Below are 72089 nucleotides of genomic sequence, written 5' to 3'. Positions count from 1 at the left end.
GGCAATGGTGACATTCATTTTGACTTTAGCCAGAGCTCACAATCAGGCCTGGTGCCCTGAGACTAACAGATGTGCATTGGTGAAGCAGGTTCTGATGCCTGGCTATCAGAGCTGCCTGCCTTCCTAAGCAGAGAAAAACTTTACAGGCTGAAGTGGCTTGGCATTGTGAAAAAGCCTGCCTGTGAGAACACTCTGTGGGATCCTTAAAATATTGACCTTAGGGCCTATTCTTGCCGTCTCCATCATGAGTTCCCACTACAAGAGGAGGCATTTTGAGACTGCGAGTTGGTAGCTCAAAATTGCTCTTCAGACTCCATTTCTGAAAAATGCTGCATGCAAGAATGGATTCCCATGGGGATTGGAATTTTCTGTAGTTTGTTGTGGTTTTTTTGTTTTTTTTGTTTTGTTTTGTTTTGTTTTGTTTTGTTTTGTTTTGGCTAATGGAATTACATTTGAGACCCCCGAGGTGGGAGTCAGCAAAAGATGGCTGGGCTCTTGGCCTCACTGCCTCTCTTCATCCTGGGTCTCACAGGGCCCATCTGTGAAGGGCAGGAAACTCTCTGGGAAAGACAGGAACCACCACAAATGCAAGTCCAAGGTGGAGGATTGTTCTTACATTTCAGACTGGCTTCCCATGGGTGCAGATGGCTGTATCTGGCGGAAGCCTGAGAAAAGTGTCCAGTACTGCTGTTGAGAGGCACTGTGGATTCCCCATGAAAGGAAAAACAAATCCAGCCTCGTCTGAGAGAACCAGTTGTCTTTTGCTAGAGTCCCAGCAATGTTCAATGATTCCTGCCATAGGACCAAAAAGCATGCTGCAAACAACCTCAGCCAGGACAATGAGTCCAGGAACCACATTGTGGAGGGTGTTCTCCTACCCAAAGTCCCTTTTTCTCCTGAAATCCTGAGCAGGCAATAAATCTGTTATTAGTGGCAGCTCCATCCAGCAACAGCCCAATGAAAGACCTTTTATACCATGTGAAATGATGTGTAGATGCAGTAAAACAGAGTCTAGATTACAAGGCAAAAACCACAAATGGTTGTCCTCTTTTCATCCTACAGGGTTATCTATCTTCGATAGAAGTGGGAGAAAAGGTTCCAAAAAAGAAAACAGGCAGCTAAAGGAGAAATTATGCTTTCAAAATTATCACACCGGCCCAGTTATTAAAAAGTGAGAGGGTTTAGAAGGAAAAACTTGTGCAATGGATTTCCATGAGGGTTACCCTCTGTCTGTTAATTGCTTACTGTGGAAGATGTGAAGCTGCCTTATGTTGGAGTCCAAGCAACGTTCTAAGATTCCTGTCAGAGAACCCAAAATTTTAATGCAAAGTGCAGACCATCTCAGCCTCCACAAGGAGAACACAACCCACAACCTGGAAAGCAGCCAGTCTACACAAAGTTTCTTTTGCTTTCTGTAATCCCTGGCAGCCAAAAGACCTGTGGTGAGATACAGTACCATTCAGCAGCAGCCCAGTGAAATACCCCCTCCACTCTGAGAAAGGATGTGCAGGTGAAATGGAACAGAGACTAGAATGCCAGGCAAAAGTCAGACATGGCTGCATGTTTCTCTTCCTATAGAAATCTTGCTGCCCTCCGATAGAAATGGCGGAACAAGGGACAGGTTTTCTTGATAGCAGGTGTAATGAGAACTCACAGTTTTAAAAGCATCACAGCTGCCAAGTAATTAATACCTGACAGTGATAACATGAAATAATCGTGCAATGGATTCTCATAAAGTTCGCCCTCCCTGTACTGGGACACGTTTAGTGTACAAGACGTTGATCCATATGCAGAAAACCTGAGGTCAGTGAGGAACATGGAATTCAGGAAAAAGAGGCAAGGACAGATGCCACATTCCACCTGCCATCAATCCATTGCACTCCCATTTGGCTCCTGGTGTGAAAGCCCTCAAATCAGGAGTTTGCAGCATGGACTCAGTTTGCCCTCCAAAAGTTCCCTGAACGTTGGAGTACTGCCATCTGAAGATTGGACCATTTTGTGGACTGCTACGCAATTAAGGGAACATGGGGATGCAGTTGGAAACAACTTCTGTGTCATCTGTTTTCATTATTTTTGCAGGTGAAGGTGAGAGTCACCGTCCACCCCTCACCACATTGTATCCTCACCCCTCTCTGTCCTTATTGCTGATCACACTGTCTGTCCCAGAATGAAATTCCAAGACAATGGAGGAGTGGCCCCTCAAGATGTGAAGCACTTGCTTGGCTGGGAACTGAATTCGAGTTAAATTCAAGGAGCCATGCAGACAAGACTTCTAGGGTCTCTCACTAGGTTGGCTGATAAAAAATGAAACACAGGGAGATGCCTGTTCTTGGGTGCGGCATGCTCTTTTTCTTTCTAGAAGAGTGACTTTTTTTTTATTTTTGCAAGAGAAGGCGGTTTGTACCCCAACCCATCTCAGCCAGGCCCCACCTTCATTGCAGATTCATCATCTGCAGAAAAATAAAGAATGTGGATCCTCGCAGCAAAAGCAGAGCCACACAGGCCACCAAAATATTGGAAGAGTCAAAAAAAAAAGGAAGATGGATCCTCACAGCAAAAGCAGAGCCACACAGGACACCAAAAAGTTGGAAGAGTCAAAAAAAGGAAGCACTACATTGTGTTAGCCACATTTTTTAAAGCATACTCCACTTACAGGCACAAACACTCACACACACACACTAAGCCACAAATACACCCAGACATCCAACACTTGCAACACTGTCACAGAAACACACAGACCAACAGCTCCTGAGGCTGCATGGTTTTGTAGGAAGCCCCATCTGGGGGAGAGCAAACTGTAGGAACACAGGTGGGCTTTATCTGGAAGTCACAGTGGGGCAAGTTTCAAAAAGACTTACCCCTACAACGTCTAGGCAAGACTGAGAAATCCTTCAGATCTTCTAAATCATTAGGAATGTTGCAGTTTATTTCTGCGGATCTGCTTGACAGTTCTTCAGGCTGGCATATATCTGCCCTCTCCTAGGAAGATAGGACTATCCTGAGCATTCTGCAAAGAAGACAGTTAAGAGTCCATGGCTGACAGACCTCCACAGAGGTCTCCTCCTATGACAAGTTGCAGAGACTTGTCGCTAGGAAACAGTGACATTCATTGTGATACTAGCCAGAGCTATCTATCAGGCCTCGTGCCCTAAGACTAGAGCAGGAACATTGGTGAGATATGCTTGGGCACCCAACCATCAGAGCTGTTAGCCTGCCTAAGCAGAGGAAAATGTTATCGGCAGAGGCAGCCTGGTGCCATGAAAAAGGCTGCCTGCAATAACCCACTGCAAGACCCTAAAACTCTGGACATTAAGGCCACTTCGGGAACACTCTGTGGTCAAGAACCACTGGAGGAGGATGCATCATTTCCAAACTGTGAGCTGGTCACTGAAAACTGATTTTCTGACTCTATTCCCAAAAGAGGCTGTGTGCAAGAATCTAGTGCCATGAAGGTTGGCATATTTTCTGGTGGGTTGTTGAAGGGTTTTTGTGTGTGTGTGTGTGATGGAATTATACCCGAGACACCAGAGGCAGCTGTCAGAGAATGGTGACCGAACCCTTGACCCTATTGCCTCCCATCATCCTGGGACTTGCAGGGGCTCTCTGGGAAAGGCAGGAACCACGACAAAGGGAAGTTTGAGATCAAGCAATGTTCTCACATGTTGAACTGGCCTCTCAGAGTTGCAGATGATGTTGAGAAATTGTCACAGCAATGTCTGTGGCAATTGCAAGTCTGAAAATATTGTCCAGTAGTGCTATTGTGGGGCAATATGGACCCAGCATGAAAGAAAAGAAAAATCAAGGCTCACATGGGAGAATGAGCTGACTTGAACTAGAGTCCAAGAAACTTTTGAAGACAGATGCCAGAGGAACCAAAAGCTTTCTGCAAATTAAAAAGAAACTCAATCCCCACAATGAGAGCATGAATCACAAGCTGGAGTGCAGCCAGCATACTCAAAGTCCTTTTTGCTCCCTGAAATCAGTGGCAGTAAGAAGATCTATATTGTGAGTCAGTCCCATCCATCAACAGCCCAATGAAATACACTCTACACAATGAGAAAGGACTTGCCGATGAAATGAAACAGAGTATAGGTTACCAGGCAAAAGCCAGACATATGACTGTTCCTCATCCTGCAGGAATCATGCAGCCCTCTCATAGAAGTAGGAGAACAAGAGTTTTCCTGTTGGTGGCTGTAACAAGAGTTTATGGTTTTAAAAGTACCACAGTGGCTCAGTCATTAAAATATGACAGTGTTTAGAAGGAAACACTCATGTAATGCATTCCCATAGGTTTTGTCTTCCATGAACTGGGAAACGTTTAAGGTGAGGATACTGAGCCAGACCCAGGAATTTCTGGACCAACGAGGAACATGAAATTGAGAAAAAGAAGAGGCAAGTGTGGGGGCCACATCCCATTCAGCATCAGTCCATGCAACTTTCCTTTTTCTCTGTGCATGAAAGCCCTCAAATCAAGAGTTTGCCAGCATGGCCCCAGTTTACCCTACCAGTAGCCTCTGCACCTTCGATTAATCTCACCAGAAAAACAGACCATGATGCGGACTGCTTTCGCAATTAAGAGAATGCAGAAGTGCAGTTGGAAGCACCTTCTGTGTCATCTTTCTTCACCATTTTGCAGGTGAATGTGTGGGAACACATCCACCTCTCACCAGATTGTATCCTCAACCCTATCTGACTTTATTGCTGTTCACATTCTGTCCCATAATGAAGTCCTAAGACGATGGAAAAGTGCCGCCTCACAACGTGAAGCACCGGCTCAGCTGGGAACCAAATTAGAGGCAAATTCAAAGGGCCCTGTGGACAGGACTGCTAGTGTGTTTTTCTGGGTATGCTGCAGGAAAATGAAACACTGGGAAATGTCTGTTCTTGGGTGTGGTGTGCTCTTTCTATTTCTAGAAGAATTTTATTTTTTTTTTCAGAAGGCGGTGGTTTGGACCTTGGCCCATCTCAGCCAGCCTTCCAATTCACTGCAGATTTATGATCAATAATAATAATAATAATAATAAAGAAAGAACATGGAGCACTGAAGCCTAAGCAGAGCCAGACAGAGAGACCATCAGAAAGTTTGGAGACTCAAAAAAACAAGTGCTGCAGTGTGTAACCCACATTCCTTTAAGCAGACTTTCCTTACGGGCACATACACACACACACACTAAACCACACATACACGCAGACATCCAACACTTGCAACATTCTCATAATAACACGCAGACTAGCAGCTTCTGAAGATCTGTGATTCTGCAGGAAGCCCCACCTGGAAGATTGCAATTCAGGGGAATACAGGGGAGCTTTAAATCTACTTAGAAATCACAGTGGAGCAAGTTTTGAAAAGATTTACTCTCACAACGCCTAGGTAGATTGAGGCATCCTGAAGATATTTCTGTATACTTAAGGTATTCTTGGTTTATTGCTTGGGCTCTGCTTGATGTGTCTTCAGGCTGGCTTATGTCTGCCATCTCCAACAATCATGGGACTATCCGATGGACCCCTCAGAGAAGACAAGTAACAGTCCACAACTGACACACCTCTACAGATGTCTCCTTCTCTTCCATGCTGCAGGGACTTGTCCTTAGGCAATGGTGCCTTTCATTGTGATGCTAGCCAGGGTTTACAATCAGGCCTGGTGCCCTGAGACTAGCACATTCCCATTTGTGGGGCAGGCTCAGGTGCCTGGCTGTCAGAGCTTTGAGACTGCCTAAGCAGAGGAAAATGATACAGGCAGAGTTGGCTTGCTATCGGGAAAAAGGCTGCATTCGATAACTCACTGTAGGACTCTAGAAATCTCAACCTTAGGGCCCCTTTGGGCAATCTCTGTAGTTGGGTCACGCTGGAGGAGAAGGTGTTTTGAGACTGTGAGGTTGTCACTGGAAACTACTCTTCCAGTTCCTTTCCCAAAAGAGGCTGTGTGCAGGAATCAGGTCCCCTGAGCATTAAAATATAGTCTGGTGAGAGGTTGAGGGGTCTTCAGATGATGGATCGTACTTGAGACCCCTGAGGCACATGTCAACAAAAGATGGCTGGGCCCTTAACCTCAATGCCTTCCTTCATCCTGGAAGTCACTCTGGGTGGCTCTCTGGGAAAGCCAGGAACCATGACAAAGGCAAGTCCATGTTGGAGCAGTGTTCTCACACCTCAAAATGTCTTCTCATGGATGCAGATAAGGTTGAAGCTATGTCTCAGAAGTGCTCTGTGGCAATTGCAAGCCTGAAAATATGTCCAGCAGTGCAGTTGAAGGAACTATGGAACCCCATGAAATCAAAGAAAAATGAAAGCTTGCCTTAGAGAATGAGCAGACATGTGCTGGCATTCAAGCAACGTTCCAAGATTTGTCAGAGACCCAAAAGCCCCTGCAAAGTGCAAGCAAACTCAGCCCCCACAAAAAGACCACAACCCACAACCTGGAAAGCAGCCAGCCAACCCAAGGTCCATTTTGCTCCCTAAAATCCCTGGAAGCCAAAATATTTGTGGCAAGAGGCAATCCCATGCAGCAACAGCACAACGAAAGACCCAACACAATAAGAAATGATGTGTAGAAGTATTGAATCAGAGCCTAGATTACAAGGCAAAAGCTAGAGAGAGATACCTGCTTCTCATCCTAAAGGAATCAGGCAGTTCTCTGACAGAAGTGGGAGAAAAAAAGTTTCCTTGTTGGTGGCTGTAATGGAAATTTACAGTATTAAAAGTATCACAGCTACCCAGTCATTAAAATGTGACAATGTTTAGAAGAAAACACTTACACAATGGGTTCCCATGAGGGTCATACTCTAGGAACTTGGAAACGTTTAGCATGAAAGACGTTGAGCCAGACCCAGAAAACCCAAGGCCTATGAGGCATATGAAAGTCAAGAAAAGAAGGGTCAAGTGTGCAGGCCACATCCCACCCAGCAGCAATCCATCGCATTCCCATTTGGCTCTGAATATAAAACCCCTCAAATCGGGAGTTTGATGGGGCAGCCCCAGTTTGCAAACAGAATGTTCCGTGCACTGCAGTACTCCCACCTGAACACCAGGCCATGCTGTGGATTCCTCATGCAATTAAGTGTTGTGTGGATGCAGTTGGAAGCACCTTTTTCATGTCTTCAGTTTTTGCAGGTGAAGGTGCGGGACCTCATCCACCCCTCCCAGATTGTATCCTCAAACCTCTCTGACCTTATTGCTTCTCCCACATTTTGTCCTAGAGTGAAATCCGAAGACAATGGAGGAGCACCCCTTCATGACATGAAGCGCCTGCTCAGCTTGGGACTGAATTCGAGGTAAATCAAGGGGCCTTGTGAACAAGACTGCTAGTACTTCTCCCTGGGATGGCCTCAGGACAATGAAACACTGACAGATTTCTGTTTCTGGGCATGATGTGCTCCTCTTCTTTCTAGAAGAGTGGCTTTTTTTTTTTTTCATGGGGAGCTGATGTGGACCCTGTTCAGTCACAGCCAGCCTCCCAATTTATTGTGGATTCAAGAACCACAGAAAAATGAAGTACGCAGAATCCTGCAGCCAAAACAGCCACACAGACAGGCCATCAGTAGGTTGAGAAACTCAAAAAAGAAAAAGAAAAAAAGAAGTGCTGCAGTTCATTAGCCACATTCCTTTAAGCAGCCTCCATGTACAGGCACACGGGCACACACACACACACACACACACAATCAAACACACACAGACACAGAGCCACACCGGCATGCACACATCTAACACTCACAACACCCCCATGGAAACACAGTCTGGCAGCTTCTGAGGCTGCATGGTTCTGCGGGAAGCCCCACCTGGGAGAGATGAATTCTGGGCAGCACAGGCAGGCTGTACCTAGAAATCACAGTGGGGCAACTTCCTAAAGGACTCACGCCTACAGGGTGAGTAGAGAGACCTGAGGCATCCTGCAGATTTTTTGGATAATTGGAAATTTTGTGGTCTATTTCTGGGTCTCTGCTTGAAGTTTCTTCACACTGGCTCATGTCTGCCCTCTCCAAGGATCATGGGACTATCCCATACATCCCACAGAGAACACAGCCAAGAGTTGACTGCTGATGCATCTCCATGGAGGTCTCCTTCTTTGCCAAACTGCAAAGACTTGTTACTAGGCAATGGTGACATTAATTGTAATCCTAGCCAGAGCTCACAATCAGGCCTGTGCCCTGAGACTAGCACATATTCATTAACGAGGCAGTTTGGGCACCTGGCTGTCAAAGCTGTCAGCCTCCGTAAGCAGAGAAAAATGGTCCACGGAGAGCTGGCCTGGTATTGGAGAAAAGGCTGCTTGTGATAGCCCACTGGAGGGCACTAAAAGCCTTGACCTCAGGGCTGTTTGGGCTGTCACTACGGTCGGGTCTCCTTGGAAGAGGAGGTGTTTTGATACTGTGAAATGGTTGCTGGGAACTGCTTTTGTGACTCCATTTTTGAAAGAGACAGTGTGCAAGAATAGGATCACATAGGGATTGGAAAATAGTCTGGTGATTTGTTGAGAAGTCATGGGGTAATGGAATCATAAATGAGTCACCAGGGGCTGGTGTCAGTAGAAGACAGCCAGGCCCTTGGCCTCATTGCCTGTCTTCATCCTGGGCCTTGCAGGAGCTCTCTGGGAAAGTCAGGAACCAAGAAAAATGCAAGCCCAAGGAAAAGTAGTGTTCTCACACCTTAAACTGGCTTCCCACAGGTGCAGATGAGGTTGCAACAGTGACAGCAAGGCTGTCTGTGGCAATTGGAAGCCTCAAAATGGTGTCCAGCAATGCTGTTGAGGGGCACTGTGGACCCCACCTGAAAGCAAAGACAAATCAAAGCTCACCTGAGAGAAGAAGCTGAATTGTGCTGGAGTCCAAGCAATGTTTAAGGATTCCTGTTACAGAAAAAAAAAAAAAAGTCTCCTGGATAGTGCTAACAAACTCATCCCACATAATGAGACAAAATCTCACAATCTGCAGCTCAGCCAGCCTACCTGAAGTCCCTTTTTTCCTCTCTGAAATCCCTGGCAGCTAAATAATCTGTGGAGAGAGGCTGTCCAATTCAGCAGCAACTCAATGAAAGAGCCCTCCACAAAGAGAAGGCTGTGCAGATGAAATGAAACAAAGGCTAAATTACTAGGAAAAAGTGAGAGAAGAGTGCCTGCTTTTCATCCTTCAGGAATCATGCAGTCGTCCAATAGAAGTGGGATAACAGGAATTTCCTTGTTGGCGGCTGTAAAGGGAAGCTGCCCAGTCAATAAAACGTGACAGTGTTTAGAAGGAAACAATCAAGCAATGGATTCCCATGAGGGTCTTTCTCTGTGAACTGAGAAGGGTTTATTGTGGAAGTCATTGAGACAGACCCAGAAAACCCTAGGCTGATGAGGAAGATGGAAGTCAGGAAAAGAAGAGGCAAGTCCGGAGGCCACATCCCACACAGCATCAATCCATTACATGCCTATTTGCCTTCGAATATAAAAGGAATCAAATAGAGAGTTTTCCAGCATTGCCAAAATTTGCTTTCCAAATGTACCTTGCATGTTGGAGTCCTACCACCTGAACACTGGGCCATGGTGTGAACTGCTTGTACAATTAAGAGAATGTGGGGATGGAACTGGAAACATAGCTACTCACACTCTATGTCATAGGATAAAATTGCAAGATGATGGATGAGTGCCCCCTCATGACATGAAGCACCTTCTCAGCAGGGAATCGAATTTGCGGTGAATTCAATGGGCTGTGCAGACAGGACTCCTACTGCCTTCCCCTGGGTTGGCCACAGGACAATGAAACACTGGGTGGTGTCAGGTTTTCCTTGTAGTGTGCTCTTCTTCTTTTAGAAGAGTGAAGAGTGGCTTTTTTTTTTTCCATGAGGAGGTGATTTGGATGCCAGTGCATCTCAGCACAACTCTCAATTCACTGTGGATTCATGATTCATAGAAAAATAAAGAACACAGAGCCCGCAGCCCAAACTGAGCCACACAGACAGGCCACCAAAAGGTTGGGAGACTCAAAAAAAAAAAAAGGAAAAAAAGCACTGATGTGCATTAGCGACCTTCCTTTAATCAGACTCCACTTAAAGGGACAGCTACACACCCACTTAAATACACAATACCACACCCACACGCAGACATCCACCTCTTGCAACACTCCCACAGAAACACAGAGCCTGGGACTTCTTGAGGCTATGTGGTTCTGCAGGAAGTCACACCTGGGAGAAAGCAAACCTGAAAAACACAAACAGTGGGCAAGTTTCAAAAAGGCTCCCTTCTACAATGTCTAGGTAGGCCTGAGGAATTCTGCAGATCCTTTTGGATACTTAGGAATTACACTGTTTATTCCTGGGGCTCTGCTTGGTATTTCTTCAGGCTAGCTCACATCTGCCATCTCCTGGGATCAAGAGACAATAACAGGGATCTCACAAAGAAGACAGGTGACAGTCCACCACCAACACAACTCCAGAGAGGTCTTCTTCTCTGCCAAGCCTCAGGGACTCATCACTAGGCAAATGTGACATTCACTGTGATGACACCCAGAGCTCAAAATCAGGCCTGGTGCACTGAGACTTGTGCATGCACATTCATCAGGCAAACTCAGGTGCCCAGCTGTCAGAGCTATCAGCCTAATTAAGAAGAGAATAATAGTACAGGTCGAGCTGGCCTGGTATCAGGAAAAAGATCACATGCAAAATCCCACTGCTGTATCCTAAAAGTCTCAAGATCAGGGCATTTTTGGGCCATGTCCTTAGTCATGTCGCACTGGAGGAGGAGGCATTTTGAGATTATGAGGCCGTCTCAGGAAACAGCTCTTCTGACTCCATTCTTGAAAGGGGCTGTGTGCAAGGATCAGGTCCTGTGGAGAATGGAATACAGTCTGTTGTGTTGTTTAGTTCTTTGGGTGATAGAATTATATGTGAGACCTCAGCTGTGGGTGTTAGTGAAAGATGGCTGGGCTCTTGATCTCACTGCCTCTTTTCATCCTGGGACTCCAGAGACTGTCTGGGAAATGCAGGAGCCACTTCAAAGGCAAGTCCAAGATGGAACAGTGTTCTCACAACTTGGACTGGTATCACATGGGTGCAGATGATGTTGAGACAGTGTCTCAGGGCCTTTCTGTGGTGATGGTAAGCTTGAAAATGGTGTCCAGTAGAGCTATTGAGGGTCACTGGAATTGCCCATGAAAGTAAATAAACATTAAGTCTCACCCGAGAGAATGAGCTGCCTTGTGATGGATTCCAAACAATTTTCAATGATTCCTGTCAGAGAATCCAAAAGCCCCCTGCAAAGTGCAAACAACCTCAGCCCCCATAATGAGACAACGACCACAACCTAGAGTGCAGCCAGCCTACGCGAAGTCCCTTTCACTCTCTGAAATTTTTGGAAGCTAAATAATCTGTAGCAAGAGGCAGTTCCATCCAGCAACAATAACAAAAGAGACTCTCTACAATGAGAAAACCATGCAGATGAAATGAAGTAGAGGCTAGATTACCCGGAAATATTCAGACACCACTGCCTGCTTCCCTTCCTTCAGGAATCATGCAGTCCTCCAATAGAAGTGGGAGAACAAGAGTTTTAATGTTGGCGATGTCATGGGAATTTACAGTTTTAAAAGTGTCAAAGCTGCCCAGTCATTAAAAGCTGACAATGTTTAGGAAGAAACTCTCACACAAAGGATTTTCATGAGGGTTGTTATTTGTGAACTGGGAAACATCTAGTGTGGAAGTCATTGAGTCAGAAGCAAGAAAGCCTAGGCTGAGGAATATGGAAGTCAGAAGAAGAAGAGGCAATTGTTGATGCCACATACCACCCGGCATCAATCTATTCCACTCCCATTTGGATCCAGATATGAACTCCAGGGAGTTTGCCAGGGTGGCCCCAATTTGCACTCCAAATGTTTATTGCATGTTGAAGTACTCACACCTGAGCACTGGGCCTCTGTGTGTACTGCCTTTGGAATCAACTTTGGCATCATCTGTCTTCATTTTATTTGCAGGTGAAGTTCCGGGACTCCATCCACCCCTCAACATATTGTATACTCATCCGTATCTGACCTTATTGCTGTTCACACTTTGTGTCCCAGGATGAAATCACAAGATGATGGAAAAATGCCCCCTCATGACATGAAGCAACTACTGAAGTCAGGTCTGAATCTGAGGAAAATCAATGGACTTTGTGAACAAAGACTGATAGTATCTCTTCCTAGGCTGGCCACAGGACAATGAAATATTGAGAGATGTCCCTTCCAGGGTGTGGTGTGCACCACTTCTGTCTACAAGAGTGGCTTTTTTTGCACGAGGGTGGTGACTTGGGAGCCAGATGGTCTCAGTCCACCTGCCAGTTCACTGGAGATTTAAGATTCACAGAAAAATAAAGAACATGAAACTCCACAGCCTAGGCAGAGCAACACAGACAGGCCACAAAAGGCTGGGAGACAAAAAAAAAAAAAAAAAAAAAAAAAAGTACCACTGCAGTGCATTAGCCACATTCCTGTAAGCTAACTCCACATGCAGGCACACACAAACACACAAAGGCACACACACATGCAGATATTTGACAGTATTAAATTCCCACAGAAACACACAGCCTGGCACAGCCTGAGTCAGTGTGGTTCTGCATGCAGAAATCCACACCTGGGAGACACCAACCCCCAGGGAACACAGCTGGACTGTACCTAGAAATCACAGTGGGGCAAGTTTCAAAAAGACTCACTCCTAAAACATCTAGGCAGGCCTGAGGAATCCTGCAGGTCCTTTTAAATTCTCAGGAATTTCACGATTTATTCTTGGAGCTCTGCTTGACTTTTCTTCAAGCTGGCTTACATCTGCTAGGATCATGAAACTATCCCATGGATCCCACAGAGAAGACAGGTGAGAGTCCACCCCCGAAGCACCTCCACACAGGTATCCTTCTCTGCCAAGCCACAGAGACCTGCTGCTAGGCAACAGTGACATTCATTGCAACACTAGCCAGAGCTCACAATCAGGCCTGGTGCCCTGAGACTAGCACATGTGCATTAGTGAGGCAGGCTTTAGTGCCTGTGTGTCAGAGCTGTCAGCCTGCCTAAGCAAATGTCTATGTTAGAGGGAGAGGCACCCTGGTATTGGGAAAAATGCTGCCATCAAAAACCCACTGCAAGACCTAGAAGTCTTGACCTCAGGGCCCCTTCAGGCTTTCTCCTTGCTCAGGTCCACTGCAGGAGGAGGCGTTTTGAGATTGTGAGGTGGTAGCTGAAAACTCCTCTTCTGACTCTATTCCTGAAAGAAGCTGTGTGCAAGAATCGAGTCCCATAAGGATTGCAATATAGTCTTCTGTGTTCTGGAGGGTTCTTTGTGTGATAGAATCACAGCTGAAATCCCAGAGATGGATGTCAGTGAAAGATGCCATGCTCTTGACCTCACTTCCTCCCATTTATCCTTTGCATTGCAAGTGGTCTCTGGAAAAGGCAGGAACCACGACAAGGCATGTCCAAAATGGAGCAGTGTTCTCACACCTCAGCACAGCGTCTCAAGTATTAAGATGAGGTTGAGGCAGTGACTGAGAGGTCATCTGTGGTGATGGCACGTCTGAAAAAGTTGTCCAGTAATGCTGTTGAGGAGCACACTGGATGCAACATGAAAGCAAAGAAAAATCAAGACTCGAAGGAGAGAAACACCTGCCTTGTGCTAGAGTCCTAGCAATTTTCAATGAATTCATTCAGAAGACCGAAAATCCTCCTGAAAAGTAGGAACAACCTCAGCCCCTATAACAAGACAACAACTGAAAACCTGGAGAGCAGCCAGCCTACCTGAAGTCCCTTTTTCTCTCTGAAATCACTGGCAGGTAAATAATCTGTGGCAAGAGGCAGTCCCAACCAGCAATATCCCAATGAAAGAGTCCCTCCGCAATAATAAGGCCATGCAGATGATATAAAACAGAGGCTAGATTACCAGGCAAAAACCAGACACAACCTCCTGCTCCTCATCGTACAAGAATCATGTAGCCCTCTGATAAAAGTGAGAGAACAAGAGCTTCATTGTTGGTGGCTGTAATGGGAATTTACAGTTTTAAAATTATCAAAGCTGCCATGTCATATTAAAACATGACAGTGTTTAGAAAGAAACACACACGCAGTGGATTCTCCTGAATGTCGTTCTCCATGACCTGGGAAATTTTAGTGTAGAAGTCCTTCAGCCTGACCCAGAAAAACCTAGGTTGATGAGAAACATGGTAGTTAGGAAAAGAAAGGGTAAATGTGGAGGCCAAATCCCACCTACCATCAATCCGTTTCACTCCCACTTGGATCTGGGTGTGAAAAGCCCCAAATCAATAGTCTGCCTGGAGGGAAGCAATTTACATGCCAATGTTCCTTCTATGTTGGGATACTTCCACCTGAACATCAGGCCATGGTGTTAATTTCTTGTGCAATTAAGGGAATGCAGGAATTGAGTTTGAATCACCTTCTGTGTCATCTGTCTTCATTTGTCTTGCAGGTGAAGTTGCGAGATTTCCTCCACCTCTCACCAGATTGTATCCTCATCCCAGTGTGACCTTATCACTGCTCATACTCTATGTCCCAGGATGAAATCCCAATGCAATGATAGAGTGCCTCCTCATGATATTAAGCACCTACACAGCTAGAAACTGAATTTGAGGTAAATTCAATGGGCCTTGTGGACAGGACAGCTACTGTCCCTTTCTGGTTTGGCCGGAGGACAATGAAACACTAATAGATATCTGTTTTATGGTGTGGTGTGCTTCTCTTCTTTCTATAAAAATGACTCTGTTTGCAAGAGGTGAATTGGATGCCGTCAGGTCTCAGCATGCCTCACAATTTCCAGCAAATTCATGATCCACAGAAACAATAAAGAACATGGAGCCTCGCAGCCCAAGTAAAACCACACAGACAGTCCACCAAAATGTTGGGACAAAAAAAAAAAAAAAAAAAAACAGCGCTGATGTTCATTAGCCACATTCCTTTAAGCAGACACCACTTACAGACACACACACACACACACAAACGCAATGACACACACACGCAGACATTCCACACTCACAACACTATCACAGAAACACATTGCCCAGCAGCTCCTGAGGCTGTGGTTCTTTAGGGAGCGCCAGCTGGGAGAAAGCAAATGCAGGGAGTACAGGCAGACTGTATCTGGAAATCAAAGTGGGGCAACTTCGAAAAACATTCATCCCTACAACATCTAGTCAGGCCTAAGGAATCCTACACGTCCTTTTGGATCCTTAGGAATTTTCCAGATTATTCCTGGGGATCTGCTTGACATTTCTTCAGGATGGCTCAAGTCTACCCTCTTCTAGAATCATGGGCCTATTCCATGGATCCCACAGATAAGACAGGCGAGAGTTCACAGGTGACGCACCTCTACAGAAGTATCCATCTCACGAATCCCCAGGGACTTGTCTCTAGGCAACAGTGACACTAGCCAGAGCTCATAATCAGGCCTGGTTCCCTGAGGATAGTGCATGCACATTCGTAAGGCAGTCTTGGCGCCAGGCTGCCAGAGCTGTCAGCCTTCCTAAGCAGAGGAAAATGACACAGACAAAACATGCCTGGTGTCAAGAAAAAGGCTGACTGTGAAAACACACTGGAGGGCTGTGAAAGTCTTAGCCTCAAGATCCCTTTGGGACATCTCCATTGTGGGGTACTTCACTGGAGGAGAATGTGTTTCCAGACTGTTGTGGCCACTGGAAACTGCTCTTCTGACTCCATTCCTAAAAGAGGCTGTGTGCAAGTATCATGTGCCATGAGGATTGGTATATACTATTGTGTGTTGTTGAGGGTTCTTTGAATGACAGATTCATATCTGAGACCCCAGAGGTGGGTGCCAATTAAAGATGCCCAAGCTCTTAACCTCACTGTCTCACTTCATCCAGGGCCTCACAGGGGTTCTCTGGCAAAGGTAGGAACTATGACAAAGGCAAGCCCAAATGGAAGTAGTGTTCTCACACCTCCAACAGGCCTCTCACATGTGCAGATTGGGTAGAGATGATGTCTCAGAGGCTTTCTGTGGTGTTGTCAAGCCTGAAAAGTGTGACCAGTAGCACCATTGAGGGGCACAGTGGATTGCCCATGAAACCAAAGAAAAATCAAGGCTCACCTGAGAGAACAAGCTGCCTTGTGGTGGAGTTCAAGCAACATTCAATGATTCCTGTCAGAGAAACCAAAAGCCTCCTGCAAAGTGCAAACAACCTCAGCCCCAAGAATGAGAAAATGACCCACAATATGAAGGGCAGTCAGCCTACCCATAGTCCCTTTTGCTCTCTTAAATCCCTGGCAGATAAATAATCTGTGGTGAGAAGCATTCCCATCCAGCAACAGCCCAATGAAAAGGCTCCTCCACAATGAGAAGGGAATGATGATGAAATGAAACAGATGCTAGATTACCAGGCAAAAGCTAGACACAGCTGCCTCCTACACATCCTACAGGAATCATGCAGTCCTCTGATAGAAGTGGTAGTACAAGAGTTTCCCTGTTAGCTGCTCTAATGGGAATTTATGGTTTTAAAAGTATCAAAGCTGTCCAGTCATTAAAACATGACAGTGTTTAGAAAGATACTCTCAAACAGAAAATTCGCTTGAGAGTTTTTATCCATGCATTGGGAAAAGTTTAGTATGAAAGTCATGTAGCCAGACCCAGGAAACAAAAGGCCAATGAGAAACTTGGAAGTCAGGAAAAGAAGAGGGAAGTGTGGATGCCACATCCCACTCAGCATCAATCAATTTCACTCCCATTTGGCTTCAGGTATGAAAGCCCTCAAATTGAGAGTTTACCAGGATGGCCCCAATTTGCACTCCAAATATTCCTTGCACTTTGGAGGACTCACACCTGAGCACCAGGACTTGGTGTGCACTGCTTGTGCAACTAAGGAAAAGCAGGGATGGTGTTGGAAGCACCTTCTTTGTCATCTGTCTTCATTTTATTTGCAGGTGAAGTTGCAGGACCACATCCACCCCTCACTAGATTGTATACTCAACCTGATCTTACCTTATTGCTGCTCATACTTTATATCCCAGAATAAAATCCCAAGATGATGAAGGAGTGCTTCTTCATGACTTGAAGCACCTGCTTAATTGGGGATCAAGTTCGACATAAAATCAAGGGGCCCTGTGAACTGGACTTCTCATGTCTCTCTCTTTATTGGCTGCAGGCCAATAAAATACTGGAAGATGTCTGTTCTTTGCTGTGGTATGCTCAATTTCTCTTTAAAGGAGTGGATTTTATTTCAGGGAGAAGTGACTTGCATACCAGCAGATCTCAGCCCACCTCCCAATTCATTGCAGATTCATGATTCATGGAAAATAAATAAATAAAAAAAAACCATGAAACTCTAAAGCCTAAGCACAGCAACACAGACAGGCCTCCAAAAGGTTGGGAGACTCAGAAGAAGAGGAAGAAAGGGAAGAAGAAGAAGGAGAAGAAGAAAAAGAAGAAGAGGAAGAAGAAGAAGAAGAAGAAGAAGAAGAAGAAGAACAACAACAACAACAACAACAACAACAACAACAAGAAGGGGAAGGGGAAGGGGAAGGGGAAGAAGAAGAAGAAGAAGAAGAAGAAGAAGAAGAAGAAGAAGGAGAACAAGAAGAAGGAGAAGAAGAAGAGGAAGGAGAAGGAGGAGGAAGAAGAAGAGGAGGAGGAGGAGAAGGAGAAGAGACAGCAATGCCATGCATTAGCCAGATTCCTTTTAGCAGACTTATCTTGCAGGTACACACGCACACACACAAACACACAGAAAACCCACACACACAAAGTCTCACACAAGCAGACATCCAACACTCAAAACACTATCACAGAAACACACAACTCAGCAGCTCCTGAGGCCGTGTGGTTCTTCAGGTTGTCCTATCTGGGAAAGAGCAACCCCAGGGAACACAAGCAGGCTGCACATAGAAATCACAGTGGGGTAATTTTCAAAAAGACTCACCCCTATAATGTCCAGGCAGGCCTCAGTTTCCCTGCAGACCATTTTGGATTCTTGGTAATTTTGTGGTTTATTCCTGGAGCTGTGTTTGACATTTCTTCAGGCTGGCTTATGTCTGTCCTCTCCTAGGATCATGAAACTATCCCATGGATCTCACAGAGAAGGTGAGACTCCACCACCGACATACCTCCATGGAGGTCTCCTTCTCTGCCAAGCCACAGGAACTTGTTGCTACACCATGGTGACATTCATTGTGATACTAGCCAGAGCTCTGGGTCAGGCTGGTGCCCTGAATCTAGCCCATGCCCATTCATGATGTAGGCTTGGGTACCCAGCTGCCAGAGCTGTCAGCCTTCCTAAGCAGACGAAAATGGTACAGACAGCAACGTCCTGGTATCAAGAAAAATGATACCTGTGAAAACACACTGCAGGACCCTAAAAGTGTCGACCTCCGGACCCCTGTGGGCCATCTTCATGGTCGAGTTCACTGCAGGAGGAGTCATTTTGAGACTGTGAGGTGGTCGCTTAAAACTACTTTTCTGACTCCATTCCCAAAAGAGGCTGTGTGCAAGAATTGGGTCCCATGATGATTGAAATATTGTCTGATGTGTTCTGGAAGGTTCTTTGCATGATAGAATCATTCCACAAACCCCATAGGTGGGTGTCAATGAATGATGGCCAGGCTTTTGGCCCCACTGCCTCCTTTCATCCTTTGCCTCACAGGCACTCTCTGGGAAAGGCAGAAACCATGACAAAGTCAAGTCCAAAGTAAAGCAGTGTTCTCACACCTCTGACTTGCGTCTCAATGTTTCAGATGAGTTTAAGACAATGTGTCAGAGGCCATCTGTGGCAATGGCAAGCTGAAAGAGGATGTCAACTCGTGTTCTTGGAGCACTGTGGATTCCCCATGAAAGCAAAGAAAAATCAAGGCTCACCTGAGAGAATGAGCTTCCTTGTCTTGGTGTTCAAGCAATGTTCAATGTTTGCCTTCAGAGGACCCAAAATCCTAAAAATCGGTAAAGTACAAACAGCCTCAACCCCCACAATGACAAAAAAAGCAACAATCTGCAGGCAGCCAGCCTAGCCAAAGTATTTTTTGCTCTTTGAAATAAATGGCAGCTAAATAATCTGTGGTGAAAGGCAGTCCTATCAAGCAACAGCCCAGTGAAAGTGACGTTCCACAATGAAAGGCCATGCAGGTGAAATGGAACAGTCTAGATTACCAGGCAATACCCAGACACAGATATCTGATTCTCAGCCTATAGATATCATGCAGCCCTCTGACAGAAGTGAAAGAACAAGTGTTTCCATGTTTACGGCTGCTATGGGAATTTACAGTTTTAAAAGTATCAAAACTGTCCAGTCATAAAAATATGACAGTATTTAGAAGGAAACATTCACACACTGGATTCTTGTGAGGGTTGTTGTGCATTAACTGGGAAACATTTAGTGTGGAAGTAATTGAGCCAGAACCAGGAAACCCTAGGCCAATGAGGAACATGGAAGTCAGGAAAAGAAGAGACAAGTGTGGACCCACCCAGCATCAATCTATTCCACTTTTATTTTGCTGTGGTTATGAAAGCCCTCAAATCAAGAATTTGCCAGGATGGCCCCAATTTGCATTCTAAATGTTCCTTTCACGTTGTAGTACTCCCACATGAATACTGAACCATGGTATGGACTACTTGTGTAATTAAGGGAATGTGGGGATGAAGTTGGAAGCACCTTCTGTGTCATTTGTGTTCCATTTTTTTTGTTTTGTTTTGTTTTGTTTTTGCAGGTGAAGCTGTGGTAACTTATTCAGCCCCCACCAGATTGTGTCCTCATCCCTATCTGACTTTATTACTGCTTACACTCTATGTCATTACGAAATTCCAAGATGATGGAGGATAACCCCATCACGATGTGAAACATCTGCTGTGCTGGGAACCAAATTCTAGGTAAATTCGAAAGGCCCTGCAGTAGGACTCCTACTGCCCCTTTCTGGGTTGGCAACAGGACAATGAAATGCTGGGAGATATGTGTTTTTTGGAATGGTGTGATCTTATTCTTTCTAGAAGGGTGGCTTTTATTGCAGAGGGAGGTGATTTGGACACTGGCCAGTCTTAGCCCACCTCCCAATTCACTGAAAATTCATGATCCACGGGAAAATAAAGAACACAGAACCCCACAGCCTAACGAGAGGCACAGAGACAGGCCACCAATAGGTTTTGAGACTCAAAAAAAGGAAGTGCTGAAATGCGTTAGCCACATTCCTTTAAGCAGAATTCACTTACACGCACGCGCGCACACACACACACATAGAATGCCACACACACACGCCGACATCCAACACTTGCAACACTCCCACAGAAACACACAGCTGGGCAGATCCTTAGGCTGCATCACTCTGCAGGAAGCCCCACCTGGGAGAGAGTAACCACAGAGAACACAGGTGGGCTGTACCTAGAAATCACAGTGGGGCAAGTTTCAAAGACTCCCTCCTACAAAAATTGGCAGGTCTGAAAAATTCTACAGATATTTTGGCTCTTCAGGAATTTTGTGGTTTATTCCTGAAGCTGTGCTTGACGTTTCTTCTGGCTGCTCATGTCTGCCCTCTCCTGGGATCATGGGACTGTCCCACCGATCCCAAAGAGAAGACAGGAGAGAGTTGACCACCCATGCACGTATATGGAGGTCTCCTCCAAGCCACACGGATTTGTTGCTATGGAATGGTGACATTCATTGTGACCCTAGCCAGGCTCACAATGAGGCCTGGTGCCCTGAGACTAGCATGTGTATTCGTGAGACCGGCTTGAGCGCCTGACTGTTAAAGTTGTCAGCCTGCTTAAGCAGAGGAAATTGGTACAGGCAGAGGTGGTCTGCTATCGGGAAAAATTTGCCTACGAAAACCCACCATGGAACCCTAAAGTCTCAACCTCAGGACCCCTTCAGGCTGTCTCCATTGTCAGGTCCCTCTGGAGAAAGAGACAATCTGAGACTGTGAGTTGGTCATTGGACACTGTTCTTCTGACTCCATTCCTGAAAGAGGCTGTCTGCAACAATTGAGTCCCATGAAGATTGTAATATAGTCTCATTTGTTGTTGAGGGTTCTTTGGGTGATAGAATCACACCTGAGAATCCAGAGGTAGGGTTCAGCAAATGATGGCCAGACCCTTAATCTCACAGTCTCCCTTCATCCTGGGCCTCACAGGGCCTCTCTGGGAAAGGCGGAAACCATGACAAAGGCAAGTCCAAGGTGAAGCATTATTCTCACACCTCAGACTGATTTCTCAAGGTTTCAGATGATATTGAGACAGTCTTAGATGCTGTCTTTGGTGATGGCAAGCCTGAAAAGGCTGTCCAGTACTGCTGTTTAAGGGCACTGTGGATTCCACATGAAAGCAAAGAAAAATCAAGGCTCACCTGAGAGAACAAGCTGCCTTGTGCTGGAGGCAAAACAATGTTCAATGATTCCTGTCAGATAAACCAAGACTGCTGAAAAGTGAAAACAACCTCCGTGCCCACAATGAGACAATGAGCCATAACCTGGAGTGCAGCCAGCCAACCTGAAGTCACTTGTGCTCTCTGAAATTTCTGGCAGCTGAATAATCTGTGGTGAAAAGCAGTCTAACGCAGCAACAGCCCAATTAAAGAGCCCCTCCACAGTGAGAAGGCTGTGCAGATGAACTTAGCAGAGGCTAGATTACCAGGCAAAAGCCAGACACAATTTCCTGCTTCTTATCCTACAGGAATCATGCAGCCCTCCAATAGAAGTGTAGGAACAGGAGTTCCCTTGTTGGCAGCTGTAACTGGAATTTATGGTTTTAAATATATCAAAGCTGCCGAGTCACTAAAACATGACAGTATTAAGAAGGAAACACTCATGCAATGAATTCCCATGAGTGTTGCTCTATGTGAACTGGGAAACTTTTAGTGTGGAAGTCGATGAGCCAGACCCAGGAAACCCTAGGCCGATGAGGAACATGAAAGTAGGGAAAAAATAGAGGCAAATTTGGAGGCCACATCTCACCTAGCATCAATCCCTTCCATGCCCATTTGGCTCCAGGTATGAAAGCCCTTAAATCAGGAGTTTCCAGGATGGCCCCAATTTACACTCCAAAAGTTGCTTGCACTTCGGGGTACTCCCACCTGAAGACTGAGCCTTGGTATGGACTGCTTGTACAATTAAGGAAATGCAGAAATGGGGTGGAAATCACCTTTGTCCTCTTTTTTTTTTTTTTTTCTGCAGGTGAAGTTGTGAGACCCCATTCACCCCTCACCCGATCATAGCCTCACAAGTATCTGACCTTATTACTGCTCACACTCTATGTTCTAGAATGAAATTCAAAGATGAGGGAGGAGATCCCCCTCAAGACCTGAGTCACCTGCTTGGCTGGGAACCAAATATGAGGCAAATTCAAGATGCTCTAAGGACAGCACTGGTAGTGTCTCTCCCTGGGTTGGCCACCTGACAATGAAATTCTTGGAGATGTTTGTTTGTTTTTTGCTGTGATGTGCTCCTCATTTGCCTAGAAGAGTGGCTTTTTTTTTGCAAGGGGAGGTGATTTGGAGGCCAAAGTGTCTTGGCTGGCCTCCAAATTTACTGTGCACTCATAATTCACGGAAAAGTAAAAGACACGAAGCCCCACAGCCCAAGCAGAGCCACACTACAGGCCATCAAAACGTTGCAAGATTAAAAAAATAAAAGAAGTGATATAGTGCATTAACCACATTTATTTAAGCAGACTCCACTTACAGGCACACATGCGCACACACACACGCGCACACACACACATACATAATGCTACACACACACGCAGACATCCAACACTCACAACCCTTCCACAGAAACACACAGCCGGGCAGATCCTGTGGTTGCATGATTCTTCAGGAAGCCTAATGTGGGAGAGAGAAACCCTGGGGAACACAGGCAGGCTGTACCTAGAAATCACAGTGGGGTAAGTTTCTAAAAGACTCACTCCTAAAATGACAAGGCAGGCCTGTACAATCCTTTAGATCCTTCTGGCTCCTCAGGAATTTTTCAGTGTATTCCTGGAGCTGTGCTTGATATTTCCTCAGGCTGGTCCATGTCTACCCTCTCCTAGGATCATGGGACTATCCTGTTGATCCCACAGAGAGCCAGGTGAGAGTCCATCTCCCACACACCTCTACAGGGGTCTCATTCTCTGCCAAGACACAGGGATTTGTTGCCAGGTAAAAGTGAGTTTCATTGTGACACTAGCCAGAGATCATAATGAAGCCTGGTGCCCTGAGACTAGTGCATGCACATCTATGAGGCAGACTTGAGCATCTAGCTCCCAAAACTGTCATCCTGCCTAAAAAGAGTAAAATGGTACTGGCAGAACAGGTCTGCTATTGGGAAAAAGCTGCCTGCAAAAACCCACTGAGGGTTTTTAAATTCTCAAATTCAGGGCCCATTCTGGCTATCTCTGCTGTCAGGTCACACTGGAGGAGGAGGTGTTTCAAGACTGTGAGTTGATCATTGGAAACTGCTCTTCTGACTCCATTCCCAAGAGAGGCTGTGTGCAAGAATCAGGTCCCATGAAGATTGGAATATAGTCTCATGTGTTGTTCAGGGTCTTTAGGTGATAGAATCTTACCTGAGAATCCAGAGGTGGGTTTCAGCAAAAGATGACTGGACCCTTGGAACTCACTGCCTGCCTTCATCCTGAGCCTCACAGGGACTCTCTGGGAAAGGCAGAAACCATCACAAAGGCAAGTCCAAGGTGAAACATTGTTCTCACACCTCATAATGATGTCTCATGGGTTCAGATGCGGTCCAGTCAATGTCTTCGAGGCCATCTTTGTCAATGCAAGCCTGAAATGGCTGTCAGTAGTTCTGTTGAGGGGCACTGTGGATTCTCCATGAAAGCAAAAAAAAAAAAAAAAAAAAAATGAACTCTTGTCTGAGGAATGAGCTGCCTTGTGCTAGAGTCCAAGCAATGCACAATGTTTCCTGTCAGAAAGCCCAAAAGCCTCCTGAAAAATGAAAACAACCTCAGCCCCCACAATGAGACAATGACCCATAACCTGAATTGCAGCCAGCCTACCAGTAGTCCCTTTTTTCTTCCGAAATTCCTGGCAGCTAAATAATCTGTGGTGAGAGGCAGTCTCATCCAGCAGCAGCCCAAATAAAGAGCCCTTCCATAATGGGACGATCATAGAGATGAAATGAAACAGAGGCTAGATTACCAGGCAAAAGCCAGACATGGCTGCCTGCTTCTCATCCTGTAGGAATCAAGCAGCCCTCCAATAGAAGTGGGAGAATAGGAGTTTTCTTATTGGCAGTTGTAAGCAAAATTTACAGTTTTAAAAGTATCAACGCTGTCCAGTCACCAAAACCTGACAGTGTTTGGAAGGAAACAGTGATGCAATGGATTTGCATGAGGGTCATTCTATGTAAACAGGGAAAATTAAGTGTGGAAATTATTGAGCCAAACCCAGGAAACCCTAGGCAGATGAGGAACATGAAAGTCAGAAAAAGAAGAGGCAAATGTGGGAGCCACATCCTACCCAGCATCAATCCATTCCACTCCCATTTGACTCTGGATATGAAAGCTCTCATATTGGGAACTTCCAGGATGGCCCCAACTGGGACTCCAAATTTTTCTTGCATGTTGGAGGACTCCCACCTGAACACTGAGCCTTGGTGTTGACTGCCTGTGTAATAAGGGAATGCAGGGATGGATTTGTAATCATCTCCTATGTCATCTGTCTTTTTGTTATTCGTATATTAATTAATTAATTAATTTTGCTGGTGAAGTTGTGAGACCCCATTCACACTTCACCAGATTGTATCTTCACAACTATCTGACCTTATTGCTGCTCAAACTCTAGGTCCTAGGATATAATCCAAAGACAATGGGGGAGTGCCCCCTCATGATGTAAAGTGCCTGCTCAGCTGTAAACTGAATTCGAGGTAAATTCAAGGGACCCTGCATATTGGACAGCTAGTGTCTCTCCCTGGGTTTGCCGCAGGACAATGAAACACTGGGCGATGTTTGTTTTTATTTTTTTATTTTTTATTTTTGGTATGGTGTCCTCCTCTTCTGCCTAGAAGAGTGGCTTTTCTTTGCCATGGGAGGTGATTTGGACACCAGTGGGTCTCAGACTGCCTCCAAATTCACTGCAGATTCATGATCCTCAACAAAATAAAGATCACGGAGCCCCAGAGCCCAAGCAGAGCCACAGAGAGTGGCCAGCAAAGGGTGGTAGGCTCAAACAAAAGTAAGCACTGTATTGCATTAGCCACATTTCTTTAAGCAGACTCCACTTACTAGTACACAGTCACAAACTCACACACACACACACACACACACACAAATCCACAGTGCTACAAACTTATGCAGACATTCAACATTCACAACACTCCCACAGAAACAAACAGCATGGCAGGTCCTGAGGCTGCATGGCTCTACAGGAAGTTCCACCTGAGAGAGAGTAATCACGAGGAATACAGTTGGGCTATACGTACAAATCATAGTGTCACAAATTTCAAAAAGACTTACCCGTACAATGTCTAGCAGACCTGAGGAATTCTGTAGATTATTTTGGATCATTGTGATTTCACAGTTTATTCCTGGGTCTATACTTGATCTTTCTTCAGGCTGGCTCATGTCTGCCTTCTCCTAGGATCATGGGACTCTCCCAGGGATCCCACAGAGAAGACAGGTGAGAATCCAAAGCTGACGGACCTCCACGGAGTTCTTCTTTGCCAAGCCTCAAGGACTTGTCAGTTGGCAATGGTGACATTTATTGTGATGCTAGCCAAAGCTCACAATCAGGCCTGTTGCCCTGAGACTAGTGCATGGACATTCATGAAGCAGGCTCAAGCACCATGTTGCCAGAGCTTTCAGCTAGCCTAAGCAGAAAAAAAAAAAAAAATACAGGTACAGCCGCCCTGGTATTGGGAAAAATGCTCCTTGTGAAAATCCACCTCAAAACACTAAACATCCCGATCTAAGGCCCCATTGGGCCATTTCCATGGTCGACTCCTGCTGGAGGAAAAGGCTTTTTGACATAGGGAGGTGGTTGCTGGAAACCGCTCTTCTGACTTTATTCTCAAAAGAGGCAGTGTGCCAGAATCTGGTCCCATGGGGATTGAAATATAGTCTGGTGTGTTGCTGAGGGTTCTTTGGGTGATAGAATTATACCTGAAAGTCCAGAGGGAGGTGTCAGTGAAGGATGACTGGTCTCTTGTCCTCAATACCTCCCTTCATTTTGGGCCTCACAGAGGCTCTCTGAAAATGGCAGGAGCAAAGACAAAGGCAAGTCCAAGGTGGAGCAGTGTTCTCACACTTTGGACTGGGCACGAAAGCAAAGAAAAACAAAGTCTCACCTGAGAGAATGAGCTCCCTTATTATGGAGTCCAAGCTATGTCCAATGATTGCTGTCAGGATCCAAAAGCTTCCTGCAAAGTGCAAACAACCCCAGACCCCACAACGAGACAATGACCCACAGTGTATATCGCGGCCAGGTTATCCAAAGTTCCTTTTGCCCTTTGTAATCCCTGCCAGCTAAATAATCTGTGGCAAGAGATAATCCCATCCTGCAACAGCACAATTAAAGAACCCATCCCCAATGAAAAGGCTGTGCAACTAAAATGAAGCAGAGGCTAAATTACCAGGCAAAAGTGAGACATGGCTGCCTACTTCTCATCCTACAGAAATCGTGCAGTCCTCTGATAGAAGTGGGAAAACAATAATATCCTTGTTGGCTGCTGTAAAGGGAATTCATACTTTTAAAAGTATTAAAGCTTCTCAGTCTTTAAAATCTGACAGGGTTTAGAAGGAAACACTCAAACGAAGGATTCTCATGAGTTTTAATCTCTTTGCACTGGGAAATGTTTAGAGTGGAAGTCGTTGAGCCAGACCCAGGAAACCTTAGGAGGACAAGGAACATGGAAGTCTAGTAAGGAAGAGGCAAGTGTGGAAGCCATATCCCATCCAGCATCAATCCATTCCACTCCCACTTGGCTCACGGTATGAAAGCTCCCCAATCAGGAGTTTCCAGGATGGCCCCAGTTGGCACCCCAAGTGTTTCTTCCACGTTGGAATACTCCTCCCTGAAAAAAAAAGCCATGATGGGAAATGCTTGTGCAATAAAGGGAATGCGGGGATGGAGTTGGGAAACTTTCTGTGTCATCTGACTTCATTTTATTTGAAAGTGAAGTTTTGAAAACCCATCCACTCCTCACCAAATTGCATCCTCACAGCTATCTGGCCTAACTGCTGCAAAAACTCTATGTCTCAGAATGAAATTCCATGACAATAATGGAGTGTCTCCTCATAACATGAAGCCCCTGCTCACTTTGGAACCAAATTTCAGGCAAATTCAAGAGGTCCTGCAGACAGAACTGCTAGTGTCTCTCCCTAGGTTTGCCTTAGGACAATAAAACACTGGGAGATGTCTGTCTTTTTGTGCTGTGGTGTGCTTCTCTTCTTTCTGGAAGGGTGGCTTTTTTTTCAGGGAAGGTGATTTGGATGCTGGCGGGTCTCTGCCTACCTTCCAATTAACTGCAGATTTAAGATCCACAGAAAATTAAATTACATAAAGCCCAGCAGCCCAAGCAGAGCCACACAGACAAAGGCCATCAAAAGGTTGGGAGACTCAAAAAATGAAGCAGTGAAGGGTGTTATTCACATTGTTTAACCAGACTTAATTTACAGTCACGAACACAAACTTACACAAACAAAATGCCACACAGTCACACAAAGACATCCAACATTCACAACAGTCCTACAGAAACACACAGCCCAGAAGCTCCTCAGGCTCTTCGTTTCTGCAGGAAGCCCCACCTGGGAGAGAGCAACCCTGGGGAACAGAGGTAGGCTGTACCTAGAAATTACAGTGGGGCAAGTTTCAAAAAGACTCATGCCTACAATGTCTAGGCAGGCCTGAGGAATCCTGCAGATTCTTTCAAACCTTAGGGATTTTGCGGTTTATTGCTTTGCTGTGCTTGATATATTTTCAGGCTGTCTCAGGTTTGCCCTCTTCTTCAATCATGGGACTATATCATGGATCCCACAGAAGACAGGTGAGAGTCTGCTACTAACTCACTTCCACGGAAATCTCCTTCTTGGCCAAGCCGCCAGGACTTTTCCCCAGGAAATGGTGACATTCATTGTGATGCTAGCCAAAGCTCACACTGTGGCCTGGTGCCCTAAGACTACTACATGTGCACACAGGAGGCAGCCTGGCAGCCCCAATGTCAGAGCTCTCAGCATGCCTCACTAGAGGAAAATGATACAGGTAGAACCTACCTGGTTTCAGGAAAAAGGATACCTGTGAAAAGGCACTGCAGGACCCTAAAAGTCTAGATGTCAGAGCAACTTCAGGCCATCTCTGTGATCAGGGCACACTGAAGGAAGGTGCATTTTGAATCTGCGAGTTGGCTGTTGCAAACTTCTTTTCTGACTCCATTCCCAAAAGAGGCTATGTGCAATAATCAGGTCTCATGGGAATTGAAATATAGTCTGGTGTGTTGTGGAGAGTTCCAAGGTGACAGAATCCTAAATGAGACCCCAGAGGCACCTGTCAGCCACCTATTAATGGGCTCTTCACCTCATTGCCTCCCTTCATCCTGGGCATCTCAGGGGCTATCTGGGAAAGGCAGGAACCACGACAAAGACAAGTCCAAGGTGGAGCAGTGTTCTCACACATCAGACTGGCCTCTCACTGGTGCAGATGAAGTTGAGTCATTGTCACAGAAACCATCTGTGTTGATGTCATGCCTAAAAATTGTGTCCAGTAGTGCTGTTGAGAGACACTTTGGATTCCACATCAGAGCAAAAGAAAATCAAGGCTCTCCTGAGATAACAAGCTGTCTTGTGCTGGAGTCCAAGCAATGTTCAATGATTCCTTTCAGAGGACCAAAAAGCCTCCTGCAAAGTATAAACAATTTCAGCCCTTAAAACAAGACAACAATCCACAACCTGGAGCACAGCCAGCCTACCTAAAATCTTTTTGGCTCTCTGAAATTGCTGGCAGCTAAACAATCTATGGCAAGAGGGAGTCTCATCCAGCAACAGCCCAATGAAAGATTCCCTCCACAATGAAAATGCAGTGCAGATGAAACGGAAGAGATGCTAGAGTACAAGGAAACAGCCACACATGACAGCCTGCTTCTCATTCCAGAGGAATCATGCAGCCCTCTGATAGAAGTGGAAGAACAAGAGTTTCCTTGTTGGCAGTTGTAGTGGGAATTTATGGTTTTAAAAGTATCAAAGGTGCCCAGTCATTAAAACATGAAAATGTTTAGAAGGAAACTCTCACACAGTGGATTTTCATGAGTGTCATTCTCTGTGAACTGGGAAAAGTTTAGTATGGAAGTGGTTGAGCCAGGGTAGGTAAACCTAGGCTGATGAGGAACATGGAAGTCAAAAAAAGAAAAGGAACACTGGAGGCCACATCCAACCCACAATCAATCCATTCCACTCCCATTTGGCTCTGGGTATAAAAGCCCCCAAATTGGGAGTTTGCCAGGATAGCCCTAATTTGCACACCAAATGTCCCTTGCACGTTGGAGTACTCCTACCTAAACACTGGGCCATAGTCTGGACTGTTTGTGCAATTAAAGGAATTGAAGGATCGAGTTGGAATAATCTTTGTCATTTGTCTTTATTTTTTTTGCTGGTGAAGTTTCAGAACTGAATTCAGCCCTCACCAAATTCTATCCTCACCCTATCTGAACTTAATGCTGCTCACACTCTATACACAAGGATGAAATCCTTAGACAATGGAGGAGTGCCCCCTCATGACATAAAGACCCTGCTCTGCTGGGAACCAAATTCAAGGTAAATACAATGGGACCTGGGGACAGGGCTGCTAGTGTCTCTCCCTAGTTTGGCCACAGGACAATGAAACACTGGGGGATATCTGTTCTTTGGTGTGATGTATTCCTCTTCTTTCTAGAAGAGTGGAATTGACTTGGAAGCCAGTGGGTCTTGGCCCACTTCCCAATTCACTGCAGATTCATGATCCTAAGAAAAATAAAGAACACAGAGCCCCACAACCCAAGCAGAGCCATACAGACAGCCACTGAAAGATTGTGGATCTCAAAAAAAAAAAAAAAAAAAGCACTGAAGTGCATTAACCACATTCCTTTAAGCAGCCTCCACTTACAGGAACACACACACAAAAAAAAACGGAACACACAATGCCGCACCCACACTCTCACATCAAACATTCTCAACATTCTCAGGGAAACACTCAGCCCAGCAGCTCCTGAGACTGATTGATTCTGCAAGAAGTTTCTCCTGGGAGAGAGGAACCCTGGGGAACAAAGTCATGCTGTACCTAGGAATCACCATTGGGCAAGTTTCAAAAAAAGTCATCCCTACAATGTCTAGGCAGGGCTAGGAAATCCTGCAGTTCTTTTTGGATCCTTAGAAATTTCACGGTTTATACCTGGGACTCTGCTTGATGTTTCTTCAGGCTGTCTCAGGTCTTCCCTGTCCTAGGAGCATGGGACTATTTCTTGGATCCCACAGAGAAGAAAAGTGGGAGTACATGGCCCACATACCTTCACGGAGGTCTCCTTTACTGCCAATCCACAGGAACTTGTCGCTAGGCAATGGTGACATTCATTGTGATGTTAGCCAGAGCTCCCAATCAGACCTTTTGCCCTGAGACTAGTGCATGAGCATTCGTGATGCAAGTTTCGGTGCCTGGCTGTCAAAGCTGTCAGTCTGCCTAAACAGAGAATAATGGTACAGGGAGAGCCCACCTGGGATCATGAAAAAGTCAGCCTTCAAAATCCCACTGTGGTACCTGAAAAGTGTCGACCTCAGGGCCCCTTCAGGCCCTCTCCATGGTCGGGTATCCCTGGAGGAGGTGGCATTTTGAGACTGTGAGGTTGCCTCAGCAAACTGCTCTTCTGACTCAATTCCCAAAAGAGGCTGTATGCAAGAATCGGGACCCATGTGCATTGGAATATAGTCTGGCGTGTTTCTGAGGTTTCTTTGGTTGGCAGCATCATACCTGACACCCCAGAGGCCAGTGTCATTGAATAATGACTAGGCTCTTGACCTCACTGCCTCTCTTCATTCTTGGCCTCAAAACGGCTCTCAGGGATTGACATGAACCACAACAATGGCAAATCCAAGATGGAGCAGTGTTCTCACACTTTGTATTGACCTCTCTTGGGTGCAGATGAGGTTAAGACCGTGTCTCAGAGGCCCTCTGTGGTGATGGCAAGCCTGATCAGGGTGTCCAGCAGTGTGGTTGAGGGGCTCTGTGGATTTTCCATGAAAGCAAAGAAAAATCAAGGCTCACCTGAGAGAACAAGGTACCTTGTGCTCAAGTCCAAGCAATGTCCAGTGATTCCTGTCAGTGAACCCAAAAGCCTCCTGCAAAGTCCCCAAAGTGAGACAACGACCCACAACCTGGAGCACAGCCAGCCTACCCAAGTCCCTTTTGCACTCTGAAATCTCTGGCAGATAAAAAATTTTGGTGAGAGGCATTACCTTCCAGTAATAGCCCAATGAAAGAGCCGCTCCACAATGAGAAGGATGTGCAGATGAAATAAAACTGAGGCTAGATTACCAGGCAAAATCTAGACTGAGCTACCTGCTTCTCATCCTACAGGAATCATGCAGGTCCTCCAATAGTAGTAGGAGAACAATAGTTTTAATATTAGTGACTGTAAAGGGAATTTAGTTTTAAATACATCAAAGCTGCCCAGTCATTAAAACGTGACAGTGTTTACCAGGAAACACTCATGCAAATGAAGGTCATTCCCGTGAACTGAGAAACATTTAATGTGTAAGTCATTGAGCCAGACCCAGGGATCCCTAGGCCAATGTGGAGCATGGAAGGCAGAAAAAGAAGAAGCAGGTCTGGAGGCCCACATCCTACCCAGCATCAATCTATTCCACTCCCATGTGACTTTGGGTATAAAAGGACTTGAATCAGGATTTTGCCAAAATGGCTTCAATATACATTCTGAATGTTCTTTGCATGTTGAAGTACTCCTACCTGAACACCAGGCCATGGTGTGGACTGCTTTTGCTATTAAAAGAATGAGGGGATGGAGTTGGAAGCACCTTCTGTGTCATCTGTCTCAATTTTTTACTGCAAGTGAAGTTCTGGAACCCCGTCCATCCCTCACCAGATTGTATCCTCACCCCTATCTGAGCTTATTTCTGCTCACACTCTATGTTCCAGAATGAAATCCCAAGATGATGTAGGTGTCCCTTCTCATGACATGAAGCAACTGCTCGGATGGAAACCAAATTCCAGGTAAATTTATAGGGACGTATGGACAGTACTGCTAGAGTCTCTCCCTGGGTTGGCCACATTATAATAAAACGCTGGGAGATGTCTGTTTGTGTGTGCGTGTGTTGTGTGCTCCTCTTCTTTCTAGATGATTGGCTTTTTTTCTGCAGGGAGAGGTGATCTGGAGGCCAGTGGGTCTGGGCCCACCTCCCAATTCACTGGGCGTTCATGATCCACCAAAAAAAAAAAAAAGAAAGAAAGAAAGAAAGAAAGAAAGAATACAGGCCCCATAGTGAAATGACAGCCACACAGACCACCAAAAGATTGGAAGACAAAAAAAAAAAAAAACAGAAAAAACACTGAAGTTCGTTAGCCACGTTCTTTTAGGCAAGCTCCACTTACAGACACACACACACACACACACACACACACACACACGATGCTACACATACACCCAGACATCCAACACTGGCAACACTCCCACAGAAGTGCACAGCCTGGCAGATCCTGAGGCTGTATGGTTCTGTAGGAAGCCCAACCTGAAAGAGAGAAAACCCGGGGAACACAGGCAGGATGTTCCTACAATGTTTTGGAAGGCCTGAGGAATCCTCCAAATACTTTTGAATTCTTAGGGATTATGAGATTTATTACTGAGGCTGTGCTTGATGTTTCTTCAGTCTGGCTCAAATCTGCAGTATCCTAGGTTCATGGGACTATCCAGTGGATTTCACAGAGAAGACATGAGAAAGTCCAGCACTGATTCAACTCCGCGGAGTTCTCCTAGGCCAAGCCACAAGGATTATTCGCTAGGCAACAGGGACAATTATTTGGACTCTGGCTGGAGTTCACAATCAGGCCTGGTGGCCTGTGGCAAGCCCATGTGCATTTGTGAGGCAGACCTGGCTGTCAGAGCTGTCAGCCTGCCTAAGCAGAGAAAAATGGTAGAGGCAGATCCAGCTTGATATCAGGAAAAAGCTGTCTACAAAAATGCACTCTGAAATTTTAGAATCCTGGACCTCAAGGCCCCTTCAGGCTGTCTCTGTTGTCACATCATGATGGGAAAAAAAAGTGTTTCAAGACTGTGAAGTGATCGCTGAAAGTGGTCTTCTGACTCCATTCCTGAAAAAGTCTATATCCAATAATCTGGTCACATGGACATTGAAATATAGTCTGGTGTGTTATTGAGTGTTCTTTGGGTGATAGAATCATATGCGAGGCCCAAGAGGCAAGTGTCACTGAAAGATGGCTGGGCTCTTGACCTCACTGCTTCCCTTCATCCTGGGCCTTGCAGGGGCACTCTGGAAAAGGCAGGAACAATGACAAAAGCAAATCCAAAGTGGATCAGTCTTCTCAACCTCATACTGGCCACTCAGTTGTACAGATGAGATTGAGAGAGTTTCTCAGAGGCCATCTATTGCAATGGTAAGCCTGAAAATTGTGTCCAGTATTGCTGTTGAGGGGCACTGTGAATTCCCCATAAAAGCAAAGAAAAATCAAGGCTCATCTGAGAGAACGAGCTTCCTTGTGCTAGAGTCCAAGCAATGTTCAATGGTGCCTGTCAGAGGACCCAAATGCCTCCTGCAAAGTGCAAACAACCTCAGCCCTCACAATGAGACAACGACCCACAAGTTGGAGCCCAGCCAGTATACCCAAAGTCCCTTTTGCTCTCTGAAATCACTGGCACATAAATTATTTGTGGTAAGAAGCTGTCCCATCCAGCAACAGCCCAATGAAAGAGCCCCTCCACAATGAGAACGCCATGTAGATTAAATGAAACAGAGACTAGATTAACAGGCAAAAGCCAGACACAGCTACCTGCTTCTCATCCTAGAGAAATAATGCAGCCCTCTGATAGAAGCCAGAGAACAAAGATTTCCTTGTTGGTGACTGTAATGGGAATTTATGGTTTTCAATGCATGAAAGCTGTCCAGTCATTACAAAGTAACAGTGTTTAGAAAGAAATACTCACACAAGGGATTCCCATGAGGGTCTTTCACCATGACCTGGGAAACGTTTAGTGTGGAAGTCATTGAGCCAGACATAGGACACTCTAGGCTGATAAGGAACCTGGAAATCAAAAAAAGAAGAGGCAAGTGTGGAGGTCCACATCCCACACAGCATCAATCCATTCCACTCCCACTGGGCTCCTGGTATGAAACCCCTCCAATCGAGAGTTTTCCATAATTCCCCAATTTGCACTCCAGAACTTTTTGGACATTGGAGTACCCCCAAATGAACACTGGTTCATGCTGTGGACTGTTTATGCAAGTAAGGGAATTGGAAATGGAGTTGGAAGTACCTTCTGTCTTCACTTTTTTTTTTTTTTTTTTTTTTTTTTGGCAAGTGAAGTTGCGGGACCACATCCTCCCTTTACCAGATTGTATCCTCACCCCTATCTAACCTTATTGCTGTTCACACTCTATGTCCAAGAATAAAATCCAAAGATGATGGAGGAGTGGCCGCTCATGAGCTGAATTAGAGGTAAATTCAAGGGGCCTTGCTGAGAGAATTGCTAGTGTCTCCCCCTATTTTTCTGGAGGACAATGAAATATTAGGAGATACGTTTCGTGGTGTGGAGTACTCTTTCTTTCTAGAAGAGTTGATTTGGACATCAGTGGGTCTCAGTCAGCCTCCAATTCAGTGCAGATTTATGATCCATGGAAAAATAAAGAACACGGGGACCTGCAGCCCAAGCAAAGCCACACAGACAGACCATCAAAAGGTTAGAAGACTCAAAAACAGAAGGACCAATGTGCATTAGCCACATTCCTTTAAGCAGATTCCATTTACAGACACAAACACCCAAAAACACACACAATACCATACAAACACTCAGACATCCAACATTTGCAACACTCCAACAGAAATACACAGGCCAGCAGATCTGAGGCTGCATGGTTCTGCAGGAAGCCACACCGGGAAGAGAGCATCCCTTGGGGAAAACAAGCGGGCTGTATCTAAAAATCATAGTGGGGCAAGTTTTAAAATTACTCACTGCTACAATGTCTAGGCAGGCCTAAGGAATTCTGCAGATCCTTTTGTATCCTTAAGGATTTCGTGGTTTATTTCTGGGGCTGTGCTTGATGTTTCTTCAGGCTGGCTCACATCTGCCTTCTCCTAGGATTATGGGACTATCCCATGAATCCTACTGAGAAGACAGGCGAGAGTCCACCGTTGATGCACATCCATGGAGGACTCCTTCTCCACCAAGCTGCAGAGACTTGTTGCTAGGCAATGGTGACATTCAGAGTGATTCTATCCAGAGCTCACAATCAGATTTGGTGCCCTGAGACTAGTGCATGCACATTCATGGGGCAGGCTGGGGCGCCTGGCTGTCAGAGATGTTAGCCTGCCTAAGCAGAGGAAAATGGCAAAGGCAGAGCCAACCTGGTATCTGGAAAAAGCCTTCCTGTGAAAACCCACCATGGCACTCTAGAAGTGTCAACCTCAGGGCCCTGTGGGGCTGTCTCTGTGGTCAGGTTCTGCTAGAGGAGGAGGTTTTTTGAAACTGTGAGGTAGTCACTGGAAACTGCTCTTCTGACTCTATTCCCGAAAGAAAATTTGTGTGTGTGAGCATTGGGTCCCACGGGTATTGGGATATAGCCTGGTGGGTTTTTGAGGGTTCTTTGGGTGATAGAATCATACCTGAGACCCCCAGAGGTGGGTGTCACTGAAAGATGGATGAGTTCTTGACCTCACTGCCTCCCTTCATTGAAGGCCTTTTGGTGACTCTGTGTAAAAGGCTGAAACCAAGACAAAGACAAGTCCAAGGTGGAGCAGTGTTTTCAAACCATGGACTTGCATCTCATGGGTCAGATGAGGTTGAGACAGTTTCCCAGATGCTGTCATTGACAATAGCAAGCCTGAAAAGAGCATCCAGTAGTGCTCTTGTGGGGCACTGTGGATTCCCCTTGAAAGCAAAAAACAAACAAACAAAACAAACAAACAAACAAAAACAAAATAAAACAAACAAAAAAATCCTCGAGGCACATCTGAGAGAACAAGCTGCCTTGTGCTGGAGGCCAAGCAATGTTCAATAACTTGTGTCAAAAGACCCAAAGGCCTCCTGCAAATTGCAATCAACCTCAACCTCCACAACGAGACAATGACCCACAACCTGGAACAATGCAGCAACATCCCAGTGAAAGAGCCCCTCGACAATGAGATGACCTTGCAGATTAAATGAAACAGGGGCTAGATTACCAGACAAAAGCAAGACATGGCAGCCTGCTTCTCAACTGACAGGAATCATGCAGCTCTCTAATAGGAGTTAAAGAACAAGAGTTTTATTGTTGGTGACTGTAATAGGAATTTATGATTTTAAAAGTATCAAAGCTGCCCAGTCATTAAAACGTGACAGTGTTTAGAAGGAAACACTTATGCAGTGGATTCCCATGATGGTCGTTCACTGTGAACTGGGAAAGTCTTAGAGTGGAAGTCATTGAGCCAGACCCAGGAAACCCTAGGCCAACGAGAAACATGGAAGTCAGGAAAAGAAGAGGAAAGTGTGGAGGCCACATGCCACCCACCATCAATGCATTCCACTTTTATTTGGCTCCAGGTGTGAAAGCCCTCAAATTGGCAGCTTGCTAGGATGGCCTCAATTTTCACTCCAAATATTCCTTGCACCTTGTAGTACTTCCACCTTAACACCAGACCACGGTGTGGATTGCTTATGCAATTAAGGGAATGTGGGATGGGGTTCAATGCACGTTCTGTTTAATCTATCTTCATTACTTTTTAACAGGTGAAGTTGCAGGGCCCCAACCAACCCTCAACAAATTGTATCATCACCCCATCTGACCTTATTGCTGTTCACATTCCACATCCCAGGATGAAATCCCAAGATGATCAAGGACTGATCCCTCATGATGTGAAGCACCTGCTCAGCTGTGAATTGAATTTGAGGTAAATTCAAGTGGTCCTGTGGACAGGACTGATAGTGTCTCTTTCTGGGATGGCTGAAGGACAATAAAACACTGGAAGATATCTGTTTTTTGGTGTGGTGTTCTCGTCTTTCTATAAGAGTAGCTTTTTTTTTTTGCAGGAGACAGTCATTTGGATGTTGGTGCATTTCAGCCCATCTCCCAATTCACTGAGGATTCATGATCCACAGAAAAATAAAGAGCATGGAGCCCCACAGCCAAAGCAGAGCCACACAGACAAGCCACCATAAGGTTGGGATACTCAAAAAAAGAAATGACAAGTTGCCTTAGCCATATTCCTTTAAGCAGACTCCACTTACTGGCACAGAAATACACACAGGCACAAACATAATGACACACACACACACGCAGACATCCAACACAAACAACACTCCCACAGAAACACATAGCCTGGCAGGTCCTGAGGCTGTGTGGTTCTGCATGAAGCTTCACCTGGGAGAGAGCAACCCTGGGGAACACAGGTGGGCAATATCTAGAAATCATAGTGGGGCAAGTTTCATAACGACACCCGTACAACGTCTAAGCAAGCCTCACAAATCTTGCAGATCTTTTTGGAAACTTAGGAATTTTCCAGCTTATTCCTGGGGCTCTACTTGAGGTTTTTTCAGGCTGGCTCACATCTGCCCTCTCATAGGGTCATGGGACATTCCCCTGGATCCCACAGAGAAAATAGATTACAGTCCACCAGTGACACACCTCCATGACAGTCTTGTTTATTCTCAAGCCCCAGGGACTTGTCATTAGGCAATGGTGACATTCATTGTGATGCTAGCCAGAGTTCAGACATGGTACTGTGAGACTAGAGCTTGCACATTTGCATGCAGGCTTCGGCGCCCAGCTGTCAGAGGTGTCAGCCTGCCTAAGCAGAGGCAAATGGTACAGGCAGAGCTGGCCCAGTATCGGGAGAAAGGCTACCTACACTACCCCACTGTGGGACCCTAAAAGTCTCCACATTATGGCCCCTCGGGCTGTCTTTGTGGTCGGTCACAACCCACTGGAGGAAGAGGGGTTTCAAGACTATGAGGTGGTCCCTGGAAACTGCTCTTCTGACTCCATTCCCAAAAGAGGCTGTGTGCACAAATTTGGTCCCATGTCGATTGGAATATAGTATGGGGAGTTGTGGAGGGTCTTTGGATGATAGAATCATACCTCAGACCCCAGAGGTTGGTGCCAATAAAAGATGTCTGGGCCATTAACCTCACTGATTCCCTTCATCCTGGGCCTTGCAGTGGTTCTCTAGGATATGCAGCAACCATGAGAAAGGTAAGCCAAAGGTGAAGATGTGTTCTAACACTCCAACTGGTCTCTCACGGGTGCAGATGATGTTGAGACAGTGTCTCAGAGGCTGTCTGTGGAGATTTCAACCCTGGAAAGGGTGTCCAGTAGTGTTAGTGATGGGCATTGTGGATCTATCATGAAAGCTAAGGAAAATCAAGGCTGGCATGAGAAAAAGAAAAGACTTATGCTGGAGTACAAGCAACATTCAAAGATTCTTGTTAGAGGACCAAAAAGCCTCCTGCAAAGTGCAAACAATCTCAGCCTCCATAATGAGACTGAGATCCACAACTTGAGATGTGGTCAGCCTACCCACAGTTTCTTGTGCTCCCTGAAATACCTGGTGGCAAATAAATTTGTAGGGAGAGGAAGCCCCATCCACAAAACAGCCCAATGAAAGACCCTCTTCACAATGAGAAAAGACATGTATATGCAATGAAACAGAGCCTTGGTTACCCAAAAGCCAGACATGGTTGCATATTTCTCACCATACAGGAGTCATGCAGCCCTCCAATAAAAGCTGAAGAGCAAGATTTTCCTTGTTGGTGGATGTAAGGAATTTATGGTTTTAAAATTATCATAGCTGCCCAGTCATTAAAATGTGACAGTGTTTGGAAGGAAACATTCATGGAATAGATTCCCTTGAGGGTCTTCTTCCATGAACTGGGAAATGTTAGCATGCAATTCGTTTAGCCATATCCAGGAAATCCTAGGCTGATAAGTTACAGGTAACTCAGGATACTAAGAGGCAAGTGTGGAGGCCACATCTCAACTTGTATCAATCTATATCACTCTCGTTTGGCTCCAGGTATGAAAGCGCTCAAATAGGGAGTTTGCCAGGATGGACCAAATTTACATCCCAAATGTTACTGGCACATTGATGAACTCGCATTGTAGCAGGAGGAGCTGTGGGCAAAGCCATTCAGACACTGCGTTTCAAAAGGAAGTGGCTGAATTCGTCAGGGAATGTCATCAGACTTGCATCTCAAAAATCAAGCTCTCTGAGAGAGAGAGAGACAGAGAGAGAGAGAGAGAGAGAGAGAGAGAGAGAGAGAGAGAGATCCCCGCCCCTTTTAAAGGCTTACATGTGGTACATGGCTGGGGTTGCATTCATTGATAATCAGGACAGAACAGAACAGAATAGAACAGAAAGTGTCACAGTAATTCCTCATACAATGTCTGGAATCTATAGATAATACAAGCGGTTAGTTCAGGGTTTGATTTTAAACTTGCAGGCCTGGGGTGTGGTGCCAGGCTGTCTGACTGTTGATCTCTTTTCTGCCTTTCTTTAGCTTTTGATTCCTCTTTATTTTTCTGAGGTACCAGACAGTAAGTGAGGTGATCCCCTTCCTTATTCCCCCCTTTGAAAATCTCACCTATTAGTAGGAGTTCTCACTCTTATCCTCACTACCTAGGTCTTCCTGGAAGACAGATCGATTGTGATTCATATAACATACTTGTTTTGAAGCATTTTTGTGGAGGAAGGCAGTAACAAACCATCTAGTTACTTGAAGGAACATGGGTAGCAATCAGGGGAGCAACAAGCAGGTTCCTATTACTATTGTTCCTATTATGATAGTTTTAAATCTTCCTAGTGCTGGAAACCACTTTCAAAATACTGATCCAGGATCAAATCCATGCCAAACCTGTACAGGTACATGTGCCAGTTTTGTCATATCCCTGACTATATTTTTTACCGCTTGCCCTTGATGATCTATATGCAGACAGCAATTGGTTAGGTTAAACGTTCCACAGATTCCTGCTTCAGCTGCTAGCAAGTAGTCTAGGGCTAATCTATTTCGATAGATAGCATTTTTTACCTGGATTTTCTGCCAGGCTAAAACAGTCAGAGCTCTGCCAGTTTTACTTGTGATTATTTCTGACAGCTTGTAAACAAATGATCTGGTTGAGCATGTAAATGGGGGTTTGTTCTCCCCACAAGCCATCTTGTGCTCAAGTGGCAGGCCCATAGTACTGTCTAATTATTTCAGGGGGCCACTTGTCATCTTTCCAATTACCTATAGGTATGCTTATCTTTTCCCAGGAAGCATAGATTGGGAAGCCCAGGAGTTCAGCTATTTTCATGGGCAGTAGGAAAAAGGATGGTGTAATGGTGCTGACAATACAACTACTCTCCCATTGTTCAGGTAACTTGGCATAGATTCCATTCCCAAAAATGATATATAGTCCAGTGGAGGCTTTCCAGTCCCGAAGAGAATGTGAGTGGGTCCACATTGCTTGCAAATTTGTAAATTTACTAAATGGATCTTTCTGTGTGGTTTGAACCCCACCCCGTGTCTGTTTTTGCTCTGCTTGGCTTTTGCTCAAGGCAATGGAGCCTTCCCACAAGAAGAGTGAAGTTCTGTCCTCCTCTAGCTATGCAGTATGGCTTAATAATTAAGGTTCTTAAAACCCAGAAGTTGCCAGTATGGGCCTTCTGTACTGGAATCTTATCAGGGACTGGATCAGTGGTCACTAATTATTGGGCTCCCCAAGGCCATTGATCTCCCTTAGTGGTACCCTCACATACATAACAGGAAGTAGCATTGAGGGAATGGGCTAAATTTTGTGCTAACTGCAGGAACAAATTATATGTCTTCCCTGGGTGCTCTGATACTGGCACATTTAATTCATCATAGAAGGTCTGAAACACTGGTTCAGGAGAGTGCCTTTTGAATTCTCCTCAGACCAAAATATTTACTTAAGGATCCAGACCAGATCTGCTGATCCCTAGAGTTACATTTTCTCCCTCTTTTCAATGGGGATTTGTTATTATTAGTTCTAAGGGGTTACAGTGGCCACTAAGTGTAAGAGGAATCATCCTTTCCTTCTGAAGCCAAACTAGAACTTTTTCATTCTTTTTCCAGGTAGCCCAAATGAAACAAGACCAAAAAGTACATGCTTTATCACATAGGCCTAACTCATAGCAAATATGCTTATTCTCCGCTGTATAACTTTTTTCTCAATATAGAGAGCCACATACTAATCCTTGCTGGTTACTCTTAATGGTGGCACAAGCATCAAAATTTAAGGTTATGTGTTTGGGGGTTCCCTTTTCTTCTGTTTTATTATTTCACTTGTATCACTTAGGAAAAGATCAGTTCTTAATCTTATTTCAAAGATTGTGATCATAGGAGTCTCAGATGTGTTATATCACATATCAGTTCTGTCATTTACTGAGCTGCACATTTTATACTGAGTGAAGTTATACAGGCAAGTTCCTTTTGAGCTCCCTAGGCATTCATAATAACTATAAAACAGAAAGATAGTTTTAACTTGTTGCCCTACCTCAGTAACCTGATGAATACACTGGGAACAGTCCTCCACGCAGGGAAAATCAGTCTTTATTATACAAGCCCAAATTTTAAGGAGAATAACTCCCACAACGAGTTTTCTAATGCTTCAGAAGTGTGTAGAACAGTCAGCTTCCTGTTGTCACTGGAGCAGGGATTGTCGTCTTTCTCAGTGTCATTTTGCAGGGGTTTTCAAGGCTTGCTCTCACCTCCCAGGTCTCAGCCACTGCAGTTTTTACACTATGGTGATGGATCCAGGCTGGGATTCCTTCTACATTCATGGCAGTCAGAGTGGTCAAAATGATGGTCAGGGGTCCTTTCCATTGTGGCCATAGTGGGGTTATGTTCCAGTCTTTGATGCAGTCTTGATCACCGGGGGCAAAGGGGTGAACTGGGGAGAATAATAGGGCATGGCTCATTTACCCAAGCAGAAATTGTTTGTGTAATTTTTCCTAGAGCCTGTAGCTTTTGCTGTAACTCAACTTCACCTCACTCTCAAGGAGTCCTGGGGGTCCCCATAATATGGGAGGGGTTCTACTATATAATATTTCCTAAGGGGAATATCCTGCTTTTTTAGAAGGGGTGCATCTTATTTAAACAATGCCTTAGAGAGGGGCTGTAACCATTTTCATCCTGTTTCCTGGCACACTTTCCCGAAACTACTTTTGATAGTCAGATTCATTTGCTCCACATTTCCATAATCTGAGGTCAGTAGGCTGCATGCAGTTTTCATGTGATCTCCAAAACCTTTGCTGTCTCCTGCACTAAGTCAGCCACAAATGCTGGCCCATTATCTGAGCTGATTCATGAGGGCAGTGCAAATCTGGGAATAAGATCACAAAGAAGCACATGAGTTACTTCATGAGTTTGATCAGTTCATGCTGGATAAGCCTCTATCCACACAAAGTGGGTATGCAAAAAATCTGATAAATACATATTACCTCCACACTTTGGCATTTCTGTGAAGTCCACCTAGAGATCTTCAAAAGGGGTCTTCTCCATAAACTTGTATGCTGGACTGAACAGCTGGACCCTGCCTCGCCTTGTGCTGTCAGCAGGTAATACATCACTGTGCCACCGTTTTGGCAAGAGCTGGAAAATGCTACATTTAGGCGTACTGGTCTAACAACTTTTCAAGTGATTCCTGACCTAGATGGGCAGTTTCAGGCATAGCCAGTACAACTGTGGCTCCTAGCAGCTGTAGCAAGAGTATTTTTCCATCTGGTAGCTGAACTATCACTCTCTTGCTGTTTGCCCTCCTTCTGCCTGGTAGGGGGTGGAGGCTGCTTTTTTAGTCTCTGAGTCAGCTCTGGAGTTTCCTAAAGCCACCGTGGTAGAACCTCGCTGCAATGCATGACTGCCACTTTTTTGGGGTTCCATACTTCTTCTAATCATTGCAAGATTTCTTGCTGATTTTTTTTTGTCCTTTCCTCCAGGGTTTATCAGGCCCTTTTCTTTATATAATGTTCCATGAACGTGGGTGGATAAGATGACATACAGAGAGTCAGTTTAAATTTTTACATTCTTACATCCACTGAGTTCTAAGGCCCGAATTAAAGCAATGACCTTGGTTTCTGGGCTGAAGTACCCTGGTAAAATGGTTTGGCCTCAATGACAGCATACAGGATTACCAATGCGTATCCTGCATACCTCTGTCCTTGTGGGTTTACAAAGCTGTTCCCATCCATGTACAACTCCCAGTCCACTGGTGCCCAAGGCTGGTCCCAGAGATCAGGTATGCTAGAGTAAACTGAGTCCAACACCTCTACACAGTTATGCTTAACAGGGCTTCCTGATACTGGGAGCAAGGTGGCAGAGTTCAGGTTGTTACAAACTTCAATGGTTATGTGGGGATTTTCACAGAGCAAGCTTTGGTACTTCGTTAGTATAGCACTGGTTAGCCAATGATGTCCTTTGGTATTCATTAAAGTCATCGCATCATGGTGGGGGTCTTTATGTTCAGGTTTTGCCCAAGAGTTAGTTTATCTGCTTATCGTGCTGGCAGGGCAGTTGCTGCTAAGGCTCTCAAACATGGGGTCCAAGCTTTAGATACCCCATCTAGTTGCTTAAAGAGGTAGGCCAACAGCCTCAGCCAGAGCCCCACAGTCTGGGTCAAAAGCCCAAATGCCATTTTTTCTCTCTGACACATATAGTGTAAATGGCTTTGTCAGGTTAGGCAGACCCAAGACTGGGGCTGACATGAGTTTCTCTTTTAAGTCACAAAAGGCTTGCTGTTATTGGGATCCCCATTCAAAAGGTTCCTTTTCACCCCTCTTTTTAACCCCATACAGGGGCTTGGCAATATAGCTCCTAAGAAATGTCTCACCTTCCTTCTGATCTTAGGCTCTGATAGGCTGCAGAAGACCTGCTTTTTTTATGACCCCGAGCTGTGTTCCCTCTGTCAGATAGTGAATCCCAGGTAGCGTATCAGCTGTCTGCATATCTGAAATTTCTTCTTGGACAACTTATACCAAGAATCCTCTAGGTCTGAAGCAGGGCATCTGTCCCACTGGAGCACCCTACTGCCATGGGGTATGCCAGAAGAAGGTCATCAACATACTGGAGCAAAACACATCCTAGGTCTTTGGTGGGGAACTTTTTGAGGTCTTGAGGCAGTGCCTCCCTGAAGATGGTGGGGGAGTTCTTGAACCCTTGGGGAAAGCGGATCCAAGTGTGGTGAATGGTGACACATGACCCCAGATCTTCCCATTGAAACACAAACAGTTTCTGGCTCTCAGGAGATAGTCTGATGCTAACAAAAATGTCATTCTTGTCTGGGCAGGTGAACCAGTTTTCCTAAGCTGGCAGTAACCCCAACAATGTGTACAGGTTATCTACTATTGGGTTTAAAGTGACTGTAGCTTGATTGACTAAGTGCAAGTCCTATAGTGGCCTGTAGTCCTTGGTCCCTGGCTTGGGAACAGGCAAGAGGGGAGTATTCCATGAAGACTGACAAGGGAATATAATTTCAAAGGCTCTCAGACATTTAAGATGAACCTGGATATCTTCAAGAGCTTCTCTGGGGAATGAGCACAGCCTTTGCCTGACCAGCTGGGCCCCAGGCTTAACTTCTACGAGTGCAGGGGCTTGGTTGACTGCCAGACCTGGAGGAATATCTTCTGCCCACACCCTTGGCCACTGCTTAGCCAGAGCTGGTTCTATCTCTTGGACTAGCTCAGTTATGAAAAGTCTCCATTTCTCCCCTCTGGGGAGCATAAGGGCTGTGAAGACTCACTTCACATCCCCCTATGGCACAAGTCTGGGGCAAGCAGAAAAATTGTTTTGCTGAGACTCCTGTGGCTCTGATTATATCAATAGTCTTTTTGGATAAGTGGGAGACCAGGATGGTCAATACTGAATGTTCAGCACCAGTATTGACAAGAAATACAATCTCTTTGCCCCCAACTGTCTTCCTGACCATGGACTCATTCAGTTCATCTGAACCCTGTCCCCCTCAGTCCAGGAACCCTTCTGCCAGATTAAACAAGGCCCTTTCATCCTTGCTTGAGACCTCTGGCTTGGAGCCATTTTGTTTCTCTTTTAACTGGAGACACTTGTCTTATCAATGCCCTATTTCTTCACAGCATGCACACTAGTTACACTGCAGGCATGGTCAGTCATACTGGATGTTTTTCCCAGGGCCACTCATTCTTTCACTCTTTGGAGGTACCCCTCTAATAGCTGCAGCTAGCAGGTTGGCCTATTGCCAGACTTGGCACTCATTTTCTTGCTGCATCCCTATTCACAAACAACTGATTGGCTATTTCCAACAACTGTGAAGTGTTCATACTCGCAAATCCAGCCTGTTTCTGAAGTTTTCTTCTAATGTCTTCTGTGCTTTGACTAACTAAAACCATGTTAATCATGTACTGATGTTCAGAACTTTCAGGATCACAGGGAGTACACATATGGTAGACCTCACATAGTCTTCCATAAAATTGTGCCAGACTCTCTTCTTTTTCTTCAATGACTTCAGAGACTTTGTTAACATTTGTGGCCTTCTGAGATCCCTTATTTAACCCTTCTAAGTGGGCTTCCCTATATTGCTTCAGACTTTCTATAACTTCTCCTTCATTTAGGTTCCACTGGGGATCCATTACGGGTAATTGGATCCTCACATACTCCTGGAGGTTTTGGTAATCAGAAGGAGCACGTTCCTCCAGCCACTTGGTTGGCTTCTGGAGCAACCTTCCCCTTCTATCTGTGTTAAAGAGATACATAAGCAGCTGGTGGCAGTGGCAATTGGCCCAAGTAGGGTTGTGGGTCTGGATAATAGTTTGAAGCAAGTCAATTAAAGTCTGAGGTTTTTAATATAAGATGGTGTATTTTTTTCCAAATTAGGAGATCAGTAGAAGTAAAGGGTTGATACACAAAGGCATGCATTTCCACCATATGCCTGTCATCGCCTACCCCAGTATACCGCTGCTTCCTCAGGGGCATTTGTATCCCAGTCTTAGGTGGTAAGTGAGCCACCAAGGTTGGGGTTTCTCCCACAGCTTCACATCCTTACTTGCCTACTGTGGTTGGCCTAGGGGTGTGTGTGTCTTGCAGAGGCACAGGTACTGTGGGGACAGAATTGGAGAGTCTCTCTTCTTGGTAAGGGACAGGGGCATCACTGGTGTCATTTCCTGCCATGAGTCTTCTGATATTGGGTCAGACAGAAAATTAGGACATAGCTTCCCTCGATGGTTGGAGTGGAACTATTCCTTGGCTATTTGTCCCTTTGCCACTAATAATGTTGCTGCTGCCTGTCCTCTTAACTATTGTGGGAGTTCTAAAACCAGTTGTAACCAAGTGTCTATGTATAAGAACTGGTCTGGGTGCCCCGGATTACAGGATATCTTGTGCCATACCTTTGAAACAAGAGACCTATCTAGACTTCCTTCTGATGGCCTACCCACTTCTAATGTTGGCCAGTCTATCTCACACAAAGTTTTAAGTTTCCCTGGTGTCATAGTAACTCCACAGTCTCTTTTAAATCCCTTCTTGAAATTATTCTTCATAGTTCCTAGGGGGCTGGGTTACTTTGTGTCTGAACCATTTTTCCCCCAGAGAAGACAACACTGGCACTGCAAGAGGGAAAGGGTAAATGTCCCTCACTCATCTAATTCACACTAAATCAATTAATTCAAGCCAAGTAAAAATCAAAACCAAAGCCAAAGTGCTGATAAAGGCACACTGTGAGTGATCAGGCCACACTTCTGCTCAAACAGAGTTGGTAAGTTTCCAAGACTGGTCTTACTGTGTTCGAGATTTCCAGATTCCAAGTGCCAGTTCCTTCCTGGTGTTCAGCCACTCTGTCAATCCTCTGTGGTGGCCTGCTTTGCAATGCTCTGGTGAGGTGTTCCAACCAGGCAGTTGCCTACTCAGAAGCACTATCAGTATTTGCGTCACTCAAGCTGGATGGATTATCCTGCAGGGATGCTCTACAGGGCAAGCATAAGCTACCTAAGGGGCTACCTAGGCCATCTACTAATCACCTCTCTTCCCAGTCAGGGAACCAAGAAATGTAGAAGGATGAGCCACAGACAAAACCATTCAGACACCAACCTAAAGAAGGAAGTGGCTTTATTTGGCAGGGAGTTTTGGCAGACTTGTGTCTCAAAAACCAAGCTCCCCAAGAGAGATTTCTGCACCTTTTAAAGGCTTATAACTCTAAATGGTTCATGTGAAAGGGTTGTGATCAATGAAGCAATCATGGGGTATGTGGCTGGGGCTTCAGGCATTGGTAATCAGGAAAGAAGAGAACAGAACAGAAGGTTTCACAATACTTCCTCATACAATGTCTGGAATCTATAGGTAATAGAAGCGGTTAAGTCAGGGGTTGATTTTTAACTACAATGCCTGGGGTGTGGCACCAGGCTGTCTGACTATTGATCTCATTTCTGCCTTTCTTTAGCTTTGGCTTCCTCTTTCTTTTTCTGAGTATTAGACAATAAGAGTGGTGGTCTCCTTCCTTACCACCTGAAAACTGGACCATAGTGTGGACTGTGTGTGCAATTTAGGGAATGTGGGGATGGAGTTGGAAGCACCTTCTGTGTCATCTGTCTTTATTTCTTTTGCAGGTGAAGTAGCAAGACCCCAGCCTTTCCTGACCTTATTGCTGCTCACAGCCTATGTCCCAGGATGAAATCTCAAGATGATGAAGAAGTGCCCCTTCACGACATGAAGCACATGCTCACCTGGGAACCAAATTCGAGGTAAATTAAAGGGAAACTGCAGACAGGATTTCTCATTTCTCCACCTTGTTTGACCACAATGCAATGAAATACTTGGAGATGTTTGTTTTTTGGTATGGTGTGCTACTCTTCTTGCAAGAAAACCAGCTTTTTTTTTTGCAGAGGGAGGTGATTTGGATGATGTAGGGTCTCAGCCCCACTCCCAATTCACTGCAGATTCATGATTCACGGAAAAATAAAAGCACAGAGCCCTGCAGCCCAAGCACAGCCACACAGACAGGCGGTGTAGGAGACTCAAAAAAAAAAAAAAAAAGAAAGAAACAAAGAAAGAAAAAAAAGGAGAGCAGAATTGCGTTAGCCACATTCCTTTAAGCAGACTCCACTTCAAGGCACACACACACACAAACACACGATGCAACACACACATGTAGACATCCAACACTCACAACACTCCCACAGAGAAACAGCCTGGCAGCTCCCGAGGCTGCAGCGTTCTGCACAAACCTCACCTGGGAGAGGAGAGAGCAACCCCAGGGAATACAGGTGGACTGTACATAGAAATCACAGGCGGGTAACTTTCAAAAAGACTCACCCTTACAACGTATAGACAGCAATGAGGAATCATGCAGATTTTTTTGGATCCTTAAGAATTTTGCAGTTTGTTCCTGGGGCCCTGCTTGATGTTTTCTTGGGCTAGCTCATGTCTGCCCTCTCCTAGGTTCATGGGACTATCCTGTAGGTCCTACAAAAAAATAGGTGAGAGCCCACCTCTGAGGAACCTCCAATGAGGTCTCCTTCTCCACCAAGCTGCAGGGACTTGTGGCAAGGCAACGGTGACATTCATTGTGATGCTAGCCACAGCTCATAATCAGGCCATGTTCCTGAGCCTAGACCATGGGCATTCATGAGGCAGGCCCAGATGCCCAGCTCTCAGAGCTGTCAGCTTGCCTAAGCAGAGGAAAACAGTACAGGCAGAGCCAGCCTGGTATCAGGAAAAAGGCTGTCTGTGGAAACCCACTACAGGACCCTAAAAGTCTTGACCTCAGGGCCCCTTCAGGCCATCTCCATTTTCAGGTCCCCCTGGAGGAGGAGGGGCTTCAAGACTGTGAGGTGGTCCCTGGAAACTGCTCTTCTGACTTTATTTCCGAAAGAGGCTCTGTTCCAGAATCAGGTCCTATGAGGATTGGAATATAGTCTGGTGTGTGCTTGAAGGTTTCCTGTGTGATAGAATCATACAACTCAGAGGTGGGTGTCAGTGAAAGATGACTGGGCTCTTGATCTCACTGCCTCCCTTCATCCTGGCCCTCAGAGGAGCACTCTGGGAGAGGCGGGAACCCCAATAAAGGCAGGCAAGTCAAAAGTGGAGCAGTGCTCTCACATCTCAGACTGGCCTCTCACTGCTGCAGATGAGGTTGAGACAGTGTCCCAGAGGATATCTTTGGCTATGGCAAGCCTGAAAAGCATATCCAGTAGTTTTATTAAGGGGCACTGTGGATTCCTGAAGATGGCAAAAAGAAATCAAGGCTTGCCTGAAAGAATGAGCTGCCTTGTGCTTGAGTCCAAGCAATGTTCAGTGATACCTGTCAGAGGACCCAGAATCCTTCTGCAAGGTGCAAAGAACCTCAGACACCAGAATGAGACAGCGACCTGAAACCTGGAGCACAGCCAGCCTACCTGAAGTCCTTTTTGCTATTTGAAATCCCTGCCAGCAAAATAATCTGTGGCAAGAGGCAGTCTATCCAGCAACAGCCCAATGAAAGAGCCCCTCCACGATGAGAAAGCTGCGTAGATGAAGTGAAAACAGAGTCTAGATTACCAGGCAAAGGCCAGACACAGCTGGCTGCTTTTCATCCTACAGGAATCATGCAGCCCTCCTATGTAAGTGGGAGAAGAATGGTTTCTTGTTGGTAGCTGTAACTGGAATTTATGGTTTTAAAAGTAACAAAGCTGCCCAGTCATTAAAACATGAAAGTGTTTACAAGGGAACATTCACGCAATAGATTCCAATGAGGGCCATTCACTATGAACTGGGAAATGTTTAGTAAAAAAGTCATTGAGCTAGACCCAGAGAAACCCTTGGCTGATGAGGAACATGGAAGTCAAGAAAACAAGAATCCTACAGATCCTTATGGATCTGGAGGCCACATCCCATTCAGCACCAATCCATACCACTCCCATTTGGCTCCAGGTATGAAAGCCCTCAAATTGGGGGTTTGCCAAAGTGGCCCCAACTTGCACTCCAAGTATTCCTTGAACTTTGGAGCACTTCCACCTGAACACCGAGCAATAGTTAGGATGGCTTGTGCAATTAAGGTAATGCAAGTATAATGTTGGAAGCACCCTAGGTCATCTGTAGTTACTTTTTTTTTTTTTGCAAGTGAATTTGCAGAACCCCATCCACCCCTCACCAGATGGTATACTTTCCCCTATCTGACATTATTTCTGCCCAAATTCTATGTACCAGGATGAAATCTCAAGATGATAGAAGAATGTCACCTCATGACTTGAAGTACCTACTCAGTTGGCAACCGAATTTGAGGTAAATTCAACGGGCCTGTGGACGGGACTGTTACTGTCTGTCCCTGGGTTGGCCATGTGACAATAAAGTACTGGCAGATGTCTGTTTTTTGGTGTGGTTTACTCCTTCTTTGCCTAGAATAGTGGCTTTTTCTGCAGGGGGAGGTGATTTGGACATCGGTGGGTCTCGGCCTGCCTCCCGATTCACTGCAGATTCATGATTCCCAGAAAAATAAAGAACAGGGAGCCCTGCAGCCCAAGAAGAACCACACAGACAGACCATGAAAAGTGTGGGAGACTCAAAAAAAATGTTGAAGTGCATTAGCCACATTCCTTTAAGAAGACTTTACTTACAGACACACACAAAACACACACATGCACACACACACACAAACATACAATGCCACATGCACATGCAGATATCCAACACTTCCAATACTTCCACAGAAACACACAGCCTGGAAGCTCATGAGACTGTGTGGTTCTGCAGGAAGCCCCACCTGGGAGTGGGCAACCCTAAGGAACACAGGCAGGCTGTACCTAGTAATTACCATAGGACAAGTTTCAAAAAGACTCACCCCTACACCATCTAGGCAAGCCTGAGGAATCCTACAGATCCTTATGGATCCTTAGGGATTTTGCCACTCATTCCAGGGGCTCTGCTTGACATTTCTTCAGGCTGGCTCACTTCTGTCCTCTTCTAGGATCATGGGACAATCCCGTGGATCCCACATGGAAGACAGGTGAGAGTCCATGGCCGGAGCACATCCACGGAGGTCCCCTTCACCAAGCCACAGAGACTTGTCGCTAGGCAATGGTGACATTCATTGTGATGCTAGCCAGAGTTCACAATCAGGCTAGGTGCCCTAAGTCTAGTGCATGAGCATTTGTGAGGCAGGCCTAGATGCCTGGATGTCAGAGCTGTCAACCAGCCTAAGCAGAGGCAAATGAAACAGGCAAAGCCCGCCCGGTATCAGGAAAAAGGCTATCTGTGAAAACCCACTGTAGGACCCTAAAAGTCTCGACCTCAGGACCCCTTTGGACTGCCTCCATTGTCGGGTCCCTATGGAGGAGGAGGCATTTCAAGATTCTAAAGGGGTTGCTGGAAACTACCCCTCTGACTCCATTCCCAAAAGAGGCTGTCTGCAAAAATTAGGTCCTGTGGGGACTGGAATATAGGCTGGTGTGTTGTTGAGCATTCTTTAGGTGTCAGAATTTTACCTGAGACCCCAGAGGTGGGTGTCAATGAAAGATGGCTGGGCTCTTGACGTCACTTCCTCCCTTCATTCTGGGCCTTGTAAGCCCTCTCTGGAAAAGGCAGCAACCATGACAAAGCCAAGTGCAGGGTGGAGCAGTGTTCTCAAACCTCGGACTGGCCTCTCCTGGGTGAAGATGAAGTTGACACAGTGTCTCAGAGGTCGTTTGTGGCAATGGCAAGCCTCAAAAAGGTGACCAGTGGTGCTGTTGAGAGCCCCTGAGGATTCCCCATGAAAGCAAAGATAAATCAAGGCTCACCTGAGAGAATCAGCTGCCTTGTGCTTGAGTCATGCAAGATTCAATGATTCCTGTCAGAGGACTGAAAATCCTCCTGCAACGTGCAAACAACCTCAGCTCCCACAAGAAGACAATGAACCACAACCTGGAGGGCAGCCAGCCTACACAAAGTTCCTTTTGCTCTCTGAATTTTCTGACAGCTAAATAATCTGAAGGAATAGGCAGTCCCATCCAGCAACAGCCCAATGAAACAGCTCTTCCATGATGAGAAGGCCATGCAGATGAAATGAAACAGAGGCTAGATTATCAGCCAAAAACCAGACATGGCTGTGTGCTTCTCATCCTACAGGAATCATGCAGCCAGAAGAGGTAAAACAAGAGTTTCCTTTTTAGTGCCTGTAACATGAATTTATGGTTTTAAAGGTATCAAAGCTGCCCACTCATTTAAACATAACAGTGTTTAGAAAGAAACATTCATGCAATGGATTCCCATGAGGGTCGTTCCCCATGAACTGGGAAACGTTGAGTGTGGAAGTGGTAGAATCAGACCCAGGAAACCCTAGCCTGAAAAGGAACATGCAATTCAGGAAAAGAAGAGGCTATTCTGGAGGCCACATCCCACCCAGCATCAATCCACTCCATTCACATTTGGTTCCAGACATAAAATCCCTCAAATCAAGAGTTTGCCAGTATGACTCCAATTTGCACTCCAAATGTTCTCTGCACCTTAGAGTACTCCCATCTAAACCCCAGGCCATTGTGTGGACTGCTTGTGAAATTAAGGGAATGCAGACATGGAGTTAGAAGCATCTTCAGTGTCACCAGTCTTGATATTTTTTTTTCAGGTGAAGTTGCTGGAACCTATCCAAATCTCACTAGATTATAACCTCACCCCTATCTGACCTTACTGCTGCTCACACTCTGTCCCAGGATGAAATCCCAAGATGATGAAGGGTTGCACCCTCATGACGTGAAGGACCTGCTCATCTGGGAACCAAAGTCAAGGTGAATTCAAGTGGCCCTGAGGACAGGACTGCTAGTGTCTCTCTCTGGTTTGGCCACAGGACAATGAAACACTGGAAGATTTGTGTTTTTTGGTGTGGTGTGCTTCTCTTCTTTCAAAAGAGTAACTTTTTTTTTTTTTTTCAGCAAGAGGTGATTTGGACACTTGCATGTCATAATACACCTCTTAATTCACTGCGGATTCATGATCCACAGAAAAATAAAGAATACAGAGAACTGCAGCCTAAGCAGAGCCACCCTAAGCTGAGCCACACAGACAGGCCACCACAAGGTTGGGAGACTCAAAAAAAAAAAAAAAAAAAAGGAATCACTGACGTGCATTAGCCACATTCCTTTAAGCAGATTCCACTTAAAGGCACAAACACACACACAATGTCACACGCATACAGAGATATCCAACACTCACAACCATCCCACAGAAACACACAATCTGTCAGCCCCTGAGGCTGCATGGTTCTGCAGGAAGCCCCATTTAATAGAGAGCAAACCCAAGGAACACAATCAGGCTGTACCTAGAAATCACTGGGGCAATTTCATAAAGACTCACCCCTGCAAATTCTAGGCAGGCCTGAGGAATCCAGCAGATTTTTTGGAAACTTAGGGATTTCATGGTTTATTCCTGAGGCTCTGCTTGATATTTCTTCAGGCTGGCTCATGTCTTCCTTGCCCTAGAATCATGGGACTATCACATGGATTCCACAGAAAAAAACAGGTAAGAATCCACCACTGACGAACCTACATGGAGGTTTCCTACACTGCCAAGCTGTAGTACTTGTCGTTAGGCAACATTGACATTTATTGTGACACTAGCCAGAGCTCAAAATCAGACCAGGTGCACTGAGACCAGGGCATGTGCATTTGTGAGGCAGGCTGGGCATTCACCTGTTAGAAATGCCTGCCTAATTAGAGAAAACTGGTACAGGTAGAGCTGGCCTTGTATCAGGAAAAAGGTTACCTGCAAAACCCACAGCGAGACTCTGAAAGTCTCAAACTTTGAGCCCTTTCAGGCCATCTCCATGTTAAAGTCCTGCTAGAGGATGAGTCATTTCATGACTGTGAGGTGATCACTGGAAACTGCTCTTCTGACTCCATTCCTGAAAGAAGCTATGTGGCAGAATCTGGTCACATTGGGATTGGAATATAGTCTGGTGTGTTATTGAGGGTCCTTTGGGTGACAGAATCATACCTGAGACCCCAGAGGCATATATCAGTGAAAGATGTCCTGGCTCTTGATCTCACTGCCTCTCTTCATTCTGGACCTCACAGGAGCTTTCTAGGAAAGGCAGAAACCATGACAAAAGCATGTCCAAAGTGAAGTAGTTTTCTCATACCTCAGACTGGCCTCTCACAGCTGCAGAGGAGTTTGAGACAGTGTCTCAATGGCCTCCATAGCAACGGCAAGCCTAAAAAGGATCCCCAGTAATGCTGTTGGGGGACACTTGGATTCCCTATGAAAACAAAGAAAAATCAAGGCTCGCATGAGAGAATGAGCCGCTTTGTGTTGGAGTCCAAGCAATTCTCCATGATTTCCATCACAGGACCCAAATGCCTCCTGCAAAGTCCAAACAACCTCAGCCCCCAAAAGAAGACAATGACCCACAAGCTGAAGTGCAGCTAGCCTACCTGAAGTTCCTTTCGCTCTCTGAAATCCCTGGCAGCTAAATAATCTGTGGTGGGAAGCAGTTCCAACAAGCGACAGCCCAGTGAAAGAGGTCCTCCAGAATGAAGCCCTGTAGACGAAATGAAATTGAGGCTAGATTTACAGGAAAAAGCTAGACACAGCTGCCTCCTTCTCATCCTATAGGAATCATGCAACCCACCCAAAGAAGTGGGAGAACAAGAGCTTCCTTATTGGTGACTGTAACAGGAATTTATGGTTTTAAAAGTATCAAAGCTGCACAGTCATTAAAATGTGACCGTGTTTAGAAGGAAACACTCACACAATGGATTCTCATGAGGTTCGTTCTCAGAGAACTGAGAAACGTTTAGTGTGGAAGATGGTGATCCAGACCCAGGATACCCTAGGCTGAGAAGGATCATGGAAGTCAGGAAAAGAAGAAGCAAGTCTGGAGGTCACATCCCACCCAGCATCAATCCATTCCACTACCATTTGGCTCCGGGTATGAAAGCCCTCAAATCAGGAGTTTGCCAGGATGGCCCCAATTTGTACTCTAAATATTCCTTGCACGTTGGAATACTCCCACCTGAACACCAGGCCATGGCGTGGACTGCTTGTGCAACTAAGGGAATGTGGGGATGCAGTTGGAAAAAATTTCTGTGTCATCACTCTTCACCTTTTTGCAGGTGAAAGTGTGGGACCCCATCCAATCCTGACCAGATTCCATCCTCACCCCTCTGACCTTATTTTTGCTCACACTTTCTGTCCCAGAATGAAATTCCAAGATGATGGCAGAGTGCTCCCTCACAACATGAAGCACCTGCTCAACTGCCAGGCAAATTTGAGGTAATTTCAAGGGGCCCTGAAGACAGAATTTTAGTGTATCTCTTGGGCTTGGTCACAGGACAATGAAACACTGGGAGATGTCTATTCTCCGGTGAGGTGTGCTCCTCTTCTTTGAAGAAGAGTGGCTTTAATTGCAGGGGTAGGTGATTTGAACTCAGACGGGTCACAGCCAGACTCCCAATTCACTGTGGATTCTTTATCCATAGGAAATAACACGGAGCCCCACAGCCTAGGAAGAGCCACATAGACCACCCACCAAAAGGTTGGGAGACTCAAATGAAAGAAGTGCTGCTTCAAGACTGCGTTAGTCACATTCATGTAAGCAGGCTCCACTTATAGGCACACACACAGACACACACACACATACACACACAAAGGCAGACATCCAACACTTGCAACACTCCAAAAGAAACACACAGCTAGGCAGGTTCTGAGGCTGCATGGTTCTGCAGAAACTCCCACCATGGAGAAAACAACCCTGGGGAATACAGGCGGGTTGTATCTGTAAATCACTGTGGAGCAAGTTTCTAAAGGACTAACCCCTACAACGTGTAGGCAGGCCTGAGACATCCTGCAGATTTATTTTGGACCCATGGGAATCTGTTTTTTATTTCTGGAGCTCTCCTTGACATTTCTTCAGGCTGGCTCACGCCTGTCTTCTCCTAGAATCACGGTACTATCCTGGGCATCCCACAAAGAAAACAGATGAGAGTCCACCGCTGACGCACCTCCAGGGAAGTTTCCTTCTCCGCCAAGCCACGGTGACTTGTTGCTAGGCAATTGTGTCATTCATTGCGAGCTAGACAGAACTGACAGTTAAGGCATTGTGCCCTGAGAACAGCACATACACATTCACGGGCAGGTGCGGGCGCTCAATTCTCAGGTCTGTGAACCTTCCTAAGCAGAAAAAAAAAATGGAACAGGTGCGATTTTAGGGCTCCATTGGGCTGTGTTTGTGTTCTGGTCCAGATGGAGAAGAAGAAGTTTTGAGACTGTGAGGTGGTCCCTAGAAACTGCTCTTCTGACTCCATTCTCGAAAGAGGCTGTGTGCAGGAATTGGGTCCCATGGGGTTTGGAATATAGTCTGGTGAGTTTTTTAGGGGTCTTTGATTGATGGAATAATACCTGAGACCCAAGAGGTGGGTATCAGCCAAAGATGGCCAGGCCCTTTACCTCACTTCCTCCCTTCACCCTGGACCCTGCAAGGGCTCTCTGGGAAAGGCAGGGACCACGATAAAGGCAAGGCGAAGGTGGATCAGTGTTCTCACCCCTCGACCTAGGTGCTCACAGGTGCAGATGAGGTAGAGACAATGTCTCTGAGGTAGTCTGTTGTGATTGCAACCCTGAATAGGGTGTTCAGTAGCATTGTTGACAGCCACTGTGGACTCACCATGACAGCAAAGATAAATCAAAACTCATCCAAGAGAAAAGCTGACTTGTGCTGGAGTCCAAGCAATGTTCAAAGATTCCTGTCAGAGGACACAAAAGCCTCCTGCAAAGTACAAACAACCACAGCCTCCAAAAAGATACCATGACCCAAACCCTGGAGTGCAGCTAGCTTACCCAACTTTCCTTTTCTCACTGAAATCCCTAGCAGCCAAGAGATCTTTGGCAAGAGGCAGTTGCATCCTGCAACAACTCAATGAAATACTCCCTCCACAATGAGACAGGACATGCAGATATAATGAAATACGGCCTACATTACCAGGCAAAAGCCAGACAGGCCTGCCTACTTCTCATCCTACACAAATCATGCAGCTCTCCAATAGAAGTGGGAGAACAAAAGTTTTCCTTCTGGCTGGCATCTGTAATGGAATTTATGGTTTTAAATGTATCAAAGCAGCCCAGTCATTAAAACGTGACAGTGTTTGGAAGGCAACACTCACGCAACATATTCCCATGAGGGCCATCCTCCATGAACTGGGAAATACTTAGAGTGTAAGACATTTAGCCAGATCCAGGAAACTGTATGTCAATGAGGAGCATGGAAGTCAGGAAAAGAAGAGGCAAGTGTGGAGGCCACATCCCACCCAGCATCAATCCATCCCAGTCCCATTTGGTTATGACAATGAAAGCCCTCAAATTGGGAGTTTGCCAGGAAGGCCCAGTTTGCAATCCTAATGTTCCCTGCATGTTGGAGTACTCCCAGATGAACATGGGGCCATGGTGTGAACTGCTTGTTCAATTAAGGGGATGCAGTTGGAAGCACCTTCTCTGTCATCTCTCTTCAGCTCTTTTGAAGGTGAAGGTGCAAGACCCCATCCAACCCTCATCAGATTGTATCCTCACCCCTATCTGACCTCATTTCTGCTCACACTCTCTGTACCAGAATGAGATCCCAACACAATGGAGGAGTGTCCCCTGATGACTTTAAACACCTGCTTGGCTGGGAACTGAATTTGATGAGACAGCTTATCAAGGCATCCCAGAAATCACTAGGTCCTATTTTTTTCTCTACCCTGCAGTTTCCTCCTGGAGTAGAAGGTAGTCCACAAAACATACTTAGCTCTAACACAAGCTCTGCCACTTTGGTCATCCATAGATTCTCAGTACAAACATGGACAAGAAGATTAAGCACTTCCCCAGTGAAGAGAAAGCACTGGAGTCCTCATTCAATGCTTTTTTATTCAAATGATAGAGACTTTCTATGCCAATAGGCTATTACACTTTCAAAGTGGTCACCTCTCCTCAGCTAGCAAATTTCCAATGGTATGACCATGGATTTCTTCTGTTGCCAAACTATGAGATCATCCCAATACAGCTGAATGCTGGAGTATCACAGAAATGAACACTTCTCAATGTTTTTTCTGGACCCCAGAACCCCCAAACAGATATTATACCTATACCCTGGAATCTTCCTCAGAGAAATACAATGAATTATAAATATCAAACTCTGACTGATTCAGCAAGATCTTGGATTTATACATTAGCTGGTATAATTAGGCTTCATACTCTACCATTAGTTAATGCTGGTGGATCTTGTTTTCTCTTTTCCAGTGGCACAGGTGGATCTAAATTCCTTACAAGATGGATACTGGTCAGTTTCAAGTTCAATCTATTAATGTCCTATCTCATGTACAACTTGTAGCTAGACCTTGGCTTGAAATTACTACTTAAGTTAAAACTTGGAAACAATTTGTGTCATATAAAACAGGAAGAGTGATGCAGATTAAATCTAATGAAGAGTATCAGAAACCAGAAGTATCAGGTAGCTCATAGAGTTAACCCTGGTGCCAAACCAGTAACTTACAGCTAGATTCCACCATTTCTTTTGTAGTTAATAAAATTGAACTATGGGCTCATTCATCCCTCAATGAAGATATATCTCAGTATGCTACAGTAACCCATACATTTTAACCATGGTGTCAGCCAGTATAGAATGTATTTGGATGCCAAGAAGCTATAGAAAGGACAGATGGATACTGGACTCTCATGGAACCTGAGTCAACTTAGTTCTGGATTGCTTCTATATGGCATACTCCATATTAATTTGCTAAGTCTGAAGGTGACAATATTAAGTCTTAGATGCAACATAAAACTAGTATGATCAGGCCCTGTAATCAAATGGATAGACTTAGTACATTGAATAAGCATGAAGCTATTATACTCAAACCCCTGATGCATACATGGATCTTAATACATCCTATTATGAACATAACTGAGCCCTTAATTCACTCTAAAGTTGACATGATCAGACCCTGGAGTCAGCCTAAAACAGCCGTAGTACAAACCTGGACCCAGCCAGAAACTCAACCACGAACACTCTTGACTCACCTGAAAGCTGATACAATTAAACCATGGTTACAAGCTGAAAATGATCTAATTAAACTAAAGAGCTTCTGCACAGCAAAAGAAACTAAAGAGCGAACAGGCAACCTACAAAATGCGAGAAAAATTTCACAACCTACTCATCTGACAAAGGGCTAATATCCAGAATCTACAATGAACTCAAACAAATTTACACGAAAAAAAACAAACAACCCCATCCACAAGTGGGCGAAGGACATGAACAGACACTTCTCAAAACAAGACATTTATGCAGCCAAAAAACACATGAAAAAATGCTCACCATCACTGGCCATCAGAGAAATGCAAATCAAAACCACAATGAGATACCATCTCACACCAGTTAGAGTGGCAATCATTAAAAAGTTAGGAAACAACAGGTGCGGGGGAGGATGTGGAGAAATAGGAACATTTTTACACTGTTGGTGGGACTGTAAGCTAGTTCAGCCATTGTGAAAGTCAGTGTGGCGGTTCCTCAGGGATCTAGAACTAGAAATACCATTTGATCCAGCCATCCCATTACTGGGTATATACCCAGAGGACTATAAATCATGCAGCTATAAAGACACATGCACACGTATGTTTATTGCATCACTATTCACAATAGCAAATACTTGGAAACAACCCAAATGTCCAACAATGATAGATGGGATTAAGAAAATGTGGCACATATACACCATGGAATACTATGCAGCCATAAAAATGATGAATTCATGTTCTTTGTATGGACATGGATGAAATTGGAAATCAGCATTCTCAGTAAACTATCGTAAAGACAAAAAACCAAACACCACATGTTCTCACTCATAGATGGGAATTGAATAATGAGAACACATGGACACAGGAAGGGGAACATCACACTCTGGGGACTGTTGTGGGGTAGGGGGAGGGGGGAGGGATAGCATTAGGAGATATACCTAATGCTAAATGATGAGTTAATGGGTGCAGCACACCAGCATGGCACATGTATACACATGTAACTAACCTGCACATTGTGCACATGTACCCTAAAACTTAAAGTATAATAATAATAAAATAAAAAAAAAAGAAAATGAAAGAGTGAGACACTGGATTTGGCATAAATTTAAAATGTTGTGGCCCAGAACCTAGACTGAGGAATGGAAATAAAAACTTTAGACCCAAACAGAAACAGATCCAGTTAGGTACTGGGCCCAAACTGGAATGGAAACAGTAATACCTAGGCCCCAATCTGAAGGTGATAGATCCTGACCCTGGAATCACACAGAAGCTGATATCATCAAACCTTTGTTTCAGTCTCAAGCAGACACAGTCACAGAGCAGAGAGAACCAATAACTCTGACAGATCACCATTGGATACAGTCTGAAACTGAAACAGTGAGGTTTTGGAACCAACCTGTGCCTGATAAGCTAAGAGACTGAACACATCATGAAACTTACCCATTTAGACACTGGGGCAAGGTTGAAAGTGATAAAGTTAGATCCTGTATCCAAGCTGGAGATGACACATTGAGACCATGGATTCAGAAAGACATTGGTGTAATTAACTGCTGGGTACAAAAAGAAGCTACTATATTATCACCATGGATGCAAGGAGAGTCTCAAGAATTAAATTCCTGGACACAATCTGAAACAGACAGAGTCCCACTGTGGACCCAGATTGAAACTGCAAGAATAAACTATTGGACAAAGATGTTAGCAGGTATAGTCTCAACATGGACAAAGGCTGAATTTCAAGGATTAACATCCTGGAGGCAGTCTGAAACTGATCCAGTCATACTGTGGACTATTGCCAAATCTCCAGCGGTGAATCTCTGGACACATTCTGTATCTGATAAAGTCACATATGGGAACCAAGGTGAATTTCCAGCCTTATTTCCCTTAACAGAGCCTATAGCTAAGATAGTTACACTATGGATCCAATTTAGATTTCCAACAATGAATCCCTGGGCAAAAACTATAGCTGAAACTGTCATACCATTGATCCTGGATGAAATGCCAACAAATCCTTGGACAATATTACAGTCTGAATATCTAGAAAGACATACCTGGCTTCCATCTGAATTTAATCCTACCTCATTGTGGACCATGGTTTATTTGCCAGCAGTAAACTACTGGATACATTTTGTTACTGAAACAATAACACTGTGAACCCAGGTTGAGTCTCCAGCAATACATTCCTGGAAACACTTGGAAACTGATATAACCACACTAGGGACCCATGCTGAATCACTAGTGATGAATTCTTGGATACGTTGTGCTATATCTGACATGGTCACAATGTGTATCCAGGCTAAATCACTATAATTAAATCCTTAGACACAGTCTGAAACTGATATACTCACAATATGGATTCTGGCTGAAACTCTGGGAGTAAGTCCCTGGCACATGATATATTCTTACCATGGACCCACGCTGAATATCCACCTGTATCTTGGACTCAAGCATGGATTCCAGGTAAAACTCCAGCAATGAATCCCTGGAGAGAGGCTACAGCTGATATGGTCCTACCATGGAATCAGGCTGTATTTATAGAAGGAAATGCCAGGACACAATCTGAAACTTATACAGTCACACAGGAGATCCTGAAAGATTCTCCAGCAGTAAATTCTTGGACACAGACAACAGCTGATGCAGACAAGCTGTGGGCCAAGCCTGAATTTCCAGCAATAAATCCCTGAAAAAAGTCTGTAGGTGACAGTACTATACCTGGATTCAGGATGAGTCTCCAGCAATAAATCCATGGACACAGTACGTATCTTATACAATCAAACCATGAGCCGAAGGCGAATCTTCAGCAGTAAATCTCTTTACACTGCCTGAATCTGATAACATTATCCTTTGGACACAAGCTGAGTCTTCAACAGTAAATCTGTGCACAGACGCTGTAACTTCCACAGTCACACCATGGGCCCAGGCTGTATCTCCAGTAGTAATTCCATGGACACATCCTTTACCTTCCATACTCGTACCTTGGACCCAGGTTGAATGTCCATTAGTAAATAGCTGGACAATGTCCACAGCTGATAGCATCACATTATAGAAAGAGGCTGAATTAAGAGCAGGATATCCATGGATACTGCCTTGGGCTGCTACTATCACACTATGGGCACCATCTGAATCTCCAGCATGAAATCTTTGGACACAGTCTATGTATGACACAGATACACCATGGCATCAGGCTGACTCCCCAGCAGTAACTTACAGGACAGAACCTGTAGCCAAAACACAGACACTGTGCACTCAGTCAGAATTTTTAACAGTAAAGCCTTGGATCCAATCTGTATCTGTTACACTCATACCATGGACCCAGGCTGAGTCTTCAGCAGTAAAGCATTTGACACAGGCAAAAGCTCATACAATCAAACTATGGAACCAAGTCAAATCACCTGTCATAAATCTCTGGAAACCAAATGAAACCAGTATATTCACACAGTAGACCGAGGCTGAGTCTCCAAAGGTAAATGACTGGGCACGGCCTGTACCTGCTAGTTATACTACTGAACGAAGCTGAATCTGTAGGAGTAAATCCCTCCACAAAGCTTGAAACAGAAATTGTCTTACTGTGGACCCAGGTTCATTCTAAAATCAACAACGTCTGCACATACACTCTACTTGACAAAATGAAATCATTGGCTAAGAATGTTTATGTAGCAGTAAATCCATGGAGAATGTCTAAAACTGAAATAGTCTCATCATGGAACCAGGATCTGTTGCCAGCAATAAATCCCTTAACAGTGGCTGTAACTGGTATAGTCATGCTGTAGTACATGGCTGTATCTCTAGTAATAATTCCCAGGAGAGAGGCTCTAGCTGACACAGTCATAACATGGACACAGACAAAATCTCCAGCAGTCAATTTCTGGTTACAACCTCTACCTGATGTAGTCACACTGTGAACCCAAATGAAATATCCATAAGTAAACACGTGGGACCAGGCTGAATTTCCAGCTGTAAATCCCATGATGCAGTCTAAGTCTCAAATTATAAATATCTGGACAAAGTCTGAATCCCTAGCCCCATGTCCTCTGTTAGAGGCTGAGATTGATATAGTCATATCATGTACCCAGACTGAATATTTGGCAGTACATCCCTCAAGAAACCCTGTTGTTGATACACTTACATTGTGTACACAGGCTGTAACTCTATCATTAATCTGTTCACAAAGTTTACATGGCACACCGAAAGCATGGACTCAACCTAAATGTCTACCACTAAATAACTGGACAGAGGCTGTATCTCTGAAAGTTATACCCTGGACCCAGGCTGAATTTCCAGCACTAAATCCCTGGACACAGCCTGTTTTTTATACAGCTACAATTTGGGCACAGGCTGTAGCTGCAACAGTAAAGGCCTGAGCACAGCCTTCATCTAATATAACAAGATTATGGTCCCAATCTGAATCTGCAGTATTAATTATGTGAATACTGCCTGTATATGACATATACATAAAATTAATCCAATTTGAATCTTCAGCAGTAAATCGCTGGATACTGCCTATGTCTAATACATTATCATTGTGGGCCCAGCCTGTATCTCTAGGAGTCAATCCATGGATAGAGGCAATAGCTTCCACAGTCACCCCATGGACCAAAGCTTTACTTCTAGCAACAAATCCCTGGACACAGACTGTATCTGATATACTTGCACTGTGGACCCAGGCTGAATCTTCTCCAGTCATTATCTCCACACAGCCAGTATCTGACAAAATTATACTGTGGCTTCAGGCCCAGTCTCCAGTAGGAATTACCTGGACACAGACTGTATCTGATATACTTATATCATGGACCTATGATGAATCTTCAGCAGAAAATCCAGGGGCATGGGCTGTTATTTCCTCAATGTTACCATGGACTCAGGGTATCCCTACAGCAGAAAACCCTGAACACTACCTGTGTCTGAATGAATCACCCCATGATCCCAGTCTGAGTCTCCAGTGGTAAACACATGGACAGAGGCTACAGCTTCAACAGACACAAAGTGGACTCATGATAATTTTCCAGATGGAAATTCTTATACACAGAGTGATATGGGCTCATTTTGGACAATGCTTAAGATTGAAGCTTAGAAACTCTGGGCACCATCTGAAGCTAAAATATTTATAGAATTTCATTACTGCCTGAACCTGATACTTCACAACCTTTGATCCAAGATGAAAATCAAGTGTCTATTTTATGGACACACCATGAAATTGAAAATATCAATGAATAGACCTCACCTGAATTTGAAACACTTATATCCTGGATAGTGCCTGCACCACAAGCAGCAAAACCATGGTCCCAACCTGAAGCTCTAGTTAGTAGAATTTAGTTTAAAACTGGAACAGAAAAAATAAACAAAAACCTTGGGCTCAGTCAGAATTTCAAACTCTGAGCACATTCACTCCCTTTGGACATGGTAAAATAGAACTGGGCCAAATATAGAGCTACAGCATTTATAACACGGATTCAATCTGAAACTGATGTCTTCTTCCCATGTACCCAATCTGATCAGGTACAGTGAGATCTCAGACCAGATCCCAGAAGGTGATACAGTAAAACTATGGATCTGGACTGAAGCAGGCACAATGCACCCCTGGACGTGAGCTAAAACTAATACAATCAGGCCTTTGACTCACGCTGAATTTCAAGCAGTCAGGACCTGGACCCTGTCCTTCTCTGATACACCACACTTTTGTATCAGGCTGAAATGCAGGCAGCAAAATGCATGACTAATACTCTGATTGCTTTGTTTCAGACCCAAAACAATACAAGAAGAAATGGTACTCAACCTTATTCTCAAACAGTTACTACTTGGATGAAGCCAGAATGGCAAATAATCCACCCATTGAACCAATCTGAAAAGCATGAAGCCAGACCCTGGACCCAGCCTGAAGGTGATGTTATCCAACCTTGGACCTATGTGGAAACCAATTCAGTCAGACACTGGGCCCATTCTGATACGGGTAAAATGAAACAATGAACTGATCCTGAATCTCAAGCAATTAGGACCTGGCCTGAGGTGGGTGTGTTGACACATTGGTCCCCAACTCAAAATGATGCAGTCTGGCAGTGGACCCAACTTGAATCTCAAATGATGCACTCCTAGACCCAGAATCAAGTCAGTATAAATTACCCTTGGACTCAGCATGTACCTGTAACAATCAGACAATGGACTTACTCTAAAATGAATCCCTGGACCCACATTGAAGCCAATACAGTGATACGATACTGGTTTCACACTAAAATGAATTCAATAAGATCCTGGAACCAACCTGAGAGTGACACAGTCAGATTCACCCTGAGAGTCAGTCAATCTGTCCCTGGCCCCAGACAGAAGTTGGTATATTTTGGCCCTGGACTCAGCAAAGAGCTGCTATATATCAAACCTGGACCCACCCTGAAACCCAAGCAGTGAGACCCTGGATCAAGCAGGAAACTGATAAAGCCAGATCTTCATTTTACATTCAAATGAATAAAGACAGATCCTGGGCTTATTCAAAATCTCAAATAGTCAGTCCCTGGATCCAGCCTGAAGTTGACATAATTCACACTTTCATCTAGTCTGAAACCTTTCTATTAAGATTCTGCCCCAAGGTTCTATCTCCAGTAGTCAAACCATGGACCTTGCTTAAAGGAAGAGCACTCATATCTTGGATACTGTCTGTAACCTAAGCAGACAGACCCTGAATTCAGTCTGAGGCTGATAATATTGAATACTTTGCTGTTTTTAAAGCTGGGAAAGTGAGAACCTGGATCCAGCCTGAAACAAAAATACGAAGACCCAGAATCCATTATAAGGCTAATATAATTGCATCATTTTCTCCTCCTGAAATTAAGTCAAATGAAGAAACGCTATTAATGAGTGATTTTGGCTCCTTGTCTCAACGCGCACCCTTTTCACCAGTAAAAACTGTTTCTTTCCCAGATCAGTATTTTATTGCTTTGTTAACTGAGATAACTGCCACAGAAAGCCAGGATAAAATCAATTCTCTCCAACCAAGCAAGATTACAAGCATTTGGCTTCCTGGAAGAGTTGTTTACCAGTACTACGGCAGGAAATTAAAAAGTATCAAGATAAAAGAAAGCCCTGATGTCCCATGTACCTCTCTTATCTCTCTTTCTTCCTCCTTTTTCCTTCTTCCTTGTCCTCTTCCATCTCCATGTTCACTGTGCCCTTCTTTTTCAGTCTTGCATGCTGCTCCAGCCATAGTTTTAACAAAACAACCTCTCCTGATGCCTGGATCTCAATCAGGAACCAAGCCTGGACAACAACCTCTTAGGCATTCAGAACTCAATGTTTGCCAGTTGAGTGTCAACTAGCTGGGGTCTGGAAAGAAAGTTTCCAGTCTTTCTGGCTCTTCAAAACAGCTGTTATTTCTCATGAAACCACAGGCATCTTTAGTCTAGTCCTATGTTTGAGTTAATATACTTGGTACGAAGACTCTTGTTGAACCCTGAAACCACAGTTTGTAAGATCAGAGGTTATGTTCTCAGACCTTTGCAAAACCAAAATTTCAGTTATTGTATGAATCAGCAGAGATGGTAAAATATTGAGAGAATATCTTATTTTTGCCTAACAGAGTTTATGAGCTATGTTTTATGAATACAGTTCTATTTAGAAAACAGTATTTTAAAGATAGTCTTACTTCTTAGAAATGGTTTATTATTCCACCTGAGGTATATGAATATATACACATGCTATTGGACAATAATATAATATCTTGGATGTAAATAATAAGTTACTTTATATATATACTTTATTATTTGAAGGGAAAGTATGCAGAAAACCTCTGTACTATATCTCAAATTGTAGGATGAATATTGTATATTTCCAAATATTTTCTCAGAATTGAAGATACTCAATTTTCAAGCATATTCCTAAAAACCAAAAATTAGATTTTAGAAATGGGAGAGTGGTAACACTAATCTCACTCTTTTCCACAGATGTATTCATTCTGTAGGGTGTGAATTATGTCCTGGTCATGTCCTCCTCTGTTGGGACAACTACTGGGAGGCAGAAATTGATGAATTTGCTTGGATTGTTTCTGAGCAACTGTCTCTCCTCTTTCTGTGCTTGCTCCATACTAAATGAACAGTGGATCCTTACCACAGCTAGATGTGCCAATTTTATGTAAGTGTGAGTAATTCATTTCAAGATTAAGATATATTATAAAGTAATTACAACACTGAGATTGTTAATGAATATTTTTCTCTTTATTTTTATTGTGTGTGTGTGTGTGTGTGTGTGTCTGTGTCTGTGTGTGAGAGACAGACAGAAAGAGAGAGACAGGGTCTTGCTCTGTTGCTCAGGCTGGAGTGCAGTGGCATGATTCTTAGTAGGCTCAAACTCTCAAGATTAAGGGATTCTCCTACCTCAGCCTCCTGAGTACATGAGGCCAAAGACACGCACCACTGCATCTGGCTAATTTTTTTTTCTTTTGGCTGAAATAAAGTCTTATCATGTTGCCCACCTGGTCTCAAATGATCCTCAAAAATATTTTCTAAAGCAGTATTTGTACTTTAGTGCTTACTTGGACTTCATCTGATTCACGTGACCTCCAGGGCTTTATTCAAATTGAAATGTGGAAATAATAAAACATTTCCTTGATTTTTTTTCCCCAGAAAATCTCTGGAGCACTGGCTCTGGTTGAAGTGGGGCTTAGTCATCTTTTGGATTCTACCTAAGCTCAGACTGTCAGCATTGATGGTGCCGTACCCTACCTAGGTACCCAGGGACCTCTAGTACCTGAGTTTATCTCCCTGAAGCAGCAGCTACATTTTTAGCACCTGGTCCTTTCTATATGCCTGGAGGAAAGTCTGGAACAGGAGAAATTTATACAATGATATAACCGTTGGCTACATAGTTGTTTCCTTATGAAGGGTGAGTAATGAAGAAGACACTGAGATGGAAGAGAAGCGTGTTTGGAAAGAGAATCATATCCTCTCTTGAATAATAAAATTTTGTCTTTCTCCTCACCATACTTCTTTATCTAATCTAGGCTAAATTTGAAAACAAACCAATACAAACACCTCTTCTCTGTTTTCCATCAGAAAGTCCTGGAATTCTGGGAAAAAAAAAAAAAAAACACACCTGAGCATGCTACACATCAACACTTGTGCCCAATTTTGCCCCAAGCTGAATGAATCCACTTTTTGTGTCGAGGCAAAGCAAGCTATGTGAGAGGATGGCTGTAATGTGCAAACTCATGGGGTGTGAATGCCAGGGACAAAAGGAATATCTTGAATGACAAAAGTTACTTCTGGCCCTCCTTCAAAATACTGATTGCTATCTTGTCTCTTGTTTCTTGCAGGGTGACCTGGGAGCACCTTTGGTGTGCCACATACAGCAAAAGGACACTCAGGTGCAAGTGGGAATCTTGAGTCACTTTAAGGAGTGTTACATAAAGCCCTATGTCTTCAGCCAAGTGCACCCTTTCCTTTCTGGCTCAAGGGAGTGACACAGCCTAGCCATACACCATGGCACCAGCAAGGACCCATTACTACCTCTGCTTCCGTGTCCCTTTTAGTCTTTGCTTCTCCAAATGCCTCGGCTTTTCCCTCCATTTCCTGTTGCATTCGGCCACACTTCATATCTCTGCTACAGCCTCAGAGTAAGGCTCAAAAACTTGGTAGGAGAAGTAAAAGAAGAAACGGAAATAGAAAGGAAAAGAGGGAAGGACAGGGGAAAGAAAACTCTTCCTGTAAAATGCTGGAGTTATCTACCAAATCATAAAAATTGTTTTCCTTATGGATTACAAAAACATTTCATACTTGATATTTGATTCAATTTCCATAGTATCCCTGTAGACTACTCTATGATGTAGATCATATGACATGATTATTATAGTCATCTTAAATGTGAATTCTGATACTAGATAAGTAGAACAGATTGATCAAGTTCTCATGGCAAAAGATGAATACGGCTAGCATTAAGACCCACTCTCCTAACACAAAGATATTTCTTTACTACCACACAGTATCTTACATTTGTAATAGAGTTCTTTTAAATTAAGTATATTTTAAGTTAAAGATATTATGATGTTTGGAAACAGCATAGAAGTGAGTAAGTAATGTGTTTTAGGTGCTGGTGTACTAGACTGTATTATATTGTGATTATCAGTTTCCTCCTTCCCTTGGCTATCAGAAAACCTATCACAATATTTGTAATGTCTATTTCACATTACACTACTTTCACTTATTTCCTTCAAAACTGAGGGATCTCTTTTGGTCTCATGTATTAAATGTGCACTTAACAACAGCTATTTTATAGCTACCACCTATTTCCATACCTACAGTAAATAATATATTTAAAACATAAAGGAGACCATAATTATTTGCTCATATCTCCAAAGTCTAATTCAAAGACAACTACACTTAAGATCTTAGTTATGCTTCTAATTTCATCTATACTTCCTTATCTCTTCTATAGACTGGTTATCTTCACCATTTTTATCTCTGTTTATATATTAACGAGCATTGCTTCAACTCAGTTTTCTGAGGAACTCTAAAATAATTTTAAAAATATCAACTCTTCCTGAACTTCAAACTTGAATTTTGTATTTAAACTATTGGTTTGATATCTCACTAAGATTATAAGTTTAGGAAGATAAGTCCCCTCCAATTTAGAGACAGGTGCCTTATCTCCAAATTTTTCATTATTTCTCTAATATCTTCAAATCATTGCAATTTTTGTTGCCTATCTACTTCAATGACTTCTAAGTAGCTAAAATCATAGCTATATAAATGTTGCAATGGGGAAAAAGCTGGAATGACTGCCAATATTTTGATTAAATAAACTTAAGCTAGGACACAAAGAAACTATGACCTTGGAAAGATAATAAGAGGAACACTTATTTTCCAAGAAAAATGCATAAACACAAAGGAGGTAGAAGTTTGTCTTTGCTAATCATATTTAACAATGATGACTCGGTTAGCAGAAATACGAGGGATTTAAAACTTTAAAAAATGGTCTACAGTTGGCAATTCAATTCAAATTAGCCCAATTAGCTTAATTTTCTCTTCAGCTTTGGCAGATCAGATTTCTCTGTGATATGCCATGCCTTGGAAGACTGTGATCATCAGCTGTGGCAGTCAGATCTACAGTGGTTCCATAGTTAGCAACTCTTGGGTTCTCACAGCTGTCCATTGTGTCAGGAACATATAAGTTTGTGCCTGCCTCTTCCCATACCCTACAATTTATTATCTTGTAATTACATTGCTGAAGGTTTCTCTGTCCAAATTCACTTCTATAATGCATGACCATCTCACTTATACAGATAACACTTTTGGTTTTGGTTAAAAAAAAATTGTCTCACTGTGTTTGGCATATTAGTACCCCTGTTAATTCCTCTGCAATCCCACTGTCTGTGGACTCTTTATTCATAGATTTCTGATTTCTCTGAAGATGAGCTGGGGACCTTGTATATTATGACTGAGTAAAGAAATATGCTGGAAAGCCTGATGTAGTTTTAAGATTCAGGTTTTCCAATGAACGTACTATAATAAATCTTTGCCTATGCACACAAGAATACTGAAGACACTGCTGTGATTCTGGGCCTGAGGCACCCTGGGGCACCACTGAGGGTTGTGAAAGTGTCTACCATTCTACTGCATGAGAGATTCCAGTTGGTGAGTGGGGCAACAAGAAATGAGCTGACATTGCTACCTCTCCAAGATGTCCAGACTCCCATTCGGCTGTTAGCACCCTTGGACTATCTGAAGAACCCGAATATTTCAGAATGCTGTCTCTCTGGGCCACAAATTATTATACTAGGTCAGTGGTTACTTTTCTTATTAGGGTAGGAGTTCTAAAAAAATGAGGTTCATTTTTTTAATATTGTGGTTCAAGGAATACCTATAATCACAATTGTGTACATTACTAATTATAAGATATTTAATCCTCATCAGAGACCCACTAGGAGATTTGTTTTTGTTTTATAAGATGATTGTTCTGATAATAACTTCACCAGATTTTAGATCTGAAAAAAAAAAAATATGACAATCTTTCTCTGTACAGTCAGTTTTGTAAACAAAAATAGAGATGATTTGCTTTACAATTCTTTGCTAGCTTCAAAAAAAAGGAAAAAGAGGAATTTTTGTTTTCTTGTGTTTTTGCCTCTTTATGAAAGTGAATCTGAACTTGACTTGGAATTTGGAATTTCATAAGTAAAAATTTACTTGTTAATTTTGAAGAGTGGCGTTTAAAACGTGATTAAAGTGGGATGAGGCTGCCCCCAGTGGCTCACTCCTGTAATTCGAGCACTTTGGGAGCCTAAACTAGGAGAACGTTTTGGGTCTAGGAATTTGATACCTACTTGGGCAATATAGCAAGATTTCATCACTAAACAACAACAAACACAAATAGCCTGGTTTGGTGTTGCGCACATGTAGTCTCAGCTATGTGGAAAGCTGAGACAAGAAGATAGCTTGAGCCCAGGAGTTGAGGCTAAATTGTGTGAAGATTGTGCCAATCCACTCCAGCCTGGGTGACTGAGCAAGAACTTGTCTCAAAAAAAAGAGAGACAAGGCGTGGTGGCTCACACCTATAATCCCAGCACTTTAGGGTGACTGAGGCCATTAAATCACCTGAAGTCAGAAGTTTGAGATCAGTCTGACCAATATGGGGGAAATCCCTCTCTACTAAAATACAAGATTAGCCAGGAGTGGTGGTGTGTGCCTGTAATCCCTGTTACTGAGGAGGCTGAGGAAGGAGAATTGCTTGGATCCAAGAGGCAGAGGCTGCAGTAAGCTGAGATCTGGCCACTGAAATCCAGACTGAGTGACAGAACGAAACTCAATCTCAAAAAAAAAAAGAAATTATCTAGAAAGAGAATGAAATAGATAAATGTGCAATGTAAAATGTTAATGGTGAAAAAATAAACTGAATTTCTTTGTATAAATTATGCATACAAGTTTAAAGTGATGAGGAGACATTGATAAGACAGAGCATGGTCTTACCTCAATAGTTAGTGTTTAAATGTAACATATCTTCTTTAGGATAGTTATAGTCCATTTGTCTTTCTAGGAAAGATGAAAGAGAATCCAGAAATGTTAAACATTCAAG

The 72089-nt window shown here is 44.4% G+C and overlaps 2 long non-coding RNA genes across 3 annotated transcripts; both read right to left on the bottom strand.

The window, feature by feature from the left end:
- Nucleotides 1-23484: 23484 nt before the first annotated feature.
- LOC107971315 (uncharacterized) lies at nucleotides 23485-34763 on the bottom strand. Its single transcript, XR_001714273.3, has 4 exons — nucleotides 34491-34763; nucleotides 34059-34156; nucleotides 25381-26936; nucleotides 23485-23733 (listed from the first exon to the last, which is right to left on the bottom strand). It is a non-coding gene; the product is annotated as an uncharacterized LOC107971315 (long non-coding RNA).
- A 6841-nt stretch (nucleotides 34764-41604) lies between these two features.
- LOC134809390 (uncharacterized) lies at nucleotides 41605-66482 on the bottom strand. Of its 2 annotated transcripts, XR_010154964.1 has the most exons (5): nucleotides 66130-66443; nucleotides 54440-54546; nucleotides 51815-54089; nucleotides 51521-51681; nucleotides 41605-41994 (listed from the first exon to the last, which is right to left on the bottom strand). It is a non-coding gene; the product is annotated as an uncharacterized LOC134809390 (long non-coding RNA). The 2 variants fall into 2 exon arrangements; XR_010154963.1 differs by having other exon boundaries at nucleotides 51521-54089; nucleotides 66130-66482.
- Nucleotides 66483-72089: the final 5607 nt, after the last annotated feature.

Source organism: Pan troglodytes, chromosome Y (genome assembly GCF_028858775.2).
Source record: "Pan troglodytes isolate AG18354 chromosome Y, NHGRI_mPanTro3-v2.0_pri, whole genome shotgun sequence".
Classification (NCBI taxonomy): Eukaryota; Metazoa; Chordata; class Mammalia; order Primates; family Hominidae; genus Pan; species Pan troglodytes.
Note: the sequence above shows the minus strand (reverse complement) of the source record. Positions and strands in the feature narration are given on the sequence as shown.